The 72089-nt window shown below is 36.4% G+C and overlaps 2 protein-coding genes and 1 pseudogene across 7 annotated transcripts in view; all 3 read right to left on the minus strand.

Annotated features, from left to right (window-relative positions):
• VIP (vasoactive intestinal peptide) overlaps positions 1-3174 on the minus strand; it is an 8879-nt gene extending 5705 nt beyond the window's left edge. For 2 of the 6 annotated variants that reach the window (XM_070602935.1, XM_070602934.1), the window contains exons 1-2: positions 2926-3065; positions 1636-1744 (exon numbers count right to left, since the gene is read on the minus strand). In XM_070602935.1, coding sequence (XP_070459036.1) covers positions 1636-1742 — 107 coding nt within the window. In that variant the 5' untranslated portion in view covers positions 1743-1744; positions 2926-3065. Of the gene's footprint in view, positions 1-1635; positions 1751-2925 lie in introns of all 6 variants that reach the window. The other 4 variants (XM_008514809.2, XM_070602931.1, XM_070602932.1 and 1 more) reach the window with 4 other exon arrangements.
• A 21969-nt stretch (positions 3175-25143) lies between these two features.
• LOC103547556 (mitotic checkpoint protein BUB3 pseudogene) lies at positions 25144-26191 on the minus strand (annotated as a pseudogene).
• Positions 26192-38461: 12270 nt separating this feature from the next.
• On the minus strand, positions 38462-59972 carry MYCT1 (MYC target 1). The gene is made up of 2 exons (XM_008514810.2): positions 59772-59972; positions 38462-41033 (listed from the first exon to the last, which is right to left on the minus strand). The coding sequence occupies exons 1-2, from the start codon at positions 59968-59970 to the stop codon at positions 40522-40524; spliced, it is 711 nt and encodes a 236-aa protein (XP_008513032.1). The 5' UTR covers positions 59971-59972; the 3' UTR covers positions 38462-40521.
• Between the last annotated feature and the right edge of the window lie 12117 nt (positions 59973-72089).

Genomic DNA, 72089 nt, shown 5'->3' on the forward strand with positions numbered 1-72089 from the left:
CCCATAAAATAGATGCCATACAACTTTTCCAAGCTCTAAGTGCCAAGCATAAGAGCTACTTAATTCAATCCTATCAGAGCATTAAGTGAAGTACACTTTTTGATAGTATCTTCATTTTGCAAAGTTAAATTTTATGGGTAGAAAGATTTTATACAAAACAGAAACCCAAAATTTTTTAATAGTCGATATTAAAACTGGGAGCAATTCATGTATTTGTTGATGTTTAGTATCAATTGTCTCAAACATTTCTCAAGAGCTGAGTATCAACTGCTTTTCTTTCTCTAGGTCTCTAAGCTTTGCTTCAAAGATTCACCTTGGTGTGATATATTTCTCTGTATTAATCAAGTCCAAAGAACTTTTCCCTGGGAACTTCTGCTTCCTAATCTTATGTATTAACACAATTTTAGTCAGGAATGCACAATGCTTTACCAGAAGACTAAGAGCAGTCATGCCTACACATAGAATATGATTATATTTGTGAATGCATGCACATTTTGAACACCAGCACACTAAGAAAATTATGAATGCATATTTTTCACTGTTAGGGTAAAACTCCAAGGAGTGTGTTGGCTCCTGGGCCCTTGTATATCTTTTGGTGCTGTAGCAGTAGATGGTCAGTAACAATCAGTTCTCCTTGTATGAAGCCTAGCAATCAATGCAAACTTCAGCATTCTTGTGATCATTGGTCTATTGTGATATAACCATTCAGATAGAATCATTCTATTTAGTTAGCAAAGCAACATAAGATCTGGCTTTAAGCAGATTTCAAAGAGAACACTAACAGCTAAGAGATTATTCACTCTATTGAGCATAAGTCTACCTTGAGCAAAGAATCAGGAATGGGAAAATAAACAAAGAAATGATGCTTTTGCCCTTAGATATAATGGTGTTTGTAAACCAGAAAACTAAAAACCATAAAGCTAACGTCATTATCACTTGCTGTTTATTTCTTTAGCATAAATCTATTTAATTTCAGATAAACCTTTAAATATGAGTTGCGTTATACTACATGAACTTGAAATATGAAATACAACATAGAGAACAGTAAAACTAAGGATGTATGGTTAAAATAAAGTACATTAAAATTCATTCATTGGGAGAGGGTGTCTCAGTAGATCAATTATAAGAACAATTTTTAATACTGGCAAATTGATTCTGCCTAGATAGATAGATCTGTTCAACATGATTTTATACATGTTTCACTAATCAACTACTAATCTTATGATTATTTTCTGATTGATCTTGAAAATGAACTAAAATGAGATAGGCAACTAAACATCTACTTTTCCATCAGAAACTGAACTGAACTCAGATAATAATAGATAAAAGCTTATAATTTATCTAAAACTGGTTTTGAATGAAAGGAAAGTCAAATCCTCCCCTGCCTTGTTTGGAAGTGTGACCCACCCTATTTATAAAACCAATGATTGACACAGTACCTCATCCTGAGAGTGAATTCTGGGATCCAGAATAATCACATTGACAATGTTGAAAAAATTCACATAACACATCAACCAAAATATTTAGATAAATAATATATAATTTTAAAAAGTGAGTTGTCCCAGATAACATATAGAACATTCCCATATAGCTGAAGAAGGAATGTTTAACTGTCTGAAATGAAAGAGAACTTACCTCAGAGCAGAAGGTGCTCCAAAAAGAGGCCATGCCAATGTTTGTGAGAAGAGCATGCTACAAAGTGCCAGGAGCACGAGGAGCTGAGGCTTACTTCTGATTTCCATCTCTGCTCCTCAAAAGGGAGAGAATCATATCAGTTTTTCCAACCACATATGTCACCAGCAAGGTAATTCTGACTGTCTAGCAGTAATTTCTAAAGGCTCTTGGAGAATTTGGAAAAAGTAATTTTCATCTTATAGAAAAAGTTAAATTACAATATGATTGCTTTTAAAATCGAGAAGATTTTTCTTGACTACAAATGCTTAAATAAAAATTAGGATACTTCTCAACTGCTGCCTACCTCTCGCCAGGCACATAGTTGGCTCAGGTATATATTGAATGCCGTACTTTTATAGTGCTGGAAATAAGTGGGGACAATCTCCTTGTAACAAAGTTGTAGAATTCAGGTTTAGTATCTTTTCTAACTGAGGAAACAGCTTCAAAAAACTGATTGTTTCTTCTACTTTAAGTTTTTGCATCTGAGTATACATGTATATATCTATCAGTGAAAAAATTATTTTGTATATACATTTATTTTTCCTCTTTTGATTGTAGATATTACTGGGAACCTTTTTCTCTAAGCCTGGGTTTGAACAACTTAACTAATTAGTGAAAATTAATACAAAAAATCATTGAAAAACATATTACCACTGAGATAGTTTTTGCCGTAAAAGGGAATTATATTCAAAACAAAGCTTGTGTTTTTTTACATCTAATCCACTTACACATTTCATTTCTAACTAATTTCTAGATAGAAATTTAGGAGTTCAAGGTCTGTTTCTCTTGCTGTCTAGAGAAATCAACATTCTGTACAGCATTTAAACTTAAAATAAAGAAGAAAATAAATGCTTCCTAGGTTCACGTAACCAATACATAAGAAGAAAAGCACTGAAAAGCAAGTTGAAAACTTCAAAAACAAAAGTATTCACTAAACTCTTCAGTCAAAAATTTATACAGAAGCAAAAAACCCTACTTGTAAAGAATATTTAAAAAAAAAAAAACAGTATTGAGTAAAAAAGTAAGCAAAGAAAGCATCTTCCAGGCACAAGAATGCAGAAAATCCATTGACACGTGAGAAGTTGAGGCATTTCTATACTTACCAGGTGACTTGAGAAACTTGTCTTTTTGTTGTTGTAAAGGAGGAACACTGTCAAATTCTTTTCAACAGAGAGTAAAATTTAATACCCTGAGAAAAGGCCTAGAGGCAGGGAGAGAAAAATAAGGAAGAAAGACAATGTTTTCACTTACCTTGCCAAGTAACGCTCCTCCGGAGCTCTCAGTTCCGGAGACTATTGGAGCTGTCTCAGGTGCTGAAGTCCTGTGAGGCCGAGAAAGGCTCCACCAGCTTCCTGCCCTTAGAACTGAACCAGAATTTGATACTGGCTAAGGGCTGGCTATTATTGCCAGCGACTGCTTTTCACTCTACCCTGACCAGCATTTCAAAACCCATCATTTTATAGGGCTTATGCTTAGGGCTGAGCAATCACCAAGCGCCCTGAAAGACGTCACAGTAGTACTCCCACGGGATGAATAGGGCTCGAAGTTCTTTTTTAATTGTCATTATGTCTGATTTATATAAGTTTATAGTGAGTAACTTCATGATGTAAGATACAAAGAGGAAATTTACTGTTCTTTAAGCAAAAAAAAAGTACCAAGCATAACATGAAATGTTTTAATCTTTAATTAGTAGCAATGAAAGAAGAGAATGATTAGTGTAATAGCCAGGGCCACTGGGGTTCCTTCAGAAAATAAGAATTTTATGTGCAGCAAGAGATGCAGAAAGCAAGAAACACTTAGGTTCATTATGCTTACAAATATATAATTCTCCTTTATTACAAAGCACCAATTCTCCTAAAGCCTTTTTTATTTTTATGCTATTCGTGTAGATCTTGATTTAGTGTTTCTTGAGATCTATGCTAATTTTAAAAGCATCTAGAAATAATTTTCCATTTTTCTATTCTTACATTTCCTTTATGTTGAAACTAATCCCAGGATAAAAGTTTCAGAAAGTCTCTAAGATAGTATAATATGCACACTGTTGTAAAATGTAGTAGCAATATTGGTATTTCACATTTGTATCAAATCTCATAGTGCCCAATGCACTTTCACATACATGATCTCAAACGATCCAAAAATAAATTATCACACCATATATTTCAAGATTCATTGTTTCTTCCTTTTTAAAAGTTATACTCATCATTTTTATAAGTCCTTGCATTGTGTAAAATTATTTCATTTCTCTCATCCCATTCCCAAACACACACCCACACCCACTCCAGCTTTTGAACATTTCCAACTCAATCACTTGACAGGTGTTTTTAAACAAATAGTTGGAAAACATTTATGGAGCACTTTGATAATTTTTATTTGTGATTTTTAACTCAAAGTAGCCTAGTATACATTCAATCAGAGTTTAAGGTAAAAATTCAGCCACATGGACTACTTCATGGACAACCAAATAAAATGCTATCCTTGCTTTTATTTTAAAAAATTTTCATGTGTGCATTCTTTTACAATTTTCTTCATAAGTTCCCCAAGGGAGAACTGCTCCAAAGTCCCCCTTTTTCCTTCTACTTTAAGATTTCAGTATCTATCTGCTTCATTCAAAGTCAGACTGATCCAGCAAAAGAATATCCTGCTATGCTTAATCACATTTTCTAATTCAGTTACAAAAAAAAATTAAATGAATTAAATTTCAAAATGTCTGGAAATTTGTTTTCCAGTTGACAGCTCTGACTTAAGCCAGAGCTTCTGTGGCTTAATTCCAGGAAATCTTTTTTACCTGATTATTACAAACTAAAGATTGAAATGGTTCTCATATGGAATTTTTTTATCCTTAGCTCTTTGTCACCCAATTCTCAGTGAAGCAATTTCATTTAAGAACAGTAACAGCAAAGTAAGTTGATTGAGAGTCACAGAAAAGCCACTGCTGAATGATAAGCAGAAAAATCTAAAAGAAAAGAGGCATAAAAATGGACTGTTATTTGGTCTAAGGAAGCACTTCGCATTCACAAAAAGTAAGTATAGTAGATTTTTCCAATGGTAAAGACAGTTTCATAATAAAAAATGTAAAAGCAAAGAGAAATAATTCAGTTTTATTATCTCTGAATAGAAGTAAACTATATCAAAGAACTGCATTTTTTTCCTATGAATTTAAACTAGAAGGCAAAACTGAATTTCAAAATGGGATCATAGCACCATCTGCAGGTTCAAAATCTTAATTCACAGATTTGTTGTTTTTAAATGTGTTTTTTCTCTTTTCTTTCAAGGAAATGGATGTAAACCAGAGGCCCTTTAACCAGCTAAATTACAGATGCTTCCAGGAAAATAAACATAAGGAAAAAAACACTGTTGCTGAATTTATCCTGAATACTTTGTTACTATAAAATTCAGTAAATACAAAAATACAAATGCAAATTTATTGTTTAAATCTGCTTTTTTCCTACTTTACACATATTTCCATAATTTTCCGACATGCCTGGCAAAATTTATTTCCTACCTTAAGTTTTCCCAGAAAAGTGGTGTTTATAATAATAAGAATCATCATTCATTCATACAGCTAAAACAAACCTCCAAGATTCTTCTTTTACAAATGGGTAAGCTCTTGTCCAGAGAGTTTAAGTAATTTTTGAAAGATTACTCAGATGGCCAATAACAAATATAGGAGTGAAAGTTAGGTCTTCTGGTCCTGATCTAGCTTTCTTTCTGTTAAGAACTGGTGATTTTCTGTAACTGTTATTATCATCATTATTGATGCTAACAGATCAGATAGGCAAAACAAAAGCCCATAAAAACATTGGCATCTCCTCTCTCCTTTTGTCATCAACAGGATCAAGGGCAGAAAAATAAGGCTGGCATTCTAAACCAAACATACTGAGTGTAGGCAAGTCAGATGGAAAGGATTTTCAAGCTCAGGAGATAAGCAGAAATCCAGATTCACCCTTTTTGCCTTGGTGCAGAGAACCAACAGAGGGTCCATGTAGCTATGAGGGATGATAGGCCACTGCTGTGCTCTTCCATCTCTTGGGGTGACAGCTTAGCCTGCCTAACTCACACTCAGCCCTGAGACCTATCCACTCTCTGCCAGGGTAATCCTGAACAGTTAGGTCTAGATGAGAGATCTGCAATCTGCTGGTTGTGAGCCATGGATAACTCACCCCTCTGGTTTTTACATCTCTCAAGCTAAGAATGATGTTAACTTTTTACAGGCTGAAAAAAATTAGAAGAAAAATAATGTTTTGTACACTGAAAATTATATGAAACAAATTTCAGTGTCCGTAAAGTTTTATTGGAACTTGGAAATGCTCATTATACATATTTCGTCTACAGCTGCTTTTTCGCTACAATGACCAAGTAGAATAGCTGTGACAAAGACTGCACAGGCCACAAAGCCTAAAATGTTTACTATTTGGCCCTTCACAGAAAAGCTTTGTCAACATCTGGTCTAAAGCCTCCCATTTGGGAAGATATTTAAGAAGCCATGTTTACCTTGATATTCTTGAGTCCTGTAGCTTTCAGTAACTTGCATTAGAAAATATATAGGGGCCAGCCCCATGGCCGCATGGTTAAGTTCCCGCGCTCTGCTTTGGCAGCCCAGGGTTTCGCTGTTTTGGATCCTGGGCGCCGACATGGCACAACTTGCAAGGCCACGCTGAGGCGGCGTCCCATGTGCCACAACTAGAAGGACCCACAACTAAAAAATATACAACTACGTACTGGGGGGATTTGGGGAGAAAAAGGAGAAAAAAAAAAGATTGGCAATAGTTGTTAGCTCTGGTGCCAATCTTTAAAAAAAACAAAAGAAAAAATATATATGTGTATATATGCATATATATATACTTTTAATATGTGTTATGTATAATATATGTGTATCTATGTGTAATATGCATGTGATATATACATCTAACATACATGTATACTTTTAATATTAAAGGAATGCTCAACATCATTAGCTATCAAGGAAATGCAAATCAAAACTACAATGAGGTATCACCTCACTCCGGTCAGAATGGCTATAATTAACAAGACAGGAGACAACAAATGTTGGAGAGGGTGTGGAGAGAAGGGAACCCTTGTTCACTGCTGGTGGGAGTGCAAACTGGTGCAACCGCTATGGAAAGCAGTATGGAGTATCCTCAGAAAATTCAGGATAGATCTACCATATGATCCAGCTATCCCACTGCTGGGTATTTATCCAAAGAACTTGAAAACACAAAGGCGTAAAGATACTTGCACCCCTGTGTTCATTGCAGCATTATTCACAATAGCCAAGACTTGGAAGCAACCTAGGTGTCCATCAAGGGATGAATGGATAAAGAAGATGTGGTATATATACACAATGGAATACTACTCAGCCATAAGAAATGACGAAATCCGGCCATTTGTGACAACATGGATGGACCCTGAGGATATTATGCTGAGTGAAATAAGTCAGAGGGAGAAAGTCAAATACCGTATGATCTCACTCATAAGTGGAAGATAAAAACAACGACAAACAAACACATAGCATTGGAGATTGGATTGGTAGTTACCATAGGGGAAGGGGGGAGGAGAGAGGACAAAAGGGGGTGATTAAGCTCACATGTGAGGGGATGGACTATAATTAGTTTTCGGGTGGTGAACATGATGTAATCTACACAGAATTCAAAATATATTATGATGTACATCCGAAAATAAATAAATGAAGAAAAAATAAAAAAATAAAAGTATGTGTATACATATACAATATTTGCACTGTATATTAAAATAATTAAAAGAATATATATTTAAGCATATATATTAAAAGTGCACATATTTTTTAAAGTATATATAGAAACAAAATTTGGATTTACTTCTAGGATTCTTGTTTTCTCATAATAGTGTTTTGTTGAAAACAATGTTACAAGAAACACCAATTTTTCCTTTAAAATTCGTTCTTAAGTCTGGAAATATGTTAACGAATATTAAGCAATTGAACACATAATGATCTAAATTATGTAAATGAGGACAACAGCTCCCTTAACTCCAGAACATCATGACCTATCTCACTTACTGATGATGAGAATTCTATATAAAATTATTCCTTTGTTTCAGAATTGTCTCGTTTTAAACCGAAAAACACACAGAAAAGATAATGTATTAAGTGCTGTGAGTTATTTATATCTAATTAGAGTTGTATTTATCGCATAATTTTATGAAAGTAGATTTTGGAGGGAAGGTTGTGCAGAAATCACAAGATCACAAAATTCTGGGATACAAGAGTTTAAAAATAAAGTGTTAAAATTTAAGAACAAATTTCATCTATTTCACAATGTCATCTGTTACACATGTGTCCCCCTCCCACCATACGCACATTCCATGTAACCAGCCTTTAACTCAATGATCCCTCCTACTCGGAGATCAGAATACATAAGGGCAATGAGGAGAGGGGGGAGGTTACTTACCAGGGGAGGAAATGGAAAACAGCATGTCTGATCCCTGGCTCTGAACTTTAAGAATGATGAAGCCTAGATGTTAGAACGAAAGCTTTGCAGGAATATTTACTGAGTGAATTCTCATGACCCCTGCACCACTATATCCATCCTCCCTAGACTAGGGCAGAGCCACTGAAATGGAGAAGAGAAGAGATTATTAAAGATGGGGAGACAACTGCCTGCCCCTAGTTGGTAAGAGTTTATGGCAGGGTTGAAAGTAAGTTTGACAGAGCCCTTCGCTATTAAACTTGGGGACTGAACAGTAGAGGCTAACATGGCTTCATTTCTCCTCTGATTCTCGTAGCAAACCATGGAGAAACATTCTTTGCAATGGTACAGAAGGAAGCAGATAAACCTGTAGGACAAAGAAAGTCCCTCATGCCCTGCTTGGAAAAACCCTGAATGCCCTCCAGGGGATAAAGAGTGAAAAGAGCCTACCAACTTTAACCAAGGGCCAGATCTTGGACAACTTATCAAGAGCCAATTTGGGGTGACCATACCAAAGACCAGAGGTAACTGACCATCTCAGCGGATGACAGCATGGTACACAGGCTTTCCCCAGGACCCAGAGGCAGCCTCCTGGATTTCATGTTGTTGTATACACTCTCACAAACTTAGACGCTACTCTGAGGAAAAATAGGGGAAGAGCAAATCCTGAATTGACAGAGTTTTAAATCTTAAAATTATGATATTTACCCAGATATTACTAAGATCTATCTTCTGGGGATCAAAATAGGAGTTAGAGAAAATATTCTAAGACTAATATTTTTGTATGTCATATTACGTGGCCTGTGAGAATTTGTACTCACTATTACTTTATGGATGACCTTGAGTTTTGTATGATCATGCTTTGCCTAGGAGGAGTGGCCAGGACCCTATATCCTATTGAGTATCAAAATTGATTTAAAAGAGACCGTGAGACAGAAGCTTGGTAATGTTGAGACCCATCTTACAAGGCCTGCCCTTGTATCTTCCTCTAACCCCTTGTCTGTCAGTTGTTCTAGCTGGTCCCCAGCTTTGGCATCTGGTTTCCTCCTTAGGCTTCCTCAGCTCATTCCTTGGCCTCAGGATCTCCTTCTGTTTCTTTTGTTTTGCCTCAGTACTATGTCACCCCCCAGTACACCTCAGTTTTGACTTGCTCCCGGTACAGATCTGGTCCCACATGTTGCAAACCCAAGTCCCTCCTGTGCTGGATATTCTCCATTTGTCTCTTTGGATTTCTCTCTGCTGCTCTCCACCTGGAGGCTCACCTCCAGATCCATCCACATTCTGTGGTCCTCTGGTTTCCAGTTGGGCTTAGCCAAAGGGAGGCACTCATAGCAAAATAAGGGGACCAAAGATTAGGGAAAAGAGAGTTCTGAATATTCACTCCCCATAGACCATGGTTTAGAAGAGGTTGCCTTCTTCCCCAAAATGCAGCTTTTGCAGGATGGCCCCTCTCCTGCAGCCATAGAGTTGCCAAGAACTTCCTGTTGAGGCTAGTCCCCAGGTCCTTTGCCACCTAGTTGGTTTTTCACATCTTTATTAAACTCTCCTCAATTAACCTTCAGACAGAGCCATTTGCATCCCTACCTCATGCACTCTTGCACCCAACCTCACACTTCTAAGAGCATCCAGAGACATTTAATTTAAGATTCCACAGCTTTGGAAGACCTGCTCATTTTGAAGCTTCAATATTTTTAATTCAAGTTGGGAGACACCTCCAAATAATCAATGTGGAAGCTTGGAGGAAGATCACTCTAGCCCTGAGCAGGTATGTCGTATTGGTGAGCAATTGGTTTTTGAAGATTGTGCCTGAAACATAAATAAACTAGAAGCCTGTTCAGATCTTTGATGCTACTCAAGTCCCTCCAGGAAAAGAAGCTGGATCCATTGTTAACACACATCAGGAGGAAAGGTCAATGTGCTGCCAGAAGCCAAACACCAAACTCTGACGGGGTTCGGTCCCTGTGGGAGCAGCAGAACGACCCTGGGGAAGTAGACCTGAGGCGAACACAGCCTCCACCTCTCCAGGGCTCCTGGCGCCTGGGCGTCAGGAAAGAAAACCTCACTGTCTAGGAAGCAGGAGCTATGGCTATTTGATAAGCTTTGGTTTTTTCTTAATCATTGTTCTAATATCCTGTATCTGTAGTCATTTCACCGTACTTCTCAGTCTAGGAGACTGATGTTCTAATTTCTGACTCACAAAATCATAATTTTTTGCTAGAAAGAATTTAAGATAATTTAGTCTTGCTACTTTGTTTTGGGAAATTATAGTGATTTGAAATCCAAAAGAGGCAAGTGACTGATTGAGTAGTAGGGCTTGGATTGAGACCCTTCCTTTCTCTCTCCAAATTCACTAATTTTCACCGGATTGTGAAGCCAGCAAACTAGCAACCTGAAGAATAGAGACTGTGTTGTGACAGAGAAGAGAGGGCAAGAGGGTTGCCTTACTTCTGTGGCCATGTGGGTTTACCACAGACACTTGGTCAATGTGTACTGATGATATCAACACAGTAAAGACCAATGATTTACATTTGTTTGGAAATAATTCTTACCCAAAATAATAACCAAGTGAAACTGTGTTGAGTGGCATCAGAACAAGAAATGTCTTCCTAGGTTCACATTACTCTTCTTTTGGCTGCCATGCCTTTAGATTGTGTCAAGAAACTACAGGCAGAGAGAGAAAAAGCCAATGCCTGCCATTTCTTCTTTCATAATAGTTCTGAGCTTAAATATTAGATATAAAAAGCATACAGTGCTTATTTCTTCTTTCCAGCCATAAGATGAACTGTTTTTGGCATTTTTCTTGAGACAGAAATCAGAATTAGACGCTTTTGGAGGTATCCGTGTTTCTAGGCACAGATATCAAACACCTCTGATAATTGTATTCATGTATATGTACATGTGACTTATTATCATTTGAGGGGGGAAAAAGTCAAATGTGAGATTCCAAGTTCTTTGTATAACAAAACTGAGGATTCGCTGAAGAATGCCAAGTCCTCACTCTTACCTCTCCAGTACTAATTTAGCAGTCTCCAACTACCTCCAGCCTTGTTTTCCTCCAATCTCTTCTTCACAATGCTGCCAAAGGGATCTTCCCCCAAAATGTCTCTCATCATAATACTCCCTTGTTTAAAACCTTTCTATGGTTCCCCGTTGCCCTTAAACTAACGTCCTGACCCTAGAACAGGCTTGCAAGTCCGTGCCGTCCTCCTCAGTATCTCCTCGCTGACCCTGCCCCGTCCACCATATTCTATTCTCCAGCCACACTGAACAAGTTTCGTTCCTCAGAAGTCCTTTGTTCTCTGTTGCCTCTGGTTTTTCACACCTACTATTTCCTCTCTCAAGAACACCCACTCCAATCTCTCCTACTCCTTCAGGTTTCAGCTTACACATAGGACACTTTCAGAAAGATCTCAAACCATTCTCCCATTAACTCTGTCCTAGATGTCCTGCTTTTCAGCTCCTGTTTACCTCTGTATTTTCCCTAGCAAAACACTGAGCATGCTCTATTATTATAGTGTATTTCATTTCATATACCCTCATATAATTTTAACATGTGTAGGCACAGTGCCTGCACATAATCAGTGTTCAGTAACTATTTTAGACAAGTGAATGAATGAGATGGAACTTGTACTCATTTCAACTTTATTTGGTTTGGACCTCAAATCTTTTTATTTTTTCGTTCTCATGTTACAATGTCTAATTCTTCTTTCCCATCATCAAATTCAGCTTGGTCTTAGTACAGGAAATTTTTTCCCAAATATTACCAATTTTATCTTTTTAAAAATTTCTCAGCCCTATCTATTGTTTCTCTAGAGCTAAGTCTTGCTAAATGACAAATAGATTGCTTTTAGTCCCTAAAAGCAATATTAGGTTTATAGCAGCCCTCTGCTAATGCTTGACTAGTATATTGGTGAGTACATTAACCTGGATAAATATTGGTCCAAGCCACTAAAACTCTTGTAGGAAATAATGTATTTTCACAAATCAAAAGGGAGTATTTTCTAAAAGTGGATGATTCCTCACTCCTTCAGAATGTCTTCTGTCACCATTCTAGACTCGCTTTTCTAGCAATCTGTCTGCATTTTTCTTTCAGAGTATTTTCCACGCTCTACTAAAATGACAATTGATTTAACTATGTCCCTTAATGGAACTGAGTCTTGTACATCATGATATCCCCAACACCTGGTACATTACAAGTTCTCCCAAAATGCTGACTGATCAGAATGAAATGAATCATTTAAATGAAAAAAGAGAAAAGTTTTTTAAAAATTCCATCTGGTATTATTTAATCTTAATGTTGAATCTCTCTGTTTCTGAGGGTGAAGTAAAAAGGAAAAAATCTAGAAAGTCTCTTAAAGAGTTTCAATTATTGTTTTTGATTTAGAAAGCCTCTGGAGTTGTACTTATTGAATTCATAGGACAAATTGTTTGCAAACTTGCATAGCGTTGCATGACATCTCTTCCATTATGCCATTATACACTAAATCTACATCAAGGGTTGGCAAATTATACCCTGTGAGCCAAATCCAGTCCATCACCTGTTTTTACATCCTGTAGGACAAGAATGGTTTTTACACTTTAAATAGTTGAAAGAACAAAAGAAGAATAACATTTTGTGACACATGCAGTTATATTAAATTCAAATTTTAGTATCTATAAATAAAGTTTTATTGAAACACAACTATGCCCATTTGTTCACATTTTGTCTATGAATTTTTTAGTGCTATGATGGCACAGTGGAACCATTGTGACAGACCCTATGGCCCACAAAGCCACAAATATTTACTATGTGGCCCTTTACAGGAAAATTTGTCATCCTCTGCTCTATATCAACCAAAAGGCTTGTAACATCTATTAATTTTTTCTTTTTAATGGAACTCTTGAAGTTAGTTACTCAATGTACTACATTTACTGAAATTCTCTCAGGGACAACAACTCTGACATACTTTTCCCTTCCTTCTGGCTTTATTAAATTTTCATGCATTCCATGTTCGAGGCATTCAAAAAGAGGCTGACTTGATCAGAATGTATTTGAATTTTTAATACCATCTAACTTTATTTCATTAGCAGTTTACATTTCAAAATGAACCTGTTGCTTCTAATCTTGGTGGAAAAGTAATTCTTTCTTTTCATTTTATATTTCATTTGGGGCCATAGAATTGAAAATTCAAACACTGTCTCTACTCTCAAGGAGAGTAAAAGCCAATGGCAAATACAGACATTGACTAAGTAATTATAAGGTGGTTTGATCTAAGAAGTATGACGTATTATGAAAGATAGAGCAGGTATTTCTGAGGAAGTTATTTAAAAGCTGAGATTTATTGAGTGGGTGAACCTTGGCTTAAAAAATAATGATAAAGGAGGGACAGAGGGAAGAATATTCCAGGTATAACCAAAAAAAGTTTGAAAAGACATGGAGGTTTGGCATGAATGAGAAATTGATACAGGACCTTATCCTAAGGGAAAGGGAAGCCAGTAAGAAAGAATATGATGTGAGCTGGTATATATCCTTAAAAGACCACTTAGGCTGCCATATGGAGGACTAGTTAAGTATCTGGAGCAGAAAGACCAGTATATCAATGTGATGAAAGACTAGTGTTCTAGTTCCTGAGGATACTAAAGGAGGTTTTCTCTCTTAGAATGAGCAGATCTTTTATAGACTCTTTGAGACACAGAATATGAGGAAAATACGAGCAAACTTAATGCTGCCTCACAATACACAGTAGGAATAAAAGGGAAACACTTTAGTCAAAAAGAGAAGTAAGTTCCAGGCTGAATTCAATACCAGGTTATGGTGATAGAGACTGGGCAGAGTTGAGTGGGTAGGCATGTTCTTAATACCCACCATTCCTCAGAAATCTGGATCCTTTGGTAAGGAACATTTTTTAGAAGGCAAAACAGAACCTGCATAGACTTAGCGTGTGTGCTGGAGAGTTGGCTATTCTCTCTTTCTGTTTAAAAGACCAAGTGTGTAGATTCCTTACTCTTTTCTTAGATGGCAAGGCATGCAGGGGCTGGGGAGTTAATTGATTTGAAGGTGATTGGGCATTAAGTGGTTGGACTGGCCAGATGCTCAATGTCTGGAGAACCCTGGGCAAGAACAACTCACCAGTCCTCCAAAGCACATATCTGACTTGTCAATCACACACTTATATTCCAAAGCTATAGCACTGGTACCTAAACTCAAACTGCTCTATGTCAGTCAAATTACATTAGCAGCTTTTATAGCTAATGATTATAGGATTTGAATACTTTATTCAACAATCTTATAAAGCAAAGAAAGAACATTTCAAGACAACAGTATTTGGTGGTAGTGAGTATGTGATTGCCAGTGAGATAGTGAGTATGGGGATTATGTAAAATGGCATAGGCCCCAAAGGTGTTTTTTTCCCAGCAATACCTATCAAAGCAACCACTTAGCAGGTGGTACAGATGAAAATATAATAGTGGTTTGGCTTAAGCTGGTAGCAGTGGATGGGTTACTTAGTGACTGTTTGGGTATGGGGGATGTGGGAGAGAAATCCAGGAGGTCTCAGAATTCTAGCTTGAACTAGGGGAGTGGTAATAGCCTCCACTAGAATAGGGAATAGAGGAGAAGGAACTGACTGATTCTTGGTGAGGTTAGGTGAGGAGAATGAGAATTTTAAGTCTTGGACGTGTTGAGTTTAAGGAGCTATAAGTCAACTGGCGTAAATGGAGAGTAGACCGAGGGACGTATGGATTGGGAGTTCAAAAGAAAACTATGAGTAGGTGATACATCAGCTTCGTCAACCTGAGTAAGGTAAAGGAAACCACAGGACTAGGTTAGATTGCCTAAGGCGAAGGTGTAGAGAGAGATGAGAAGAGGGATCAGAATAGAATCCTAAGGCACCCTGTAAATCATCACTAGATGTAGAAGGACAAGTGAAAAGAAGACTTCGTGCTGTAGGATAAAAACCAAAGAATGTGGGTTTTAAAAGTAAGTGGAAGCTACTTCTTCCAAGGTGATTAGTAGTTTTGAATCTTTCTGAGAGTTCCCCTAAGATGCTAATTGAAAACTTTACATAAAATTTTTTTATATAGAGTCTTAGCAGAGCCATATTGGTGAGATGGGGAGAGAACAATCCAGATTCAAATGTGTTGGGCTGTCAGAGGAAAGTAAGTAAAAGAAGCCAGAAACTCGACTAAAAATTCTGGCTGTGAAGAGCAAAGAAGAATACAGTATAGCAATTGCCAAGGGAAGGCTTTTCATGGTAAAGGGGACTTGCACATATTTTAGCAATGATGGAAAGAAACCAGTGGAAAGAAAGATGTTGAAGATGCAAGACAGGGAGTAGATTAATCATTAGTGCAAGGTTTCTGAGAAGTCATTAAGGCCTGTTTACTCCATGACACCTGGAGAAGGCGGGAAAAGATTTTAATACAGATGCAGGCAGATCTGAGAATTTATTGGTAGAAAGTTAAGCAAATTATATCTGATGGTTTCTGTGGAAAAGAGGAGATGAAATCTTGACTGAGAGTAGGCAGAAGTACAGCATTTTCATGACCAAAGAAACAGTTTTGTGAGAGATGAGGATTGAAAATACTTGTTACCAAAAAAAAATTAAGGTAACTAGAGATGCACAATGGAATACATAGGAAATGTTGAGAACATCAATGAATTAGTTTTTTAGTCATTTGTCCTTTGGTGAGTTAGTTTCCATTAATAAGAAAGACGACTGAGAATATTAGAGTATAGAAAATATTTTGAGTTTGTTGATGTCATTTGCCAAAATGAGAAATAAGAAACCCAGGAAGGGGAACAGAATTTAAAGGGATGATGATTCATTCTGTTTTGGACAGGTTGGTTGAGTTATGTATGAAACATATCCATGTAGATATTTAAAAGGCAGCTAGTTACGCAGGCCTAAAGTCTAGGATAATAATCTGGACCAGAGATATTGATTTGAGAATCACTAGCAGAGATATTATAGTTGAAGTCAGATAAGTACATGAGCTTGCCCAGGAAGGGAGAATGCAGAGTAAGAAGAGAAAAGGCCCAGAACAGACTTTTGAAGGGAATGTCAAGTTTTGATTTCTGTTGGATCAACTGCTCATTAATAAAAAAGTGTTAATTAAGTTGTCAAAGCTTGAGAAAAAATAGAAGAAAACTATAAACACAGAGATAGAAAACTAAAGGAAAGTAGAGCAAGAATAGAAGGAAACTGTAACAAAAATGAAAATCAAATGAAGATAATATAAAATAAGACAATGGAAGGAGTAGAAGTTTATCTCAACTGAAATTGATATGTATTCCAGACATGGCTTTGCCCTTACTGACAACCGGGCTGTATTTAGCTCTACTACCCAAGGATTTACAGAGTGCTTGATCTACAAAAACTGGATCCCACGAGGAATCCAGGGGCCCCCTTACAGCAATGGAGGTGCAACAATGACACTTAACTAGGGGATCCATGGGTACAATTATATATTGCCCCTCCCAGAAGCTACTGGTTAATACTTGCATACTTGAATTCAGGAACTCAGGAATAGAAGTGAGAAAGACCCTGTTTACCATCATTCTCAGGGACTCACTTGAGGAATTTGTGATTCCCATTCTAACAAATCTGGGCTAGTGGGTTTATAGAGGTCTTGGTACCTAGAGGGGAAAAGCTTCCACCTGGGGGAACAGGAAGAGTCTCATTTGCATTTAAGTTAGCTGTCCTCTGGTGCTCTATTTTCTGCTTTTTATAGTAAATGGACAAATACACTCATCACGTCCTGAGAAGACAATCGTGGCCAGAAACACGGACATCTCATGATTGAGGTCCTATTGCACCCCACCCTGTAGGCATGCTATAAGAGTCCATCGGGTGTGCTAGCTGAGAGTGGGGATTCTAGAATGGTTAGTAGTAGAGAATGAGGATAAGTCTCAACTGTGGATTACAGAGCAGCTGCAATGGCAGAAGCTGTATTTCATCCTGCTATCCTTTTGTGATTTTTACCTAGGAAAAGAGACTCAGAATCCTGGAAGAGCTCCTTCTGGAATGTATTATTCAAGCCTAAGGAGCAGACTGTAGGGAATCCTGTGATGTGCAACCCAGATTCTCCACTATTTCATGACTGAAGCGTTCAGGCCTTGGGCATGTTGGTAACTCACCCCAGCCCTTGTCTGACATGTCTTGGAATTGACCTTGGCTGGAAACAGTCATCTTATCTGAGGCCATGCTCCCTTCCCAGGAGTAGCCCACTTCCAGGGGCTGACCAATGTGGGTATAAGTCACAGCCAACTTGCCCCAGTTTAGGACAACTCTGAAAGGTCATCGTAGTTCCAGAATTCCCTGTGGCATCAGCTGAGGTCTTTATTAAAATTACGTTGTATTCACCTCCTCCCTCTGCCCCATCCTGTTTTCTCCACTTCTCCCCAGTTTTGTCTCTTATACACTTTCCAATAAACTTCCTGCATTCAAATCTTCATCTGAACTTACATTTGGTAAAATAGGCTATGGTATATGCATAAATGGAGTACCATGAACTCCAAAAATGTTTATAATTATGCTTATTGAAATAGACATGTTAACAATAATTTTTTTAAAAAACTGACAAAATCCTCTTTAGAATATGATCCCAATTTGAGGTATATATTGTATGTTTACACATAAAAGCTCTGTAGTGATACACATCAAGTAATTATCTGTGTGTGGGGGGTGGGTGTTACTGATAGTTCTTTCTCTTCAGTCTACTTTTCTAAATTGTAATGTACCTGCATTTAATATATACTCTTTTTAAGGGATACATGAAATTGTAAAGAAGTATCTAAGGATAATTGAGTGGTGCAAGATACATTTCAAAGATAACTCTTTTGAGTGATGTTTCTATTCTTGTCTAAGACCAAAAGAGAAAAGAAATCCTTGGGATCTAGTAAGAAGAGATACTTGTTTCAATCATTTTGATGAATACAAGTTAGAAATTGAATGCTCTCATCAATTGTAGCTTCTTCTAAGAAATAGCAGGTTTCAAATGCATTAGGATTATTGTGTCTTTACAAAAATCCCTCAAAAGTCAATTCATTCATGAATTGTGACTTAAAGTGTCGAGGCTCAAGATTTGATAATTTCCAAAGTAGGGTCTATTTAAGTTAAGAGTTTTCCTTAGGATAAGTGTGCATTTTAGATTCCAAAACTTCTTAGTCAATTTACCTAAGATTGGAAACACTACCAACGCTGGGATATTTGTTTGTAAGTATATTTATACTTATTCCACCCTTTTGCATTTCCATTCCCCCTATATATTTATCACAGCAAGTAAGAAATGGCCAAAGTCTTCATAAATCTTCCCTCTCAGCTTTGTAAACCTGGTGCTATCAAGTAAACAGCTAGCTTCTTAAGTTACTAGAATAATACAGATCATGGAGAAGCCATATACTTATGGAGTCAAATTGAGAAAAATATCTTAGCTGTCCCTAAATAGTTTCAATTTTGAATATTTTCTCTCATTCTTACAAATTACTTGGAGGACTTAGAAAATGTCAATAGCTTGAAAAATAGTAAATAAAGGAATAACAGAATAAATAATTATAGTAAATTAGACAAAGATAGCCACTAAACATGGAAAATCATAAACTGGAGAAATACCAAATATCTTCACAAAAGCTACACCAATGGAATCCATATTAGATAGTCTAAAACTAGTGCCTCAGAGTTGGAGAATAATTGTCTGCTTGCTTGTCTCCTTCTCTGGGGGAAGTAGGGTGAAGGTAGACAGATAGCTAATCTGAATGGAAATTTCTAGAAATGAGAAAACATTTTTTGAGCTGTCCTTACAACCTTAACCTACAAAGACCTTTCAAAATTAACTTTGTATCCATAAAATTATTCTTCTTAAGAATGTGCTGTGGTTAAAGGAAAAATATATCTATCAATCAAATATGACTAAATATACGTTAGTTTTTACACAAAATATTAGTTTTTCAAACATAAAGAACATTTGCCCTTTTGTTCTTATTTCCTGGTAAGACACTTCAATCTAAAAACGATTTCCTCTGAAAGAAGCCCATTCATTTAAAATGATTAAACTTCAGCCTCTTTTGGAACAGAGTAATTTACAAAAATGAAATCAACTAATTATGCATTACTTCAAATTTGTACTTATAAAAATTACATCATTTTATAAAAGTTAGGATTATTTTATTTCTTTTTTGTTTATTTTTCAAGTTTCTATTTCCATATTATATGTACATTTGATTACCTAAGGCTCTTTTGTCAGTTTGCGTTAAGATTCCATCTGACTAAACAGTAAGAAAAGAAACAAATTTCTAAACACTTATCAGAAAATAAGGGCATTCTGGAACTTTCTTCTAGTAACTCAAATGGAAGTTATCATGTCTTTTTGATAAAGGATAAGAGAAATAATAATTATAGAATTTCAGAATGAGTCTTTATTTCTTCTTTAATTTTTTTCTTCCTACTCTAAGGAAGCTAGGAATTCTGAAAGGAAAGGAATTTGGAAGTGGAAAGAAACATCTTCTTCTGATAGGAGATGAACATGAACAGCAATTGAATTCAATTTTCACCAAACTAAAGAGCTGGATGCAAATAAATGAAACTGAATGACAACATATTGATACCGACCCGGATATCAGTTTCTCCCCATTAAACCCAGCAGATATGGGGTTAAAACCAAAACACTCATTCCCTGCTTACTCTCTGGCTTCCTGGCTCCAGAATCCACTATCCTCCATGGAGACAGACACCATCAAGGACAAGCACCTGGACTATCTCCCCCGACAAAGAGATACAGACTGGTGGGAAAGCTGCTTACCAGCAAGGTCACAGGCTTCCTCCTCTCTGCAAGTGTCTCAAGGCCAAAGACAGGCTGGTGAGAAAGCTCTGACCAGCAAGGCCATATGCTCCCCCTCCCCTACCTAAAGCCCCACATAAAAACCCTTCCTTTCAGCTTTTCGGGGAAGTTTGGGATTTCAGCGTTAGCTGCCCTCTCTCCTTGCTCAGCGCTGTGCAAAAATAAAATTCCTACTTTCTTCCACCACACCTGATGTCAGAGATTGGCTTGCTGCGCAACGGGTGAGCGAACTCACTTCAGGTTTGGTAACAATATTATTTTTTTAAAAAACATAGAATTGAATATTTTCAAGTTTATGACATTGAAAGATATAAAACTTGAAGTGAAATAAAAAATTGCAAAAGGAGTCATAGGCTCATTTGAATACATTACATTTAAAACTTTTGTCTGTTTAAAAATATCAAATTTAAAATGGAAAGACACTGGAGAAGTACTTGAAGAAAATATGATAAATGGTAATATGTTCCCAAACTAAAGCATTCATACAAGTTGGTAATGAAATATGAAGTGCCGAAAAAATAAGTGGGTAAACAATATGAATAGACAATTCACACAGAAAAACTAAAATGGTCAAAAATACAGTAAACAGGGTCAGCCTGGTGGCACAGCGGTTAAGTTTGCGTGCTCTGCTTCAGCAGTCTGTGGTTCACTGGTTCGGATCCCAGGTGTGGACCTACACATCACTTATCAAGCCATGCTGTGGTAGTCGTCCCACGTATAAGGTACAGGAAGATGGGCACAGATGTTAGCTCCAGGCTAATCTTCCCCAAAACAAACAAAAAAAAAAGTGAAAATATTCTACCATATAGTTATGAAAGAAGGAGATAAATTAAAATGATAGAAACTCTCATTTTTCAATAAGTCTAGGTTTTTGTTTTTTGTGTTATTTTTTTACTCTCCATTCTTTGCCAGCAATGTGCTGTATGAATCTATATCAAAATCATTAAAAATATTCATGATTTAAACCAATATTCTACTTCTAGAAAACTATTCTGAGAAAATAAGGAAATAATCTTAAAAACCAAAAAAGCTTTATGCACAAAAATATTCAGTATAGCTTTATTTTAATAGTGAAAAACAAGTTACACTATTGTGAAGTATTTTATTAAATTATATTATCAGATCAATGTAATGTTATGTTGCCGTTACTATTCTGTTTAAGGAAACAGTCTAGCAACAAAGAAAACCATTTCTGATGTTAAGGGGAGAGAGAAACAAAACTGCAAATATAACTTTATTGCTTTTGCAAAAGTATCCTATGTGTAGGAAACAAAAAGGCTGAAATTAAACCTCCCCAAATGTTAATAGGAGTTGTATTTTTGGAGGAAGTCGTTGATAATGTTTTTCTCTTTTTCCTTTTTCTCAATTTTCTAAATTTTTATTGAGTTTAAGTTGTTGTTTTCATTGAAATAACTTTTTCTTTTCCCTAAAAGATCAGAAAAAAATGAAATTCATCTTTTATTTGGTCTTCTATGATGCATTATTTATTTTCTATGAAGGCAGTGTTAAAAACTAAATTTTGTTCTGACATATTAATCACATTTTTCTCTCACCATTAAAATGGTAACATCCTACATATTAGTCTAAAATTCTGAACACTCAACAAAATGATAACCCAGTTTTCTTGTCCATTTGAGTTCATTTTGTTTGATTTTTTAAGCACATACTATGTAGTAGGAACTACCGTATTAAGGATTGATTTGCATTATCTTATTTGATCCTAACAGTCCTATGAGGTAAGTGTTTCCTCCATCTTCAGCAGGAAAAAAAAATGCAGTTTAGAGAAGTTAATTAATTTGCACAATATCATCTCAAAAATGAGTGGAGGAGCCAGTATTTGAAAGGTTGGAAGTCCATTAACAACTAATGAAATCCTTTAAATCTCCTGTGAAAATCCAGGAACTTGTCAAGGATTGTCAAATGTTCATTGGAAAGAATGACAAAATGCTTATAATTCCATTGCAATATTAGTATTTCCACTTTATTCACATTTCCTTTTACAAATACAAATTTTTAATTGTTGAAATTATAACATGTTAAATGTACATTTATAAATTAGTATGTTGCTATCCTTTCTTGACACTTAGCCAGACACTTTCCATGATTTTACAGAATTTTTATAATTACTTACAATATTTTTACAACATCCCATTGTGTGAATATAGCTGTCTTTATCCTCCTTAATAGAAGGCCTTTGGGTTTTTTTCTTCCCAATGTTTTCTTATATTCTATTACAAATAAAGATACACTGGATATCTTCATGAATATGGCTTTTTAGCTTTCCCTAAATAATTTCATTGGGATAAATTCCTGGAGTAGAATTGCTGTCAATTCTAGTGTAAATAGTCATAAAGCTGGCTGGAGCAATTTGAAAGAGTGAAGAAGAATAAATCATTTAAGTGGACTCTTTTAATTATGTACAAATGAAACAATCCTTCCCACGTTTAAACAGTAGCTGACCAAAAGGACACGTCCAGCTATTACAGTAGCTGCTCTAGGCTTCTCTCAATTGCGAAACCTGAAACAAATTGTTCACTACACAAATTCTCTTGACAGAGCAGTTAGTTGTTTCCTGGAGAAAATAATACAGAATAACATTCTTTCTTTCATATTAACTTTCTCTTTAATGATTGTATAGCATTTTGAGTGAAACAGATACATTGCCGCTCTACTAGACACAGACAGAGGGAAAGAAATATTCTTTTTTTTTTTTTTGTAGTGAGGAAGATTCACCCTGAGCCAACATCTGTGCCAGTCTTCCTCTATTTCATATGCGGGTCGCTGCTGCAGCATGGCCACCGACGAGTGGTATAGGTCTGTACCCAGGAACAAAACCTGGGCTGCTGAAGCAGAGCATGCCAAACTTAACCACTAGGCCGTGGGGCAGCCCTGGTAATATTCTTTTATAAACGAATAGTGTGATTGTATTATTGCACATGGAGGGAGCCTAGCTTAGTGGCTAAAGGGTGCACTCTGGATCTATACTCCTTTGGTTTGAATCCCAGCTCCACCATTTGCATACAGTGTAAGACCTTGAGCAAGTTTTTCAATCTCTCTGGGGGATGTATATATATATATACATATGATTTTACATACATAGTTCATATGTTAAGAAAAATATATTAAGAATATATATGTATATGTATGTATATATGTATACATATCTGTATAAATTAAGATGTCATATGTATTTTATATATTAATAAAAGTATGTTAAGACTTTAGGAAAATATATATTATATATAAAACGTGTATGACATCTTAATTTATGCATATGTATACTCACACAATGCATAATAAATTTTCACACTTATGATCTAGCCAGGACCTTAAGAAACTTCTGGCTTGACTTTCTATGGCTGGAAAGAAACTTTTAATTTACTTATAGCTAACAACCCCATTCGGCCAGGTATCTCAATCAGTTACACAGGAATACATTTTGCAAGCAACTTGTCTTTGTATATTGTTCCAGGAAATTACATTGCTTAAAGTCAGGCAGTCCATGGGTGAGTTATTCAACTTCTCTTTTGTAATGTTCAGGATAAGCTTTTGGTCACACCTGCTTTAAAAATACTCAGGTTAAACAACTCACTACATCATGTTCTTTTTTTTCATTTCATTTAGAATTTACCCCAAATTATTTTCTGTAAAAATCTTCATCTTTCCTAAATAGACCTCGGCTTACCTTTAAGCATGCATGAAGTAGATTTCTCTACCAATTAGTCCTAAATCAGTGCCTCAACTTTCCTAAGAGGACAGCAAGCCTATCCCGGAGAGCTGACTCATAGAGTATACATGTTCTTTCTTTAGTGGACATGCATAATTTTTCTCATTCTGAGAAGTAGGCAGAGAGCACAATCTCAAAACTCATTGTCATACATATTTTTCAAAAGTTCATTAAGAAAAAGATATTCATAATGGACATGCAGCCTCTTCATTTCTACAAATTGATGGCTCTCAATTTTTTCCCTATAGTTTATAACTGTGAAAGTTACAAACCCTGTCCTCAGAAAAATGCATCCATGCCCATACATGTCCACTAATGTACACAATTTACAGGATTCCTAGAACTCTTCTTTTATAGTTTATCTATCAACTAACTCCCTTTGAGTTCTTGAAATTTATTGAGAAGTTTTGTTCAAGATACTCCAAAAATCTCCCCAAGACCACAAATGTGTTGCTTACCTCAAAGATACTGTGACATTAGCCCCCATAATTTAATTTCTATGATTATTTTCTGTCATGATGACAACTGCGTAAATTAAGACACTCCCATAAAACTCCTTGCTGTAGTTATTCTAAGCATATTATTTAGGGCTTTGCTCATTACATCACACAAGATCCTGTTTAGGATAAACTTTAAATCAGAAATTACTGTGCTTCTCCTCAGTGGATGATTTGCCTTTATTTCCTGAGCAGTTTGAATGATATATCTGTTCATATCTCTTTCTTTAAATTTATAGCTAGAAAGCTAAGAGCTAAATCTGTGGCCAGTTACTGTAAGTGTTTAGGATGTAATACTGTTTTTTGAGCACTAACTTCATTACTGGCTCCATCTTACTTCTTCTTGGCCCTAACTTTATCATCCACTTCTTACTTATGTTACGTTGTTTAGAAGCCCCTTTATAAATATTGTATAACAATGCAAAGTAGGAAGAAAGAAAAGGTGGAATAAAAAGAAAAAAAGGTTTTTTCATTGTTATATTACATTATATTCAATTTCTTTCAAAGCAAGCAGTTAATTAAATATTGAATTCTGATTTATATTTTAAACTTTTATAAGACTTTAGAAAATTTAGAATAAAACAGAAGAAATGAATGAAAATTATTTTGTTAATCCACGTGTTCCATTGGTGGTTGCAAAATCTCAATTGCCAAGACTATTTTTTTAGCTACAAAACATTTTTATTATATAGAGAAGAGACTTTCAAATATATAGAAGAGTAGAGAAAATGGTATCATGAACACTCAGATAGCCATCGCCTTGATTTTAAAATGGTTAATATTTTGCCATATTTGCCTCTTTTAGTTTTTTTCCTATGAAAGTATTTTAGAGTAAATAACAGACAAAAAAGACATGAAGACACATCATTCAACACAAAGCCAGGATGAAAGGGCAAACAGACAAGTTTTTTTTTTTTTTAATACAGAAAGCAGAGAAATTAACATACTAAATAATGTATTCACAATGACTATAACACATCCTTTGGGAATTAGCATGTATTTGTAGGAAGCAAAACAAAACTTCCCATGGAAAAACCACTTTCATGAGATGATTAGGTGGACTTGGGTTTTGTTTCTGCGTCTGTCAGTTGGCGAATGAAGAGACCATCTTTAGAATGTTCCATGTCATCCATTTCATACATATATGATGATGTAATTGCAAGTGTTTACATCATTACTGAAAGCAAGTGATGTCATGCTAGTGGGGGATCCTTGGAACTAGCACAGTCGCTTTTTGTTAAATGGATCCGAAATATTTACAAATCCATCAGAACCACCTGTGGCAAATGTAGTGTGGATGTTGTGAAAGGAAATGACATTGACCAGGTAAATCTGCTCAATCTTATTTTCCTCTGGTCTGTGACACTTGAAGGCACTCTTCTGTACCTCAGGACTTGAGTCCAAGTACTTATCTGCCACTCAGCCTTCAAAAGAGCTTAATACATAATCCTGCTTGTTTAGAAACGCTCAAATGCAGTGCACAGTCTGGTACCAGGCTGGACTCCCAATCCTGCTGCACGTAGCCCATGTTTACGTAGCTCTGTAAGACCCACCTTAACACCCTGTGGTCGGCCATGCCTATTATCAGCTGGTCTCCAGACACTGAGAGGATACACACCTTTTCAGGCTGAGAGAAGATCCCGGCATTACAAGGAGTTCTGGGATCCTGAAATTTAACTCTCTGGTCCCAACTCATATTGGCCATCACATTCACTTCTGGAATATTATTCAACACATCTGATAGGGGCATCACGAGTTCAAAAGATTTTCTTGATCAGTGTTCAAATCATGCATTCTGAACTGATGGTCTAATCCCCCACCCTAGGCATGCATGGATTGTAGGATGCACCATGCAGGACAGTGCAGGCATGCTGGTACTTGAGCTGCATGGAGTTGGCCAGCACATCATGGAGATGCACGGACATGTCCCAGGAGGAGACTAGCAGGAACTGGGAGGTACTGGGGCTAAACTTCATTGAGGAGAAGCCATCCTCAGGTGGCTGGTTCAGCTTGAATTCGTTAGACCCAGTCATCTTGGACTCCTCTTGGAAGAAACTCTGCTGCCACCTGGGGCCGCCTTCTTGCTTCCCTCAGACATTACAAAATCTCACTTCCAGGTACTTTAGTATGCATCTCTGAAAGGTAATCACCTGTTTCTACAAAATCACAATAACATTTTCCACACCTAAGAAAATTCATAATAATCTCCTAATATTGCCTAATACCTAGTCTATATTAAAATTTCTGTTATCCTAACCCCAAAATACGTTTTATAACTGCCAAAGCTTCTTAACCTTAGACTGGATTAAGCAAGCATCCTCAAAGTTCCTATTCCCCTCTATTTAGCCATTTCATTTGCCTCCAAATGCCAACATGCCTCTGCATAGCTAAGTGGTTAGTAAAAATGAAGTGCTGGAATTGATCATATTGTGATCCCCTTCAGTAGCAAGAGTTAACTCTAGACTACTTGTCACTAATAAAAAAATTATTGTCTAGGAAAATTTCAGCTTGCTCCAGTATGCATTAGTTTTTAACATGGGTTCACTGTACCCAAAAGCTTACTTATTTACAACATTTCTAGCTTCGAAGTAAAGAAGAGCTTCTCTTCCAGTTCTTTCAACAATGTTAAACAATGTCATCTTTTCAACATTTCATTATATTCTCTGCCTCTCTTTAAAGAAGTAGATGCTTTCTTAATAATTTATGCCACTCCTTGTGTATGTTCAGCTCCTATTAAACATAGTCTTATTCTTTTATGTGCTGTGGAAATATTAGAGATAAATTTCTTTTTTTAAATTTCCTCCCAGCAGCATTACCTCATACACATTGCCTAATTTTATAAAGCATCCGTAGATCAGGGATCTGGCATATGCTGTTTTATTTTTAAAAACAAATTTCCCGTAAATGCAGTTTTCAGTTTACACTTATGAAGCCAAAATGTCAAGATGACTCAAAAACAATACGTTAAATTGCAAGTGAACTTTACAGATTTGATTTGGTAAAGATAGCACAAGATTCAATGAGACCGTGTGTCTACAAGATGCCTGAGTGAACAATTAGAGATCACTCAGGAAGATAACGTCAAAGGCCAGACCCACACCACTTATGCAAATACCTTGGGGTGGAATTAACCTAATAGAATGAAACATTCTCCTCCAAAAAAAATGTCAAAGCATGTGGAAAATGTTACTGAAGTGTCTCTTCTGACGAGAATTTCAAGGAGGAATAAACTGGAAAAGTAAGCACTTAAAATTAAGGAAATGGGTAAAGAAGTTACTGCACACGGGTTCCATCTCCTATTTCTACCCAGAAAGAATACCACTTATGACTGTGTTTTCCTCTGGTCAGGTGAAAGGAAATGTGTAAACACTGACAAGAAAATTTTCACATTTTGAGGTACGTGGGGTGCTACTCTGGTTTAAAATTGATTCAGCTTCAACTAAAGAAGACTGACTTTGACCTATCAAGCATACATTATACATCTGCTTTAACCATTAAAGAATGCATCAAATGCTATCTCAAATAAAAGAATGCGCTCTGTGAAGATAAGAAGGCATACTTCCCCTCCTACAATGTCAGTATCGGTAATGGCTGTAACAGTACTCCTGAAGATAACTTCCCTTTCCGGGACATCAGGATCATGTTGACCTGCTAATTTGCAACTGAATACCTCTTTGAAACTTTGATGAATATGTATCCTGGGCGTGTTTACTGTATGTTCTTTATTCTTTTCTTTTTCTTATGTTCTTTATTCTAAAAGATATAAAACTGTACTAAAACCATGCTTCTCTGTAATGCTTTTGTCCTTTGTGGAGACTGCCTTCTTGGCTTATAGTCCTCAGCCTGACTCAAGTAAAGGTCACTTTATCTCTTTTATCTATAGAATGGTTATTGGTTATTTTGTGTCAACAATACAAAGATTGAAATTATGTCAATCAAATGTTAAAAAAGAAAATTCAACTGAATAAATTTAAAGATCTAATTGGCTTTATTAGGTGATTCATGAATGGGCAACATTCCATCTAGCAACTAGAAGGGCAGTCTGAGGGGTTCTACAAAATGGAAAGTTTTTATAGGGAGAAAGACGGGGCAAGGGAGCTATTAGCAAAAGAAAAGAAAAGATTATTTTTAGGCCAGGCTATCTCCTCTTGACAAAAGGGAGCAGCAGGGGTCTTTATCATGCAGATCGCTTCTTCTTCTGAGGCATAGAGAGGGCCTATGGGATAGAGGACTTTACCCATGCTTGACCAGAAAGTTCCAGACTGTTCAATCAAGATTACATTTCTGAGGGGCCAGCCCAGTGGTGCGGTGGTTAAGTTCATGTGTTCTGCTTTGGCAGCCTAGGGTTTGGGGGTTAAGAACCCCAGCGCCAACCTACACACTGCTCATCAAGCCATGCTGTGGCAGTGTCCCACATACAAAAATAGAGGAAGATTGGCAGAGGTCTTAGCTCAGGGACAATCTTCCACAAAGAAAAAAGAGGAAGAATGGCAACAGATGTTAGCTCAGGGCCAAACTTCTTCACCAAAGAAAAAGATTATGTTTCTGAGAGAAGTTAAAACTGCAATTAGATTAAGCATTAAATCTGGGTTTGGTATCATGGGCTTTAGCATGAGTGATGCCATTTTAGATTTTCTTTTTAACACAACACGTTTGATCTTGATGTTTATGTGGGGGACTGGTCTTGGCCATGCCAAGATATGTCTCTTTGGCATGAGGATTATTGGGCTGGTTGCTTTTGATAAACTGGGACAGGGAAGGAGGCTCTGAGGAGTGTAACTTGCTTGCCTTTTGTTAAGAGACATTTACATTGTAAAGGAAATCTCCATCTGTAAAAGTCTCTCCCTCTCTGTACCAGGAAGAAGAGGGGGATGACTTTATCTATAGAAACTCTTAATCAATACCAAAGGCAAGGATTTAAATCTGCATAATAATCTTATTTCTGTTTCTTGTAACCTCCTGTAACTGACTCTGCCCACCCCCAACATCCTCCTTTGTCTTAGCTGAAGATGATATTTAAGGTGGGGGCTTCAGCCATTTTGGTGAGTTGCTCAGCTTGCCTGACCACTCTCATGTATACATGTTATAAAGCTTTCTTTAATTTTCTCCTGCTATTCTGTCTCATGTGGATTTAATTCATTCTCTGGCCAGACGAACCCAAAGAGGGTAGAGGAAATGTCTTCCTCCCCTACATTTATCACACATGAGCATTCCATGACTCCAAGACCTTTTTGGAAAGGATTTGAACAATAACTCCTCCACTTATCCAGAAGAAATAGATTTAATGAAGTGGAAGATTTATTCTGAAGAGTTGGAGGACTGAAAGCCTTGGAATATTGGTCCATATTTTGAAATTGAGATATGGTGTGGCATCAGTAGGCATCCCACATTCTATTCTCACAAGAGATTCATGGTTGGGGAAGGGTATGCCATTAAAATCCATCAACTCCTTCCAAAGGATGGTCTTAACTCCCACCTGCTATTTCATGTCATAAGAGAAGTGGAGCCAGGAGAAATCACTGTGTTGACACAAATAATCCATAATCAATCTATAAATCAAAATTGGGGTGAGTTTATTATATGAGCCAATTTGAGGACTATAGCCAAGGGCTTCCAGAAGAAGCAGGGTATACAGAGTCATTGTATACCCTCTTGGAGCAAAGAACATACATCACATAAGACAGGAATACCTCTTTTACAACAGTGATGAGATGCTTTGCTGGCACAGCAGGTCAGTGGTCACAAGGTGAACACAGCAGGTTGGTGCTCAGCAGGTCAGTGGTCATGAGATGAGTTGAAGCAGGTCAGTAATTAATCCTTAGTTTCTGGGTAGAAATGCTTATCCTTAAAGAAATACTCATATGGGAGGAGGCAACATCTTTATCTTTAAGGGCATTATTCTTGGCTTTGGGACATTGTTAATGCTTAAAGTAGATGTGCAATGCATGCTCAACAGGCCATGTCAGGTCTTTCTGGAAAAAAGGTCAGGCCAAATTAGTTTTAAACCAAATGGATTCCCCCTATACTCCAATATGTCCTGTTATTTTTCACATATTCATCAACTACAATACTCTGGTGAAGGAACCATAGGCTCTGTTTCTAATTTTCAGGACCTGTACATTTTATACCAATAAACTTTTACAGCAATATTGTCTAAATACCAAGATGTCAATAAACAGAAGCACTTCTGGAGTGATGGAATAAGGTCCTCTGAAAATTTCCTCCTTCATAAAAACAATGAGAACACTGGCAAAAATTATAAAATTTTTTCAGTACGCTGGAGTTTAACCAGAGTTGCAATAAGCCAAGGAGCATTTATTCAAGAAAAATATCTGAATCTTGGTGAGAATAGTGAGCTATGTGGCATTTGAACTTGCCTATTCCCAGCTTCTTCTTGGCAGCTCCATGGTAGTCTTGAATATCAGCAGCCTTGCAACCACCGTATCTGTGGACACCAACAGCATCACTGGAGATGTCAAAGTAGGTTTTGTGAAAGAAAAAACAGAGCTGGACAGTAGCTAAAGTGGTAAAAATAGATTTATTCAGAAAAACTATTGTCATGGGGGAAAAGAAACCTCGGTATAAAACTGAGCTTAATACCAAATAAAACAAGGGAAAGTGGGAATTTATAGCCAAGGAGCAGGGTGAGAGGGTCAGCAGATGGAAAATTACTAAGAGGGAACATCACGGGTAAGAGAGGATTCTGACTGAATTAGCATAACAAGATTCTTACCAAGGGCAGGCATCACCTGGGAGATGGGGGAGGAATTTGATCAGATATCAAGTGCCGTCAGATGATGAGGATAGAGGATTATGGCTAAACCACTCATTTTAACCTCTCCATCTGCCTTGTCCTGCTTCCCTCATTCATTTACAGGTATTTGTTCCTGAGAGCTCCCCTCGCAAAACAAATTTCTGAACACGAATCAGTATTTCAGAATCTGTTTCTAAGGGATCCCAACTTAAGATAGAAGCAGTAATAATACCATAGAGAGAAGGGATATTTGAAGCAGAAAAATTATTAAGAAGGCAAGAGGGGATGGAATTAAAAGCACTATTGGAGTATTGATGGAAAGGGAAATTTTGTTTATTTTGATAAGCTGAATGCAGGGGATGGGGATAGGTGGGGAACATTGTCGCAATAAGACCATGACAAAGGGAAGAGTAGTTCCTTTAAGAAAATTAGGACGTTAAGTAAGCAAAAATGGAAATATGTGCTGGCCAAGCAAATAAAATATTTGTCCACTACAAGGGAAATTCAGGAGCACAAAAATAAATCTCAGAAAGGGCTGGAAGCCAGAGACCTCAATAGCTTTGGGGAAAACAGAGAAGATTGTCTCTTTTTCTGTCTTCTCACTTCGATAATCTCTTTTTCCTCTGGTAATCCTCTTTCCTTCCTTCCCTCCCACTTTTCAAATTTACCCTGGCCAAATTTATACCACCCACTTCATCTTTTATTTCTATATGACCTCTGGTTCTGGTGCCTGCAGTTTACTTATCACTCCCGTATGAGTCCTGCTTTGCTGTAGTTCGCTAGACTTATCTGTATGAGCATTTACAGAAGGTGACCAGCGTCTGAGTTCAGAGATGTGGTGATTTTGTTTGGAGTACAGGGAGCACTTTAAATTGGCACTTAGCTCCCTCTCTGCCTGTAAATTCAAATCGCACCTCCTCTCATCGATCCACTGATGACTGGGCACCCGCCAGGTCAAGAGCACATTCTTAGCCCAATGGAGCTGTAGCTGGGTTTGGGTTTGGGGCTAGAGGATTTATTTTGCATCCTATTCAGTGGAGGCTTTTGTTTAATAGTCATCAGGCACCTGAGGAAGTTACAATATGAAATTTCATAGCCGTTCCCTAGAATTACTTTCCCAGGGGAAATCCTCAAAGAATACTCACATTTTACACTTATATGGCCAAAGAGTGCTTTGAAAAGTACATTTTCAAGGACACATTGGCCATTTTTATCTCTTTGTCTTGGAAATTACCTGATCCTTTGTGCATTTTTCATCGAGATATTAATCTTTTTACATTAAACAGTAGAAATTTGATCTATATTAAGGCTGTTAACTTATTGACATATAGACAGCAAACATTACTCACAGTTCATAATTTGTTTTTTAATGGTGTTTAATAGCATTCTCCCCACCCCCAGGGGACTGTTTTATTATTCTTCTTTATTTTATAAAAATAGCTTTAGAGACTTCTACCTTCAGCTGCAATAGATAAAAGGGATAAAATTTACCCTCTGACCACAAACAAACTTTAAAACTGAACAAAATATATAAAATAATTGTTTTCACATGTTGGGCAACAGGTAGCACATGAGTTTGATTCCTGAAAGAAGGAAACCAAATGCGGTAAGCCTCACAATCACATCAAGTTTCTTCTTGGGGACACATTCTGGAGCAGGATGAGGGATTCCCAGCACAGCACGCTGGTCTTTCCAGCTGGAGGAGAGAGTTCAGAGTCCAGGGGGCTGAGGTAGCTGCAAGTTCCTACACAGTCACTGCACAGCAGGACAAACGAGTTAAAAAGTCTTCTGATTTGGGGGTGGATAAATATCATAAAACATCAAAAATTGATAAAATCAATTTCATCAAAATTAAGAACTTGTGTTCTTTGAAGCACATATTAATAAAATGAAAAGGCAAGCTAAAATTGGGAGGAAACTTTGTTCCAACACACACCTCTGATAAAGGACTTCCCCCCCCCACCCCCCCCAACCCCCCAACCTCAGACTGGCTGCGATGTTGGCCTTTCCCATTCATTTGAAAGTGGGATGACTACCATTTCTGACAATGTTCAGAGCACGAGGTTTGTCTGCGCTCTGCTCGTAATCAAGTCAGCTCCCTCTGCTGGTGAAGCTGCTGGTTTTCATGGCCTGCCCGGCTCTGGTAGAACCACCAAACCAGAGGGGGCGGCAGGCAGGAAGGTGGTAGATGGAGTCGACCACAGGCTAATAATGCCACAAGCCCCACTCCTCTTACCCAAGGTTCAGTAGTATTTCTTGAATAAATGTTTCTCAAGTTTTATATGCCTTGGACAGATTTCCAGCATCCTGAAAATGTTGTTTTTGACCATTTTGCAGAGTTTTTTTCCTTTTTTTTCTTTTACTTTTTGATCCCCTTCAGTCATATCTCCCACCCTCCACCCACTTCTCTGGAAACTATCAATCTGTTCTCTGTATCTATGAGCTTGTTTGTTGTATTTTTATTATGATTTTTAATTTTACATATAAGGGATATCATATAGTATTTGTCTCTTCTGGCTGACTTATTTCACTTAGCGTAATGCCCTTGAGATCCATCCATGTTGTTGAAAATGCAAGAATTCATTCCTTTTTATGGCTGAATTTTATATACACATATGTATATGTATATGTACATATGTGTATATAAAATCCTGTGTGTGTATATATATATACATAATTTTTTTATCCATTCACCTATCAGTGGATGCTTAGGTTGTTTCCATATGTTAGCTGTTGTAAATAATGCTGCAATGAACACAGGGTGCATATATCTTTTCAAGTTAGTGTTTTGTTTTCTTTGAATAAATGCCAAGAGGTGGAATTGCTGAATCACGTGGTAGTTCTGTTTTACATTTTTTGAGGATAAAGCGTTTTTATCTAGATTGTGTAAAGAACTATCAAATTGCTATAAGAAGACATCATAGTTTTTTAAAAGTGGCACAATATTTGAGAAGATACTTCACAAAAGAAACTTTACAAATGGCCAAAATCACAAGAAAAGTTGCTCAGAATCTAGTCATCAGAAAAATGTATATTAAAACTACAATGAGGTAACAGTAAACACCTACTAGAATGGCTAAATTTTTTTTAAAAACCAGAAAATAATAAATAATAGCAAGAAAATGGAATAAGTGTAACTCTCATACATTGCTAATGGAACTCTAAAATGGTAGAGACACTGGAAAATAATTTAGCCATTTCTTACAGAGTTAAACGTAGATTTACTATGCAATAGCAATGTTATTCTTAGGTATTTTCCCGAGAAAGATCAAAATATAGGTCTTGTGTTGGTTTCCTATGGCTGCTATAACAAATGACCACAGATACGGTGGCTGCTACATCAGAAGCCTATTCCCTCATAGATCAGAAGGCCAAAAATTCAAAAGTCTCATCACTGGGCCAAAAACAAGGTGTTGACCCCTTTGCTTTCCCTCCAGAAGCTCCAGGGGAGAACCCGTTTCTTGCCTCTCGCAGGTTCTGGTGGCTGCTGGCGTTCCTTGGCTCGTGGCAGCAGTGCTCCAATTTTTAAGGCCAGCATCTTCAAATCTCTTGTGTGCTGTCTTCATATCACTGTCTCTTCCTCGTGTGCTTCAAATCTTCCTCTGCCTCTCTTATAGTGACACTTGTGATGGCATTTAGAGCCCACCGAGATAATCCAGGGTAATCTCCCCATCTCAAAGTCCTTAACTTGATCACATCTGCAAAAGCCCTTTTTCCAAATAAAGTAAGGTTTATAGGTTCCAGGGATAGGACCTGATATTATGGGAGCCTTTATTCAGTCTGCTACAGGTCTGTACAAAGACTCACAGAAATTTTATTCACAATGGCCAAATCTGGGAGTAAAATGTCCAACAATATATTAATAAATAAACAAGGTGTAGTACATTCATTTAATGGGATATTATTCAACTATAAAAAGGAATCATTACTGAAACATGTAACAACATGGATGAATCTCAAAATACTTATCTTGAAAGAAGCCAGACACAAAATAGTGCATATTGTATGGGTCTGTTTGTGCAAAACTCCAGGACAAATAAACCCAATCTGTAATGATAGAAGCACATCCATGTTTGCTTGGAGCTGGGGAGACAGACTGAGGATTGACCGAAAAGAAGTATAAGAGAACATTTTGTGATGATGGAAGAGTTACATGTTTCGATTATGGTGATGGTAGCGTGGGTGTGTACGCATGTCAAAACTGATCACCCTTAAAATGCTGTGAATCTTATTGTATATAAATTGAATCTCAGTAAAGTTAAATTCAAATATAGATTTTAAATGATTAGGATTTGTTCATTTTAAAAATTAAACTTCAAAATTTAAAAAAAATCTCATCTCCCACTATCCAAAATCACTTAGAAAAATTATTCCCATGTAAATATTTTTAAATACTTATCTATTTTTTATTGCATGCTTTTATTTCATTTTAATATTTACATTTTTATCCATTTTGAACTTATTTTAAGACAAATGAGGAAGAGATTTTTCTTTCTGGCCATACTGTTTTCCCCAAAACAGTCACAAAATAATCATTTTTTCTCACTTATGAGAAGTTCCGCCCTCATCATAACTAATTTTCCACATATACCTGGTTCTATTTCTCTATTGTTTATTCTAAGTTGGTTTGTACATTACTTTCCTTGATTTTTTTGTTTGCATTTTTAAAAAATTATTTTAACCTTAAGAATGTTTTGGTATCTAGGAGGCCAAGTCCTCTCATTGTTCCTTTTTCTCAGAATTTTGATGACTTTGTTTCTTATCTTTTATTTCCACATGACTTTTTATCTTCATCTAAGTTAAGAGACAAATATATATACAAAAACAAAACGAAACATAATCCCCTTGGGTAAGATTTTGACTGAAATAATGCTGAATGTATAAGTTAACTTAGGTATAAAGTATCTTGAAATATTCAGCCTTCTTATCCATAAATAAGGCATGCCCTCCACATATATTCAAAAATTCTTTTACATCCTTCACTATGATTATAGTTTGTTTTATAAAGACATTTCTGGTTCTTTGTTACATGCTACCTAAGACTCAAGATAACTTATATCCTCACTGGAATTACATTCTTTAATATTGTAAAGTAATACCCTTTATCCTTTTTACCATGTTTCATCTCAAATTCAACTTTTTCTGATGTTGATAATGGGTATAGTCTAATACCCCTTTGCTAACCCTTTTACTTTCAACTTTTCTGAATCACTTCATTTTAGTCAAGATTTACAATTGATCTACAGTTGGAATTTTTTGATCCAATAGAACTTTGTTGTTTTGTGTGTATCTCATTTGTATTTAGTTTCATAAAGAATGTCATTGATTTCATTTTAAATCCGATGGCTTATCTTTTGCTTTCACTTTTTACTTTTTACTGTATTTCCCTTGTTTTCTACCATTTTCTATATCATCTATTCTTTGTCTACATGCCTATTTTCCTAAGATAGATACACTCTATTTAATTTTACTAGCAGTTGCTAATATACTTTCTAATAATATGCTTACACCATATTTCTCAATTTATGCTTCAGAAATAAAGCAGTGTATATTAAATACTTGTTTCGTTAGAAAGCTTTTTGGCAAGTTCTTGTAATCTAATCCAATTTGGTTTATATAAAAATGGGAATTTTCTAGAAAGCTATTGTGGTATCTAGTGGAATCCAAGAAAGATTCCATTACACATGCCATAGGAAGGAGAAGAATGTACACAGCCAGACTTCCGGAGCTACAGGGACTAAGAATTTCAAAGCCATTGGCACTTCCATTTTTTTCTATTTCTCTCTGTGGATCAGTTTAATTTCTTTGTTACTATATATCAGAAAAGAACTTTAAAATTTCACTTCTTATGGTTTTAGCCATCCGAGAGATATTGTCCTGAATCTCTCAGGATGCCTCCCATCAAATTTTTTGCAAAGCGCCACCAGATTTGCTTGATCAGATACCTTCTCCTAGATCAATTAATGAGGTTACGTTTGATGCAGTGATTGCTCCTGCCATAATCAGGTAAGTAGATAGCCAGGGGAGGGAATGTGGTTTTTGGCATAGCAGGGATTATGGCAGGCAAAATAGTACGTCCTGTACTATCAAGCTATATAAGATAAGGAAACTATCCCTCTTTTGCCCCCATCACCCGGTAACTAACTAATTTTGTCAATTTCTGGCTTTATTTTTTCCCCCATTGTGTGATCAACACTTTTTGTCACATTATATAAAGAAAGAGAAGAGATGAATAACATGTAGAGAGATGCATAACATAAGAGAGAGAGAAGGAGACTTGGCATTTGGATCCATGATTGTAGTTTGTTTCATCTGCTTCCAAAGCCTGGCTGACTTCCTGTTGGGATTTCCTTGAGATACTCCTCTAATCATCTGATATCTAAAAACCAGCTCAGAAGGATCACTGTTTAGAGCCAATATAGGGAAAGCTCTACCTAGATCTGCTATGTTCCCAGTTACAGTGTGGTGGAATCTCTTGTGTCCTTACATCTTTACTTGGGGTCCTTTTGTTCTTCTGCAGAGCACCTGAGATGGAGGGCAGAATGTGTAGGTTTGAATATTCAGTATGCCAAGTGGCTAGAGAGTGGGAGTCTGAAGTCTGAGTCTTGACTCTGCAGTTTCTCCATTAATTTGTGGAATTTCCCTCAACTGGCCAATTCTATCATGTTGGGAGATTCTCCTGCGTGTGTGGTAGATCTAACTTGGATTTCAGCTCAGCTCACTCCTGATGTTTAGCCAGCTACTTTGATGATAGGACATTCATATTAGAGGCAGATTCCTTAACTTCTGAAACTTTTCGTACGTACATATGTCTGTATATATATGTGTGTGTGGCTTATGGTTTTACTGTAAGACTATATATGCATTCCTAAAAAAACTCAGGCTCTACAAAATCAAGCAGTAAAATTAACACTGCTTATAGATAAAATAAGATTAGGGGCAAACTTCTCAAAAAGCCTAAAAGATCTGTGGAACTTTGTAACTAGAGAACTAACAAAAAAATAACAATCCTAATGATAATGTTGGTGCAGTTAAATTTCTAAACAGCATTTGCACATAGCATCAGAATGGGTCAATTGATTATAGCCTTAAGCATGAACCTTATGCTTCCTCATTCAGGATATAGTCTTGGAGGACAAGTGGTGTAGATCTGCGCCTGGGAACTGAACCCGGGTCACTAAAAGGGGAGTGCTCCAATCTTAACCACTAGGTCATGGGGCCGGCCCCTTCTCTAGTTTTAATATCACCTTTATTTAAAATGTTTGTTATCTAGAAAAGTTAATTAAATAATTCTGGAATTATTTATCTAGTGAGATAAGAATCTAAACGTTTAAAATAAATCACTTGCTTATCGTCCATCTGCATTAATTCTTTGAAAAATTCTGTTCAATTTATTTATTACATTACCCTTTTTCTATTAGATATTTTAATATAAAATAGGGCTTATGTCTCAGTAATAGTTTATAGAGAATGGTCTAGATTGGGTTAAAATACCAAAGTAAAAAGGAGATACTCACAGGTTATTCAATAAATAAACCATGAATCAAAATTGACATCAGTTTAATTTTATTTCATAATCAACAAAGCCTTTCAAATAAAAGAAATACAACTTTAAAAAGTCTCCAGTTTCTGCTTTAATTTCACATTTTGTACATTGTGCAATATTTACAAGATATTAATTTTGATCGTTTTATAACTTGAGGAGGGGGAGGCAATGATTCTGCCAGGTGGTCGAATATTCCAGAGGATTTCTGCTCTCCCTTTCCTAATCTGAGAGGTATAAAGCAGTTTTCACTCCTAATATAAATTCTAGATAAAAATCATAGCTGACTTCTCATGTTAAACATTCAGGATGACATGCAAGCAAAACATAGCGTTGTTATTAAATTAAGTTAATGCTCTCTTGAAATCTCACGTGGCTATATGACAATCTCTAAATTTGATAAAAACCAACTTACAACAAATTGGTTATCCTGTGAGCTTTTTTTTTTTTTTGCTTTCTTCCTCCTATCTTGCTTTCTTCCTTCCTGTTTTCCTTCGTTCGTTCGTTCGTTCCTTTCTTTCTTTTTTTCTTTCCTACTTTCTTTTTGGTATATTGCATTAGAGAGTACTATCTACAGACATGATTAGGAATAATTGTCCTTGAGGAATAATGGAAGATATAAGCTAAAAAAAATAATAAAGAAAATGTTATACGGCATCTCTTATTATGTAAAAATTATTACATTTTTGAGCCATATACAGACACTATTAGCTGTGATCACTGCACTGCAGAAACTAAAATGAGAGTACATTTTTCTTCACTGAAAATCCCAGTGTTCAGAGAAACAAACAGACAGCAACATAAGCTAAATGTTCACTATATCAGAAACGAATCACAGGCTTTTTGAGTAATACTCCAGTGAGCTCATGTCCTTAAAAGAAATGTGGCAGCCACAGGCATCTGGCCACTGAAGCTCTCGGGTACCCACATTTGAGGATGTACCTTCCTTTAAGAGGGTGGCCACCTATGGAAGTGGACGTCTGAGATAACAGCACAAAGGACCAATGGCATGGTTTAATCATTGTACAAAACTCTTCAGAGCATCTGAGGTTGAAATTCACAGGGAAGCAAACAGGGATAATGCCTGACGAGTCAATCCAGGAGGGAGAATTCTTCACGGTGGTAACATCCCTTTTGATGATGGCAGACTTTCTCTCCACTGACCCTTACTTATTTGTCTGTGAAGTGACATGAGAAGGTCCCTAGATAAAGTATGTTCCCAGTTGATAGATTTAAATCTAAGAAATAAAACTTATCCTTTAAGAAAAACATAAGGTCAGTGTTAAAGTTTGTTTTTAGGTCAAATCATTGGATTTGTTGTTGTTGCTTTTCTGACAACATAACACAACAGCAAAGAAAAGTTAAATCATCATGTTAGTAAATCAAGGGATTTTTCCTCAATGATGTGGATAACTGTTCTTGGGAAAAACAGACAAGGATCCTAGCTAGGAAAAAGAAATGTGTCAAATTGAAGTATCCTAAAATACTCATAGAGTTCAGTTTCTTTTGCTTGATTCTCACACTTCTCATAAATGAGCAAAATCAAAGAACTTTAGAATCTTCAATGTTCTATCATTTTGAGTGCATGTAATTCATTAAAATTCCAAGTTTGTAAATCATTCACTTGTCATTCTAAAGAAATTAAAATTCTTTAGGATAAAGATTTTGTTTAAAGTGACACAGTGATTTTTCCCCCCTTTAATTACTTTGAAAGTGAGGATTTTAAATCTCAAATATCTAAAGGTTTTATTTTAATCTAAAGTATATACACTGTATCACACCTGATTCTTAGATTAGGATCACTCTTTAATAATCCTCATGTTGAATACAAAATACATAAATATATAACTACTTGAAAAAAATATTACTTTTTGTGAGACACAAGGAAAAAAACATGTTTAAGAAAAGGTGTTTTATACAGTAATGTCCAACTTGGATGAGTATATTTCAGCTTGGAAACTCAATAGTTGTTTAGGCCATGTCCTCCAAATTCTGTTTAGCGTATTTGTGATTTCCTTTCCATAAAAGACAAGAAAAGAAACAAATTAAAACCCAAAGCACCCCACTCAGGAATCTGGGAATGCCTTTATGATGGACTCATAGGCAGGTGGGGGTGGTGTTGAAAGGCCAATTCGAAGACTGTTACTGGACCAGTGGAAATCAGGACGGCTCAGACTGTGGGATGTGTTGACGGTAGGGGAGGTATTGGAAGAAGGGAGAGTCATCAGCTGACTGTCAGTTTCCACAGGAAGTGGTGGGCTTTGCAGAAAGGGATGGAAAGTTGAAGCCCTGAAGCTTGATTTTCTTGGAAAGGAATTTGCTTGTTCCAGGGAAGCTTGTCGCTGGAAAGTGAGACTAGCCAAGCTGAGGTTGCTCCGACGTTCGCAGCCACTGTGGCGGTAAAATCCAGTTCTGTTGAGGCCATGGGTGTAAGAAGACCTAGGTCGCCGGCTTGAGCTCCACTGTGAGATGGAGGCGCTGGCCCTTCTTCGAGACAAACAGACAAACAGAGCCCAAATCAACCCTCCAAGGACGAGTCCAATTGCCATGGACACTGTGAAGGACATTATAAGATCCTCTGAAACAAACAAACAAAAGAAACAAATATGCAATTTTATTTGTACATAGGTGTTCAACTAAAAACACAGGGCAGAGTACAAATAGTAACTATGGAATACATGATTAATTTAAACAATTTTCAATTAGGGATAAAGAAGATGGTGCTAGGTGGCTGTGAATAAATGGAAGCTGACATGCTTCTATTTATTAAAGCAAAATAATATAAAATATCATGTTTAGCTGTAGCATTCCACATTGCCTTTGCTACTTTATCACCTTTCAGAAATAAGTAACAAAAACAGTCTCTGTTTTAAAAAGGCTATTCTTTAGCTCATGAATTTTTTATAGAGTTGCATATAAAGTCCAAAGATTGTTTCGTTTTGAATTACGGTAATAACCAATGTGCCAAAAATTGACAAAGAATTTCATAGTCACATCAGCTTTGCCTTTTCCTCTGTCTGCTTTCATCAACCTTCCTGACGTCTCCCACCTGCAGGCTGCACGATGTCTCACTTCCTGAGCTCATTCTGAGACTGGAAGTGCTAGGCTAAGACCATCTGGTGGACTGACTGATTTATGTCATATTTGCTGAACTCCTGGACTGTCACCTGTATCTCTGACTCATTGATAACATGACCTGTGCAGATGACTGGGCTCTTTCTTGGTCCCCAAGTTCCGGTTAATGCCGTTATCATAGTTTGTTGTGATGATAAAATTCCTGTCCCCTGAATCCCCATAGAATCTCTGCCATACATCAGTCTCCTTCAGTTCACAGAACTTCTTCTATTTGTTCAGATTTTCTGTCCTGGGAGAGGGTGGGTGGTGCCTTCCCCAGATGGAAATTCTACCTTATTGTTTCTTCATGGGAACTAAAAACATATTCTTGGATGCAGTTAGGTAGCAGAGCCCCTGCTTCGAATGGAAAGACACTCTAGATGGTAGAAGACCCCTCCAGCCTTACACCCACCACATTTCCCCACCCTCCACCCCATGATCTACCCACAAGCCATATTGATTTTCTCATTATGCCAAAACCTGTTTCTCTCTCAAACTCTGTGCCTTTCCACATATTTTTCGTCATAACTGGGTACAATTTTTAAGTTCTTGTCTGGAAAACTCATTCTTCAAGATCCATTTCAAGTACCACCTTTTGGATAAAGACTTCCAAATTTCATAAACAAGAATCCATTACTGTTAAGTGGAGAGGTAAGCTATCTTATATAATTGCTTATTTTAAGATTCTGTGTTGAGAGAACTATGGACTGGAAATTAGCTAATTGGTGTTGTGAGGCCAGGAAGAAAAAGAGGGGGGGCTGCCAAAGCTTTGAAGTTCCTCCCTGCAAGAGGAAGAGTCTGTTTCCCAACCCCCTGAATCTGAGCTGGCTTCACGACTTGCTTTGACGAATGCGATGCGATGGAAATGAAGCTGTGCAGGTACAAACCTAAGCTTTTAGAGGCCGTTCAGCTTCTATCCCTGATGCTCTTGGGATCCCTGCAGTTGCCAGCATACAAACACACCCAGGCCAGCCTGCTGGATGATGAGAGACATACGGCCCAGTTACAGCCCTGGCCAAAAGCCTACTAACCTCCAAACATATGAACAGGATCATCCTCGATAAATCAGATACTAGTCAATCCAAAACTGACTGTGACATATGAGAGAAGACCAGCAGAATATCCATCAAGCTGATCTTGGCCCAAATTGCCTACTCACAGAATTGTGAACTCAGTAAATGATTGTTTTAAGCCACTATGTTTTGGGGTAGATTGTTACACAGCAAAAGCTAATAGATTCAGGGTTCCAAACTCAGCTCTGCTCCTACCATATTGTACGATTTTTAAGAAATTTGTTTAGGCTCACTGATTTTACTTTTTTAAATGAAGGAGTTAGATTTTACGATTACAAAGGTTGTTTTCAGTTTATTGTTGTAATCTATGACAATACATAGAAAATCATAATGCAGATATAAAAAATGAGACCAATGTTAATAAATATATAAGAATAATCATTGCTCCTTAACTTTATATATATTTTAGTATCCTTCCACCTTATATTGTCACATTTATCTCCTGTGGAAAGACTATATTTGTGTGTCCTACTTTCACAATTATCTTCTCAAATGCTTATATCAAAATCCTCTAAAACAATTGCTTATATCTAAACAATAAATTCTTTATAATAGGAAGATGACTTCTGAATTACGAGATGATTTAGGACAGCTCTGCTAGACCAAGTATTGTTCTTCCAAAAAGTGTCTTATAAAAATAATACTGAGTCATAGCCTTAAAATGCAACCTTTAGAGACAGGGATTTCAGAGAGTTAGGCTCTATCCGGAAAAAGGAAATAAATACAGTCAGAACCTAAAATTAGCCTTATTGGTAATATAGTAAAATTCCAGATCAATTTGTCACTATCAGTGCTCCAAATATTTGGAACCTAAAAAAGGAGTTATAGGAATTCTGGGTTGCCCTGCCAATGGCAGTCATGTAAATCTGAACTTCCCAACCTTACTTCCAAAATCCAATAGAGAACAACAAGACGAACAAATACAACAATACAAAACCCACGTCTTCAATGAGAAGACACGGAACATCCAAACTTCAAGTTTGGAAATTGAAATTGAACAATGATAAAACAGATTCCAATAAATTTTCCCTCATGCTTCTATCACGAGCTTTCATGGAGAAGAAGGGAAATTCTGGAAAAACGGAAAATAATGAAGAGATGTTCTGGTCCATGAGCACATTGACTATAGAAAAGGGACTTAAAGTGCAGAGAAGAATGTGAGGAGGCAGACTTGGAAAGTAATCTCTCCTGAGGAAGAAGAGGGTAAAGTATCCTGTCACAAAAGAGCACATCTTGGATGATTCCATTTACATGAAATGTCCAGAACAGGCAAAACTATGGAGATAGAAGATTAGTGATTGTCTAGGGCTGGGGGTGGGAGGGATGGAATGGGAGAGACTGCTGGTGGATACAGGTTCTTTTTGAAGGACAAAGTTTCTCAAATTAGATTGTGATGATGGTCACATAACTCTGACTAGAGCACAAACCATTTAATTGTACCCTTTAAGGGGTGAATTACATGGCATGTGAATTATATCTCAATAAAGCCATTAAAAAAAATAAAGAAAAGGAGAGGTGATTTTTGGAAGCCACACAATGAAGGAGAAAAGAGGCAAGACTGAGGGGAAAATTTAAGATCTTTCAAAACAAAAGAAAAGTTTTAAAAAGCCAAAGGACACACAATCCCTCCCCCAACTTTTCTCTTTAAAGACAAAAGTCAGCCAATAAAATCACCGTACTTTGCTACACTGAGGAAAGGAAAAATGCAGAATGAATCCTGGGATTCTGGCATGGGCCGGCAAGGGTGGATACTAGTGTCGTTCATCCAAACAGGCAAGAAATTTGGGACTGGGGATAAAGTTGATTTTAGGAAGACGTTGAGTTTGTGGGCCCCTGAGATAGTCATTTGGAATTCAAGCTTAAATAGATACGGAGCTTAAAAGAGAAGCAAAGTTGAGAAGTTACAAAAGAGTTTCAGCCACTTATAACAAGCACTTAAACAGAAATAAAAGAGTGTGTTTATAGAAGTTAATTGAGGGTAGACTCCCAGGAAAATCAGAATTTAATAGGTGACTGAAATAAACAACAAGGAAACAAGGACTAATGATTGGGAAGCTAAGTGCAGAGGACATTTCCTCTGGTGTTAAAAAAGTTATTGATGGAGAAGGCTATCTCTGTATCATATTTTTATTTTTGGTGAAATTGATCACTCACAAAATAAGAACAAGCTATATAATCTAAAAAAATGTTTATTATTTCAAACTCATCGAAGACCTAAGGTCTCAAAGAAACATAAAGAATTAAAATTTGAGAAATGCCAAGTTCTCTGAGGAGAGACAGAAACCATGGATATGTTCATTTTCAGCAGAACAGCAAGGAGAAGAGGAAACTACCATAGACATGTTAGGAAGAAAGCAAGTGAACTTTTGAGGATTTTTCAAGGATGAATGTACGCTGGTGTAAGAGTTCAGAAAACCTAAGGGTCCCATACATGGGGAATCCACACTATCTGCCAACTCCTTAACACAGGCCTTTCCTGAGTGCACACCAGAAAGACTGTTGGCCAGGCAGAACTGAGAGACGCTTCCAAGGGACAAGTGGCCGCAGCCTGTTGTGGTCTGAGGGCAGAGCAGAACTGAGGGAAACCCTCCCACACTCCAGACCTCATCCCAATGATGAGATGGCAGCAGGCTGTGACTAGAGATGGGGCCGGATAGCTGAGCGAGGCCCCTCCAAGGCACACACATGTGGAACCTGCTTAATTATGATGGCAGGAAGGAGAACTGAGAGAGGAAAGGAGGACTAATTAGGGAGTCTTGGAGGACAAGAAAGATTCCTAGCTCTGAATCAAAGTGAGAAGAGAATTGTAGGTAGAAGTCATTAGCAGTCAGATGTCCCAGAGATTTTATCTATTTATTTGTTGAACATACTGCTGCTAGATACCAAGGAGTGCTAAGTATTGAGACAGCAGGGAACAAAATGAGACCTCAGCCCTGGAGGAGTTTATAATCTAGATGACCTCAACTAAGGTAAGAAAGATGTCCTTTAAGCCACCAAGCAATGGGTGGGTCATTGGCCACTTGGCTCAAACTCCTTATTTTACTGATATTGAAACAGAGGCCAAGGTTTATGTGGTAAAACTAACACTTGATTTATTAATAATTTATATTGACAACTAGCACTGGTCAGGGGGCTGTTGCTTATGCTCATGTATGACACATAATGAGACGACAAATACTCACATTAGCACAGTATGTGCCCTTTCTTTTGTGTGTAAACTTTTGTGACCACTAGGGTGTGATTGAGAATTCTAAATATCTCAGGATATAAGCAGGTATCACAGACGAAGTTAAAGAGATATATTCACCTTATTGTTCAGTTGAGTGCACATACCATGAAAATGACTTCCTAATCATAAAGTCAGTCAAATATCTACTTTAGAAATCATAGCGCTAAATCTTATGCCCTTGCCTATATGTGCAGAATTTTTCAAATAATTACAAATGATAATAACAACATAAGAATCTCTAAGACTTGCTGAAATATGTGGTAAAAAGTTTATCTATCTTGTTAAGCTCCCTTAAATCCAAACTGCAAAAATAAGTATAGAAATGATCATTATAATACAGTCTGTTCCAGAATGTTCTTCTGTAAGGATTCTTTTGTTTAACTATATTTAATGGTTTTTCCGACCCAAACTGTAGAATCCAGAAAATATATAATGGAAACAGCATCTATTGGCCATACAGCCTTAATTGTTCATATACATAATTCCATTCTGGCAGGCTTTTGCAATAAATTTCAGGATCCTTTTTTAAAAACCTAATATAGGGGCCTGCCCCGTGGCCGAGTGGTTGAGTTTGTGCACTCCACTTCGGCGGCCCAGGGTTTCACTGGTTCAGATCCTAGGCGCGGACATGGCACCACTCATCAGGCCATGCTGAGGTGGTGTCCCACATGCCACAACTAGAAGGACCCACAACTAAAATATACAACTATGTACTGGGGGGATTTGGGGAGAAAAAGCAGAAAAAAAAAAGATTGGCAACAGTTGTTAGCTCAGGTGCCAATCTTTAAAAAAAAAGTTAAAAAAATAAAAAATTACATAAAAACCTAATATAGGGACTGGCCTCGTGGTAAAGCGGTTAGGAGCATGCGCTCCCCTTCTGTGGCCTGGGGGTTTGTAGGTTCGGATCCTGGATGCGGGCCTAGCACTGCTCATCAAGGCACACTATGGCAGCATCCCACGTAAAATGGAGAAAGATTGGCACAGATGTTAGCTCAGGGCCAATCTTCCTGAAAAAAAAAAAAGAAACCTAATATAAAATAAAATGTATCTGAAAAATACATGGCACAGATATTCCTTTTTTGAGAACTGTTCGACTCCTTATTTCTCAGCAGTCTAAGAGGAGGAAAAATGAGCCATAATTTTACTTCATATAATTACAATATAATGCAATAATGAGACCAAAGGGTTACTTTTTAAAAATGCAGATCGCCCTTTGAAGGGAAAAGGAACAAACTCAAACATTAGTAGGGTATGCCATATAAATTAAGTATTGTTATCTTAATTTGTAACATGTGTCTATACAACTAGCAAGGGGCTGGCATATACATCCTCAGTGAATGAAAACTGTTATTACTAACAATTGTATTGCTTACCCAAGTCGTTTGCCTCTTCTTGGCCTAACAATAACAGCCAGTATAATGCCTTTCACTTCTGAGATTCTAATATTGAATCTGGTTTTCAGTAAATCTAATCAACACCTCAAGTTCTGTCCACTAGTATTAAAATTTAGTAGAGGTCACCATCTAGTGGCCTTGAACTGAATCGTTCCAATATCTCAGAAGTAATTTTATCAGTGTCAACAGAGCGGAACATTGGTCAATTCACAAAACCTTTTGCAGTTATAAGAATCATAAGCTCAGCTATTACCAAAGTAGGTCGTGCTGTTCTGGATACCCTAGAGTATATAGGAGGATGGTTCAGGCAATAAAAATGATTTTGGCAAAAAGTTTTTTAGAAAGGATAATATCTAGGACACAGAAAAGTTGATTAATTACAATAATTTAAACAAAGCGTAAGTATTTTCTGCGTCTATCTTATCTGCCAGAATTCCCAGAAAGTCTGTTTTCGCAATATATCCAGAATTCAGCGCCTCACTCTCTACTCTGCTACCTCCCTCGTCCAAGTGCCCATCACCTCTGAGCTGGAATGTTGCAATCGCCTTCTGTGTGGTCGTCCTGCTTCTATCCTTGCTCCGCTCCTGCCAACAACACTCTTCTCAATGAAACTTTGAAAATGTAAGTCAAGTCACATAACTCTTCTGTTCTAAACCCTTCATTTCCCCCAGAGTAAAAGCAAATTCCTAAAAATGGCCTTAAAGTTCCAACTTGTTCTGTTCCCAGTTAACTGTGCTCCCCTCTACTCTTCCTCTGGCTCGTTCAGCTCCATCCGTGCTGCCATCTTTGCCGTTCCTTAAACACAGTAGATGTGATCCTGACTTAGGGCCTTGTGCTGGTTGTAACCTATTTCCCCAGCTATCTGCATGGTTAACTTCAGGTTTTTGCTCATACGTCACCTTCATTTAGGCCTACCCTGACCACCCTGTTTAAAGTTACATCCTGTCCCACCTCTGATGCTTAATAGGCACTCTTGGTTTTTTTTTTTTCTCTCTCCATATTACTGGACACTAGACTCTTCAATTTATACTCTTAAAAAAATTAGATGAGATACATAGGTATCACAGGCCATAAGAGTCATCACATTTGAAAGATAGAGTAACCTGTATCTAGAATGGTTAGAAAAACCTTCATGAAAGAAATGAGATTTGAGATGCCTTTTTGTGTATAGGTGTGGGACAAAGAACCAAAAGGCTGGGGGATTTGGAGGTAGCTTTGACCAAATGCATAAAGCATAAGCCATATTCTGAATATACTTGGCCAACAGTATTGTTTGAGTAGAAGGTAAATTCAATTATGTTCAGAAGGAAGAGGGTAGTATACCCCTTTCTGTTTATGATGGACTTGCTTAGAGCAAACCACTGAGAACAAGACAACATACAGATTTTTAAAAATCTGTTTGAAGCCGCAAGAGACCTACCCAAACTGCTAACGTGAGGGAGCAAATTCCAGTAGAAAAGAAAATCTCATGCCACAATAATCTGTAAAGAGAGGCAAAAAATCTGAGTAGACTTCTGTGAAATATCAGTAGGCTTGGAAAACAAAAATTGGAGCTCAGGGGCTACCAGGGAAGATGGACTCTGGCAAACATTCCAGATGAGTAGGGCCCTTGAAGAGCCACTACCTAACGCCAAGAGCAAACAGGTAAAAGAGCAGACCTCACAAAGATAGAAATACAGGTACATATCAGATTATTCTCAGATCGTATTAAGGTAGTCTGCGCCTAACTAACTCCAGAAGGATAACTAATCCTTTCTAGAGAAAAATAACCTTACTCAGAGTCTTAAATTGTTTCTACAATGCCCAAAACAATATTGGGCATAAATAACAAATTAAAAGGTATACCAAGAGACAGGACCAAATGAACAAAAACCAAGAGTGTGGGCTGGCCCAGTGGCATGCTCCACTGTTGGGGTCTGGGGTTTGTCGGTTTTGATCCTGGGTGCAGACCTACACACTGCTCATCAAGCCATGCTGTGGCAGCATCGCACATAGAAGAAATAGAAGGACTCACAACTAGGATATACAACTGTGTACTGAAGCTTTGGGGAGAAAAAAAATTTTTAAAAGACGAAGATTGGCAACAGATGTTAGCTTAGGGCCAATCTACCTAAAAGAAAAAAAAAAAACAAGAGAGTAAATATATAATGGAAAAAAATCCATGAATTATCAAGATATTACAGTTATCAGACACAAATATTAAAATAACTGTTAATTAATATGTTAAGGAAAATAAATAAGAAATTGGAAAATTTCAGCAGAGAATGGGAACCTATAAAAAATCAAATAAAAATATCTGATGAAAATTAGAAGCTATTTTAACTGCATTATATGAAAAATGAGAAATAACAAAACATGTGAAATGCACCTAAAGCTATGTTTAGGGGAAAATGTACAGATTTAGAGCCATACATTTAAAAAGAAGAAAGGCTGAAAAATCAATGATATGAGCTTCCATATCAAAAAGCTAGCAAAAGACAACTAAATCAAATGTAAGTAGAATATGGTAAATAATTAAGAGAAAGCAGAATTTAATGACGCAGGAAAAAAGCAAGAAGAAGAGAAATAAAGAGAGGGAATTATCAAAGCCAAATGTGATTTCCATGAAAAAAATAAGAAAATGATTAACTACCAATAGGAATGACCAAGATGGGAAGGGGGAGGGAGGAGGCAGGGAGAGAGAGGGAATGAATTATCAATATCAGGAATAAAAAAGGTGACATTAGTACAGGCTATATAGGCAGTGGAAACATGAAGACAGGATTCCAAGCAAGTTTTTGTGGACTGACCCTTCCAGGTGTAATGACTATAAACATTGGAAACAACCCTGTCCCTCCCCCTCAAAAGAATCCTACTTACAGGCACTGAAGAATGACCAAATGTACGCAGCTACTAGAGAGAAGTTGACACGTGGAAGAAAAGAATACTAAGCACTAGGTGAGTTTCCCAGTTTTTAAAACCTCTAGCCTGAGGACAGTTTCCAGTCTGAATTATGTGGGGCAGTTAAAACCTCAACTGAAAACCTTCAATATTTCCAGTCTGAAGAAACAAAGAACAATGATTGTGGCAACCAGAGCTGCTAGAAGGTGAGAGAAAAAAAATCCTCGAAAAGAGAAGCTAGAGAGGAGGATGCCCAAAATTTTATTTATAAGCATTTCCCATATCTATGGCTGACTCCTGAATCACAGTGCATATTCCAAACAGCACATGTAGAAAAAAAACTAACTAATCTAAACTGAGATTTGAATGGCCTTCCAAGAGACAGGCTTTATAGGTTTTGTAGTTTGAATTGAATGAAAACAAACTGGAAAAAAAAAACCCAACTCTTTACGGTAATAGAATCCAAAACTCATTTAAAATGTCCAGGATACAATATGAAATTACTTAACATATGAAGAAACAGAAAAATATAACCCATTCTCAAGAAAATAAAAATAGTCAACAAAGACAGACTCTAAGATGACCCAGAAGTTGGAATTAGCAAAGATTTCAAAACAACTTATATATCTATGTTAAATAATGTAAAGGAAAATGTTCATAATGAGTGAAAAGGTAGGAAATGTCAGCAGGAAAAATATAAAATCTAAGAAAGAACCAAATGGAACTGAAAATAATATCAAAACTAAAAAAATTCACTCAATGAGTTTAATAGAAAAATTAAGATGGCAGAGAAAAGAGTCAGTAAACTTAAAGATAAATTAACAGAAATTACACAATTTGAAAAATGAAGAAGAAATACTTGGTAGTTGTTACCAACAGCACAGAGCCTCAGGGACTCATGGACAATATAAAAATATTTAATATATGTGCAATTATAGTACCAGAAGCAAAGGAAAGAGAATGGAGCTGAAAACTATTTGAAAAAATAAGGTGAAAAATTTCAAAATTTGTTAAAGAAATTAACTTATAGATTTTCCTTAGCAGTAGCAAGCAGAAAATATATAAAGAGCTATGCACAGGTGCATCATAATCAAATAACTGAAGATCAAAGATGAAAAACTGAAAACAACAAAATCAAAAATAATAATGATAATGGAATATTAAATTCAGGAAAACAATTATTTGAATAACTACTGACCTTTAATAAGAAACAGTGATATTTCAAAGCGATTAAAAATCAGTCAACCCAGAAGTCTATATCCAGCAAAAATGTCCTTTAAGAATAACGGTAAGGTAAATATTCTTTCAGGTGAAGGAGAACTCTAATTCATCACCAGCAGATCTACACTGAAAGATAAGCTAAAGAAAATCCTCAGGCTGAAGGAAAGTGATATCAGATAAAAAATTTGAATCTTTAGGAAGAAATAAAGACCATCAGAAATAATATTAAGGGGCCGGCCCCATGGCTGAGTGGTTAAGTTCACACACTCTGGGGTAGGTGACCCAGTGTTTCTGCATCAGTTCGAATCCTGGGCGTGGACATGCCCCACCTCATCAAGCCACGCTGAGGTGGCATCCCACATGCCACAACTAGAAGGACCCACAACTAAGAATATACAACTATGTACCAGGGGGCTTTGGGGAGAAAAAGGAAAAAAATTAAAATCTTAAAAAAAAAAAGAAAGAATATTAGGGTAAATATGAAAGACTATTTTCTCTTAATTTCTTTAAAATACAAATTGCTATTTTAAAAAATTAAAATATTCTCTTATGAGCTTTGTAATTTATGTAGAGATATATATATAATGTTTATAATACAAAGGACAGAGGATAGGGTATAAACAAACCTATTAACTTGATTTTTTGTTATAAAAAATCCTAAGGATTCTAAAATACAACAGCAAGATGAATTAAGCAAATTTTCAGAATATAAGGCTGATGTATAAAAATATTTTATATACCAGTGCAAATAATTGGAAAATGCAATATTACAATAGTATGATTAAACATGGACTACCTAGGATTATTATTATTTTTCTTTTACAAAAAGCATGTACAATCTCTGTGCTAAAAACTTGAAAACCTTACAGGAAGAAATTAAAGAAGGCCTAAATAAATGGAGCGATATACTATGTTCCTGGATTGTAAGACAATATTATTAAGATGTCAACACTCTTTAAATCTACTTATAGATTCAACTTAATTCCAATACACAGGCTTTTTGTATAATTTGATAAATGATTATAAATATTACAGGAAAATACAAGGACCAAGAAAAATCAGTGTAACCCTGACAACAAAGAACAAAGTTGAAGAACTTACCTAACTTCAAGACTTACTATAAAAATCAACAAATAGAATGAAATGGAATATAGTCCAGCAATAATAGGCTTATATTTATATGATCATTATATTTATATTGTACCTTGGTTTTCAACAAAGGCACCAAAGCAATACAATGCAGAAAGTCTTTTCGACAAGTTGTGCTGGAAGAGCTGGATATTGATATGAGAGAAACCCCTCAACTTCTACACTATATACAAAATTTTAATTTGAGATGAATAACCATAGATCCTAAACACAAAAGCTAAATTTTAAAATCTGAAAGTCCTTAGAGGAAAACACAGAATAATATGTAAATGACTTCTGGGTACACAAAGGTATCTTAGTTCCCAGAAAGCAACACTCACACTCACATACACACACACACACACACACACACACACACAAAGATATGGTATCTAGATAGATGAATGGATTAGAATTCTTCTTTTAAAATCTGCTCAGCAGAAGACACAAAGAAAATAAATAAGCAAACCACAGACAGGTAAAAAAACATTTACAAATAAGTATCTGACAACAGACTGATAACCAGAATATATGAAAGAATTTTCCACTCAATAATAAAAATACGAAAAAAAGAAAAAAGAAAAGAAAAAATAGGCCAAAAATCTGAACTGACACTTCACCAAAATATCTATTTAAAGGCCAATAAGCACGAGAGGAAATGTTCAGCATCAGAAATCAGCAAACTTTTGTTCTGTAAAGGCCCAGGTAGCAAATATTTTAGACTTTTCAGGTCAAATGTTATGGAAACAACTCTGCCATTGTAGCACAAAACAGCCATAAACACATAAACAAATACTCCAATAAGACCTTATGTATAAAGACAGGTGGTGGATCATATTTAGCCCGTGGACCATAATTTGCCAATCCCTGCTCATCATCATTAGCTATCAGGGAAATGCAAAGAAAAACTACAATAAGATACAACTAAATACTGATCGGAATTGTTAAAATTAAAAGAATTGAGAATAAAAAACTGGAGACAAGGATAGAAAGCAAATGGAAGCCTCATATATTGTTGGAAGAAGTATTAAACCGTACAATCACTTTGGAAAAAGGTCTGACAGCTTCTTACAAAACTGAACGTACATTAACCCTATGACCCAACTTCCACTTCTAGGAAGTTACCCAAGAATAATGAAAACATGCATTAACAAAAAACTTTTACAAAAATGACCACTGCAGTTTTATTCTTAATAGCCAAATTGTTCATAAGCCGAGGTGTCCATCAATATGAAAATGGATAAATAACTTGAGATATATAATGAATACTACTCAGCAATATAAAAAACTACTGACACACAAGAGCATGAAGAGATATTAAAAATCTTATGTGAGGGAAAGAGGTCTTACCCAAAAGAGTAAACTCTGTATGATTTCATTTATATGAAGTTCTGGAAAAGGCAACACTAATCTACTCTAGAAAAAAAATCAAAATAGTGGTTTCCTCCTTGTAGACGGGGATTGACTATGAAGGGGCATTAGGGAATTTTTTAGGTTGGTGGCAATATTCTATATCTTAATTAAGGTTTGGGTTATTCAGATGTGTATGTATTTGTCAAAATTCAGCCAATATTCAGTTATGATCTATGCATTTCATTTTTGTTCATTTTACACATTTCATTGTACATACATTTAACCTTAAAAGGAAAAAAACTATTAAAAATATTGAATTCCTGTTAATGACATACATGCTGCAGTAATTGGGGAGAGGTGTACTGATATCTTCAATTTACTTTGAAATATAAACTAATAAATTGTTGGGTAAAATGAGTATTGTAAAAGTGTTGATAGAATCCAGGTTGTAGGTGTATGGGTATTCACTGTAAAATTCTTTAAACGTTTCTGTATATTTGAACATTTTCAGAATAAAATGTTGGAAAACATATGAGACAATATCATGAACAACTTTAAGGCAATATATTTGGAACTTTAATTCAAAGGGACAAATTTCTAAAAAACATAAACTATCATAATTAGTAGAAGAATCAATGAAAAATCTAAGGAGTCTACTGTCGTTAAAAATATTGACTTTGTCACTTAAAACCTTCCTATTAAAAATACTACAGATAATTACACTGGTGAGTTTTTCTAAACATTAAACAATAAACAATGCCACTCTTACACAAGCTTTTCCAGATAATAGAAAAATAGGAAACACTTCCCACCTTGTTGTAGGAGACCTGACATTAATACCAAAACCTGACAAGGCTGTCACAAGAAAAGACTATTACAGGCAAATTTCTCTCTTGAATGTAGATGCAGGATTTCTAAGTCAGGGACCTACCAAAAAGTATAGCCATCTAGGTTCCACCTTATACCTTCTGAATCATCATCTCTGAGCATGGATCCCTGTGAGAGATGAATTTTAAAATTCTCTCTACATAATTTGGAGGCAGCAGTTTTAAAGACAAGCATTTGTAAACATTTGTTTTTAAGACTTTCAAGGTAACAGAGAGAAGAGAGATAATTAGTAGGCTGTTAATATGCAATGATGCATAGATGTCCAAGAGTATCTAAAATACACATTAAAAATATGCATTTGAAATACCGTCAGTATTTGTTTACTATTCAGGAAGATGGAAGATAGAGAACATTGTTGAGGTGCATGTCCAGCCCATAAGCTCGTTCCCTCCTCAACTTCTCTGGGAATATCCTACTTCCATCTGTAGGGGTAAAGCTCTAAGAGTCATATTTTTCTACAGCATAAGGAATAAAATTTTCAGCTAAAAACCAAAATTTTCTCCCTTTGACACCACTTGACCACCAGCACATCAATTCACAACCCTCCGTCTCTTTAGTTGGAGAGGATTAGGACTATTAGCAAAGATGCACAGAAAAAGAAAAAGTTGATGCTTAGAATTACTAATAGGATTATTAAAGCATGTAGAATAGTCTTGAAAACTTGTTGTTTTACTGCAATCGCTAGATGCTTTGAGAGAGACAAGAATATTTCATTTTTTTGTTTGTTGCACTTTCAAAATGCTAAGAGCCTAAAGGACTCAAGAACATATTTTTTTACCATAAAGAACAGTATTGGGAAAAATAAACCATGGCTTATGAGTCACGTCCTTGTCAACTTGGGCTGCCGTACAAAATACCATAGACTGGGTGGCTCAAACAACAGACTTTTATTTCTCACAGTTCTGGGGGCTAGAAAGTCCAAGATCAAGGTGCCAGCATGGTCAAGTTCTGGTGAGAGCCCACTTCCTAGTTTGCAGATGACCACCTCCTAGCTATGACTTCACATGGGCTTTCTTCAATGCATGTCTGTAGAGAGAAGGAGAGAGCAATCCCTCTTCACTTTCTTATAAAGCCACTAATCCCATCATGGGGGCCCACCCTAATGATCTAATCCAACCCTAATTACCTCCCAAAGGCCCCATCTCCAAATACCATCACATTGAGGGTTAGGGCTTCAACTTATGAATTTTGGGGATGGTAGACATAAACCTTCAGTCCATAACAAGTCAGAAGCAGTGTAAAGAAGAGAAGATTTGGACAGAGAAGGAAAAGAGCTATAAAGTATGTGACCAGGAAGGGTTTTGGAAAAGGGACCATCACTCCATCTCTGCCTGTGGTGAGCTACACATTGATTTAGGGAATCCTAGAGAAATTGGTATCCATTCCCAGCTTCCTGGGGTCCAGATGGGGAAGATGACAAGCCCCTCTGAGAAATCCTGGGTGCCTGAAAGGCAGAATAGGAATGGGGAGGGGTGGACATTTGTACATCCAGATCCAGGGCCCTGATACACAGCCCAACCTCAAGAGGCTCCTGCAGCTCCAGGGACAGCATTCAACATTGTTCTATACCACTGAGACAGATGGAAAACTACCTCAATAAGGACCCATAGACCAGAGAGGATATAAAGAAAATAAAAATCATGCCATTAGCAAATGTTGCATAGACCATATGATCCTGATTTTATGATAAGTGTCTTCAGCAATGGAGGCAAGGAAGAGAAAAGTCAATGCCCCAAAAGCATTCGAGAAATACACATCAGTAGATGTCAGCAGAGACCAGAATTTGATCAAGAACCAAAGACCCTCTCCTTCCAATACCGTTGATAGTGTATAACCCCCACCTCCATTTCATCCCCTTTCCAACCTTGAGAAAAGCCCTAGGGAAGACAAGTGTGGGGAGACATGAAGTCACTAAATTGAAAATTGTTAGGTTAAATCAGATCAAACTTTTACAACGATATTCAAAATTTTACACAAATCTGCCTCAAGCTATTCACTTCTCCACCAATATGGCTTGTGTGTTTTTACTTCTGCATATTTGCTGATAACGTTTCTCCTGAACTTCCTGAAATTATCCAACTTATTTATATCACTAACACATTGTTTAACATATAATGGGTGGTCAGTCAATGCTTCTGAGTAAACTAATGAACTAGATAGATGAATGAATGAGTTAGTAAGTTAATGTAAGAAAAATGAATGACTGAAATGTCCTCTCTAGAATTCTCTCATTTGAGCCTTATCTGACTTATAGGCAGGGGTAAAGCCTCATTTTCTTCTAAGAAGGATTTAGGGACCATTTCTGAAATACTTTTTTAAACTCATAACAATCATTGCCAATTTGCCATATATTACCTCGTATTATTCCATAATAATATAAGCAAATATTTGCATATGTATGATGCATAATCTCCTCCAAGAGTGTAATCTTGAGAACACACATTATAGTTTGGGTGAGGATTAAATGAAGTGAATAAACGTAATCTCTTAAACCAATAACTTCCCTAACTTTTCACAATGCTAGTCAAATGAGAAGAAAATGCATGGTAGGGCATGAAGTATAAACAAAACTAAGTCTTCTTTAGGAGTCTGAGTAGCAAGAGGATAACCAAGTTCAATGATACACACTTGCCTACTGTTTCATTAAAACAAGGCACAGCCAGCTTTCACTGGTTCTGTTTCCTGCTGGTTTCATGGGGAATGTTTACAGAGAATGAAAATGCATTAGAGAAAGCAAAAGGGAGAAATGCAAGGTGGTGGTCTTCAGCTGTATTGTCACTCTCAGACCAAATTTATTGCCTACCCTTGCATTAATTCCTTCAATGCTTGAACAACACTTAGTAAGTTTTAATGGGTGATTACCATGAAAATGCAAATTATCCGTATTGATAATAACCTGATATCATTATGTTGTTTTTCAGCCTTCATTAAGGTCAGCAGGAAAATTATATTTGGAAAACAACTTTTTATACAGCTTAAGTGTGTTAAGTCTGGAAAATTTATTTGGTTCAATGTACAAATTTTGCTTTTCTAAGCTGTGCTCTGAATTCAAAATGCTGAGTAGACAATTGATTTTGGAAGCAATAGACAATGCATTGCATTGCACTTTACTGGATTTTCAAAAGAATATTTTTGTGGAGTCAGTGATCAAAATAGACATCAATTTAGATACAAAAAAGAAATGAAAATAAAAAAGATTGACATTAATATTTTAGGAAGTTTTTACATTTTATATATTTACATGTACATTTTTGCATTTTATACTTAATATTTTACCCCAGGAGAAATAATGTGATCTTTCATATATTTTCCCCAAATCACTGAAGTATTATCTGCTCAACGTATTTACATTGGTTTTGTTAGTGCTTATCAATGTAACACTCCCCTTCCTGGTTTTCGTTATTTCCATCTATTTTCCGTTGTATTCACAAACTAAGACAAAGAAACATGGGGAACTATCCTTGAAACAATAAGTTTGAATTCCTTCTCAGGCACAGATTTCTGTATTTAAAAAAAGAATATTTTTAGAATTGGTAAATAGACTTCAAGTAAACATTTTCTTATTAATTCAGGTTTATTTTAGGATTATCACCCATTGTTAGTGGATAATGATTTCTTTTTAAGTGAACCTAAAATTTAATTTTGAAGTCTGAAAAAAATAGATCTGACTTTTACAGATTAATTTTTGCAGTAAGAATTACTTTGCTTTTGAATAATTTATACAGTTTCTTATTTTTGTAATGATGAATTTAGTGTAAATACAGTCTAGCTATTTTTCAGCATGCATTTGGCACATTCGCTTTCTCTCTAAATGAGGACAGCAAATAGTATTGTAACAAACATAAATAATTAAGACTCCCACAAATTCAAATAAGGAAGAACTTATTACCAAAGCCATTCTTTAGAATATGCAAGCATAATTTACTTTCTTCTTAATTTTTTTCATAATCATATCAAGATGTTCCCTAATGTCCCTCATTTTCAGGTTTGAAGCAAACATAGATGGTTGATGGTAAAAAGGAGTTAATTCCTTTCATGCAAATTTCTGTGATGGTGGACAACCAGGTAAGTCAGCTCTGCTGCTGACTTCATCTGATAGTTCCCAGAACCTCCCATTGATCACAAGTAAAAGTCTGAAATAGTTCTCTGAGAGGATTAAAGACTATTCTGGTGTAATAAATAGGGCCATTGATCTGTTCATAAACTCCATTTAAAGTAAACTCCTTTAAAGGTTTTTTTCTGAGTTTAACTCAAATTTCCCCCTTTATTTTTAAAATTTCTCTGAACCCAAGAATACAGTCAATTTTACATCTTAGCCCTTCTTCCCTGTTCATCTAGCCTAAAACGACTGGTAGTTTTGCCTCAGCTCCATCCACTTGTTGTTGCTTGACTAGCAGCTGTGTCTGAACTCAGCCTAAAAGGACTTTTGTATTGTTCCTTCACTCCCCTGTGACGGACTTTCTTTGTAATGTTATATGTGATGTTATTTCCACTTAACTTTTTCTATTATGGTTTTTCCCACTAATTTCATAATACGATTAATTATTTTATCTATGTCGTCACACTTCTTAAGTACAGATTTGTTATTTTGTTTCACTTTGGAAATTAAAGAGTATAACATTGACAATGTAAGTTAAAATAAGATCTATAGAAATTCTTGGTTTCGTTAAATAAAATACATAATCTATAACTGTGAGACAAATAAAAGTTAATTTTCCAACAAAATCCACATTATCATATTCCAAAGAGCAATTACTTCCTCCTTCTGTTCTCATTTTTGTTCTCGTTATTTTTTAATTATATTTTGTAACATCAGCCAAAGTCTACACTTGTTGCCCATATTCCTCTCGAATGTCTTCACACCCACCTGAAAAACATTTTATTTGAACAAAGTTTTTGTAATAAATCTATGAAAACTTTAAGTAATCAGTACAATAAATAAATATCTCAGAGATTTCCGATGTTTTCATAAATCATGCAGTACATTTCTCTGCATCCTAATTTTAAATTAAAAACAGTTAAAGAAAATATCTTACCCCAAAAGTTTTCTGGCCATGAAATGTCTAAACTTGTTGTGTTATTAGCCATAATATCCGCAAGAAATAGAAGAGAGAGAAGGAAAAAAGAAAAACAGAAAAGCCAGTCTGTCCAAAAGAAGCACTTTGATTCTGTGTCTTTGTGGTTAGTGAGAGAAAAATAATTTTCACACAACCCCTCATATACTTGTGTTTGCATAAAAGGAAATAAGTATATCATGTTTCCTGCTTTTATACTCAAATTAGCAACTGTTTTTCTTATCTTGAAATTCCACATGGTTCCTGAGACACGAAACAATTTCCTTCTCGTCATTTCCTCAGCTAAATTCCTAAATACCCTCCTCTCGGCCACCTCCAAATTGCTTTTGGGATAAAAGCTCTTTTCTTGTTCTTTCCCCATCTCCTACACACATGTAGGAAGAAGATTCCAAACTCTCAGCTATGGCACTTTGGGTTGAATTTATATAGGAGAGAGAAATAGACTGCTTTCCAATGTTTGAAAATTATATTTATATAGTAAGTTACGGGGAAACTAATATTTCTTCAGAAATATATATTCTATTCAAGTACAATTAGTTTTATCTAATACCTATTTCTTTATAAATCTCAGTGACTTATTAAAATTCTTAAGTCTCTTGCTCTATTTGGTATGTTAATTTTGAAAATTTATATTTCTTTCTAAAGAAAGAGTATATTTCTTTCATTCATTTCATAAATATTTATCTAAAATGTAACATATTTAATTTTTAAATTAAAATTAGTATTTAAATATTAAGAAAAGTTTATACACTGAAGGAACTTATTTAAAATCAAGTAAAGGAGACAAATTCAAACATTCAATTTCAACAGAATATTCAGTGCTATAGCAAGGAGTACAGTAACATAGTAATTTCTTCTTCAAGGAGAGGTGTGAGAGAATTGATGACTTTGGTACTGTGTATGAAAGTGTGAAAATAATTTTATCAAATGGAGAGAGAGTGAGAAGGCAGAAAGAACAAGAAAAATAAAGGAGGGGAATCATTGCAGTTCACGCTGGGGATATTCTGGGTGTGACTATAGGCTGTGGAAAGTGCGGCTATGAGAAAGAATTACATAAGGCTTTTCAGGAGAGGTAGGTCAGCTAAAATTTCAAGAGTCTTTGTCTGTAAACTGTATTAGTTAAATAGATCCTCTAAGCCTTGGGCAGCCATTGGAAATAGCAATAACAGTGTTAAATGGTGCTTAACAACTGCACCAAACTGCATTCAACAATCTGATTTCCTCCATCTTTGACTAACACGAGCATTAACTCTTGCATAACTTGCATCCACCCTAACTGTCATTAGAATATGATTTAGTGTGAATCAGTAATCATCTTTGTGAAATCTGTGATATATTCCTGAGTGGCTCTGGGAAAATCTGAAAAAAATAACATGAAGTTTATCCCATATTGATTTTTGCAGTTCTAATTCCCTAAAAACTAGGTTATTTCTGCTCATTTTCTTAATTTTGGTAGATTTACCTTAACTGTAAATTTATTGCAAATTAAAATATAGACAACCTAAAGGAGAACCATAGAATGTTACAGAAAATTTAGAGAATTCACTGAGAAATATGAAGACTCATCTTTATAATATTCTTGCTAAGGCCTATTTCCATATAATCAAGTAAGTAAAATACTCATATTATTGCTTAAGAAAGGGCTTATATTTTAATAGCTACCTTTACTTTTCAGTATTTTTTGGCAAACTTTATAAAAATAGAAAATTAAAAGACTATCGTATTTCTGAAAAAGTATAATCTGGATGAAAGTATATTGAAATACTTCTAAAGTCTCCTAGAAACAGAGTTAGCTGCTTCAATTACTATATGTATTTTTAAATACACATTCGGTTGTATTCTAGGTTACCTGATTCAATGAATACTAATTTCAAAAATGGATACGTTTTTATAAAGAGTTATATAGAGTGCATTTGCCCTAAAACAACAAACCAAATGAGTGGAATGAATGAGTCTAGTTTTGTCAAAACTGCCTTCTGTGCAGTAACAGGGCTCATTCCATCTCAGGGCTGGGATACAGGCTGAGACTTCCTTCTATTGTTCCCTGTTTAATTATCTAGATTTTCCTCCAATAGGTTTTCATTTTTGCAGATGGTCCGAACCCAGTCAAAACGCTGAAGAAAACTTGTTTTCTATCAATTTATGACCTAGGAATATTTTTCTTTTCTGTTAACAACTTGTTGACAGCATTAGTTCTTATCCTAAAAAATGCACGTAATTTGCTTGGTAACCATACTTTTCCTTGGCACAGAGCCATATAAGTGAGTATTTGTGTCTATGTGATTTTCAAGTCCCGTGACTTGTAATGCCAAAACAGGAAGTTGATTTTTATCTTTACCAAAATGTTAGGTCTGCTTTTCTACCTCTCGTTATTTCACAAGTTGGGTGTTTAGATCTGGATTCTCCAGCGGTCATAAAATACATTTGGAGCTTTGTTCTTTCCTCAAATCGTCACAGGACTTACTTCCTCCCTTCCTTCTAGTCTGTCTCTTCACCAGGTATTCGCTAATCACCTTGTCTGAAGTGATTCCCCCTAAATGACTTTCTCTCCCCTAACCTTGCATCACCATTTTCTTCAGAGCGCTTATCACTCTCTGACATTATGCTGCACACGCTCTTGCTTTTTTGTCTCTTCCACCAGAAGCTGAATTCACTAAAGACAGGAACTTTAGTGATCTTGCTCACATCTGTGTCTCCTGTGACTTATATAGTGCTCTTAATAACATTTGTTAACGTTATTAATAAATAACACAACAGGCTCTTACTAACAGGCTGTTAATAAACATTTATTCAAAAAGGGAATGAAATAGTTCCAAGAGATCTGAAGCTGAAAATATTTTAGACTTTCCAAATCAGGGTTAATAAAAAATGTCACTAATCGCTTAAAAACAAAAGTTAAAAATGTCTGCTAGTAGGCATACAATATTTTAGAAGTCTGAAATAATTTGATATGAGTGATTCAGAAGAAATTGTTACACTTAAGAGAAAAGAACACATTTGACATTAAACTTCCTTTTTAGCCTTTTTAAAATAACTATCATGGGTTTTGCCTTCCCTATGTTAAATTGATCCAAACAATGTAGCTCTTAAAAATAGAGAACTTTCTCTGCCTGGAGTTGAACAGATGTGCTGGAAGAAAGGCAGGAGAGAAGCAACCAAGAGGAAGTCAGAGAGATCTTAGACTAAGGATTTAACATGTTGCTGGTTGTGAGGTGTAGGTGCCCTGTGCAAGGACCAGAGAAAGGCTTTTAGGAGCCAAGGGCCGCCCAGCTAATAGCCAGCAAGGAAAGGGGGAACTCAGTGCTGCAACCACAGGGAACTGAATTCAGTCAACAACCTGAAGGAACTTGGAAGCAGCTTCTCCTCCAGAGGTTCCAGATAGGGATACAGGGCTGTTGACATCTTGACTTCAGTCTTATGAGACCTGGAGCAGAGAAATTAGCTAAGCCCCACCCTGGCCAGATTTCTGACCCATGGAAACAGATTACTCACAAAAGGACCTCAATTTTTCTAAAAGCTGGTATGTAATGGTAACAGTGAAAACCAGAAGATGATGAAACGTGATCTTCAAAGTTCTGAGAGAAAAATATAACCTGTCTGCCTAGGCAGCGGAGGATACAGTGAACTTATCTTTCCAAGATAAAAGTGAAATACAAACATTTTCAGGAAAACAAAATTTATCCTAAGTTAATTACTAAAGAATTAAGGCCAGAAAGAAGGAAAATTATTCCAGAGAGAAAATTCATTGTAAAAAGCTGGTAAATGTGTGGGTCAATCCAAATGTTTATATTATGAAAATGATAACAATAGATTCTAAATTGCTGGAATTAAAAAAATCAAGACAGAGCTAAAAGTCAGTAGGAAAATACAGCTTATAAGTAAAAGGTACAGAATAAATTAAAGCAACCAGGTGTGTTAACAGTTCAGAAAGGGGATAAAGATATTGATGAATAGTTATAGTCTGAAGAAAGAATGGGACTTCCTTAACCTGAAATATAGTATGAATTAAAAAGAAATTCAGCAAGTATCATAATCATTGAAGAAATATTAAAACATTTCCTCTATAATTCCTTTAAAACATTCCTTTTAGAAACAAGACAAACTTGACCACAATCGCCATTTCTATTCAACATTGGATGGTACAACCTTGCCAGTACAATAAGAAGAATAAATAAATACACAGCATAAAAGCATTGGAAAGATAGAAATGAGGGGCCAGACAGGTTGTGTAGTGGTTAAGTTAGCACACTCCACTTTGGCTGCCCAGAGTTCGCCAGTTCAGATCCCAGGCACAGCCCTATGCACTGCTTATCAAGCCATGCTGTGGCAGGCATCCTACATATAAAACAGAGGAAGATGGTCACAGATGTTAGCTCAGGGCCCATCTTCCTCAGCAAAAAGAGAAAGATTGGTGGCGGATGTTAGCTCAGGGCTAATCTTCCCGAAAACAAACAAACAAAAAAGGTAGAAATGAAACTGTAATTTGTTGTAGATGGTGTGATTACATTACAACAAACAATAAAATGTACAAAAAAGAAGTCATTAATAGATACAAACGGTAGCAAACAAGAAAAATATTTAAAAATGTACAAAATATTTATGGAAAATGGTAACATTTTCTTGAAGATGTGAAAAATCTTTTAAAATATAGTGATATGTTCGTGGATGGGAACACTCAATACCGAAAAGACGTCAATTATTACGGACATATTTGTTTTAATTCCTAAAAAATTTCTAACAGTGTTCTTCAAGAAGTTTGGCAAGCTGATTCTGAAATATATATGGAAGATTAAAGGGCCAAAAATAGCCAAGACACTTAAAAAGAAAAACTAGATTAGGGGACTTAATTGATATTTTGACTCATTGCATAGTATTCAGTACAGTGTAGTTTTGACTCAGGGGTAGATGAGCAGATCAATGATGCACAATAGAGAATCCAGAAATGGATCCAGGATAAATGGAACCTTGATATATGACAGAGTAACTATTGCCCACCTATGGGGAAAAATGGTCTGTTCAGAAAACGCAGCTGTTGTGTAGTTGTGCACCCATATGGGGAAAAATGTATCCATTTGTAGCATGCAAAAATAAGAGTTCCAGATAGATACTTTTAAACAAAACACAAACCTAAAAGAGAAGATTAAGTAGAATATATTAAAATAAAGAACTGATGTCCATCAAAATCAGAAAGTGAAAATACAAGCCAGAAACTGGTATAGAAATTTAATTGACTTTTTTTTTTTTTTGAGGAAGATTATCCCTGGGCTAACATCTGCTGCCAATCCTCCTCTTTTTGCTGAGGAAGACTGGCCCTGAGCTAACATCCATGCCCATCTTCCTCTACTTTATATGTGGGATGCCTGCCACAGCATAGCTTGCCAAGCGGTGCCATGTCCGCACCCAGGATCTGAACTGATGATCCCTGGGCCGCTGAAGCAGAATGTGCACACTTAACCATTGCGCCACTGGGCCGGCCCCATAATTGACTTTTGTATATTGATTTTATATATTTGTATATTTTGTGTATTGATCCAGCAAATTTTGTAAGGCTCTTATTTCTAATAATTTGTCAATAGATTTTAGAATTTTGCAAATACATTATCACTCGTTGGGCAAATAATTGTTTCATTTTTCTATTTTGAAAGGCATTATAGAATATAACAGAATTCCATATGTCAGGTGCAAGATGTAATAACTCTTCCTTTATCCTGGAAGCAATATTCCAGCCATAGCTCACTTTGTGGGGACTGAGGAAATCATTGCTATCTACTGAAGGGGAGGAAGACATTTCCTCTACACTCTCTGGGTTCGTCTGGCCGGAGAACAAATTAAATTCACATGTGACAGAATAGCAAGAGAAAATCAAACAAAGCTTTATAACATGTATACATGGGAGAGGCTCAGGCAAGCTGAGCAACTCACCAAAATGGCTGAAGCCCCCACCTTAAATATCATATCCAGCTAAAGACAAAGGAGGATGTTGGGGGTGGAGGGGGAGCTGATCATGGGAGATTACCACACAAGTACAGTAAACAAATGCAGATTTAAGTCCTTGCCTTTGGCATTGATTAAGAACTTCTAGAGATAAGGTTTTCCCCACGAATTCTTCCTGGTACAGAGAGGGAGACAACTTCACAGATGGAGATTTCCCTTACAAATGTAAATGTCTCTTAACAAAAGGGTAAGTAAATTCTACTTTTCAGTTGCTTTCCTGTCTGCAGTGTATTAAAAGCAGCCAGCCCCAAATAATCCTCATGCCAAAGAGACATATCTTGGGGTGGCGTATTCCAGGCCCCCACCCTACTCTTGCCATGGTGTTGCGGGCATTGCAGGTTCCATCCTCACGGAACCTAGACTTGGCTTTATTTGATAGATTCTGGGTCTAAGTCTGGCTCAGGTCTGGAAACCAAGGGAGGGACCATGATTTTTCAGTGGCAGATATCACAAGAAAATTAACTGTTAAACTCTGAAAAGCAGTAAGAGTGTTTGATAATTTTACTGAATAAAACACCAACAGGTACTCCTCACGTAGAGCCACCAGTTGTCAGCATCTGCCACCTTTGCTTCAGCTAATTGAATTAATTGCAAATATCATGACACTTTACCCAGAAATATCTCAAAAGAACAAGAACATTCTCCTTTGTAACCAAAATACAATGATCAAAAAATTTAACATTGACACAATATTATCTAATATACAGCCTGAAATGCAATTTAAATTTCTCCAGTTATGTCATTTTAAACTGTTTGTTTTTGATCCAAGAGCTAATCCATGATCATGAATTGCATTTACTTATTTTTTAAAAATTTTTTCAACTTCATTGAGGTATAACTGACAAAATTGTATATATTTACAGTGTACAGTGTGATGATTTGACATAGGTATACTTTGTGAAATGATTGCCACAATCAGGTTAGTTAACACATCCATCACCTCACATATTCACTTTGTGTGTGTGTGTGTAGAATGCATGCAATGACAACTGGTGACTCTAGGTGAAAAGTATCATTTGAAGGCTTTTGAGCAAAATCTTAGAGCAAACTTAGAAAGTGTCTTGAACTTAGAAACAAAAAATTCATTAAAAATCATTTTACTTCACTGTTTGCTATATACACTCAATACTTCTGTAATTACAACCCATCAGCTAAGAATTGCTTGTATCATGTTTTCTCTAGGTAACTGTACACCTTTTACAGAGTGTGAGCCAATGAAATAATGGAATGGGTTGGGCTAATCATTCTCGGGATACACTTGTGTTTTATTGCTTTTTGAGGGGAATGCGGAGGTGGTCCTTAGGTGCAGAGAATTATATTGGTATCGTCCATTTATGATACCCTTCATCATCAGTCTATGCTTTCTAACTTACTTTTGTGTTTCTTTTCACTTTTGTTTATTATTTATCTGATTTTATTTATTTCCTCCTTTTCATCCTCAGTGACCACTCCTATTTTCCTCCCTTCAACAACATCCACTACCTGGCTATCATTTATTTGGATGGACCCTTGTAAAACATATAGAGTATTTGAGTGCTTATGATTTTAATAGGAAGCAATGTGCTCTAGGCCTTATTCTGTTTCTTACCTTTTCGCACACAGCACTATGTATTTAAGTCCAATCCATTTTGCTGTGCACACATCTAGTCTGCTGTATAGCAGTCTACGCATTATAGCACTCTGCCAGGAGCACCTCCGCCTTTTACTTACTCATGAGGAACACACTTTGAAGGTCTCTCTCATAGACACACACTAGATAATGTTTACAGCCCTTTGTTCTTTGCTCAGTGTTTATTCTGTCTTTCGTTTCTTTAAACATTTTATACGAAATATTTTGAATCTCATTGATTCCAAGTTCTTAGAATCTAAGTGTATTTTTGTTGTTGTTTCAGTTCAGTTACGCTCACTCGGGTATTTGGGGTTTTTTTTGTATTGTGAGTTTATAATTGGCAGAAGAAAATCTATGGGAATCTGGAGAGGTGGGATTAGGCTCCTTTTTTCTAGAACAGGTTTGCATTTTTTTTCTGCTGGGCAATGCAGGTACTTCCAAGGTGGGACAACTAGAATTTTTATCATGGTGTGGGATTTCCCCAAAAGCACTATAAATTTTAACCCTATTCATACATGAGGGGAGGTCAATGATTACAAATTCTGTGTTGTCTCTCTTGAAACCTTGGAGCTAGGCCAAGGCAGACATTTTTTCTCATCATCTTTCTTTGCCCACAGGCAGATTTCTATTTTTAACTAATCCTTTTACTAAGGTGTAATCCTTTTAAGAGTGGCACCTTTGGGGCTGGCCCAGTGGCATAGTAGTTAAGTCCATGGGCTCTGCTTCAGCAGCCCAGGGTTTGCAAGTTCAGATCTTGGGGGCAGACCTAGCACCACTAGTCAAGCCATGCTGTGGTGCCATCCCACATATAAAAATAGAGGAAGATGGACGCCGATGTTAGCTCCGTGACAATCTTCCTCAAGCAAAAAGAGGAAGATTGGCAACAGATGTTAGCTCAGGGTCAGTCTTCCTCACACACACACACACACACTCACAAAGGGGCAGCTTTATGAAAGGATGTCAGGCTTTCCTCCTCCAGTTAAGTGTGCCCAAGGCCCAGTGTTCTTTTTTCTCCTTAGATCCTAAACCCCAAAGTGTGATTCCTGGTTTCAGCATCCGCCCAGGCAACACTAACTTTAGAGTTTGCTTCTTTCTCCAATCTCTGTTCCATACTATTTGTTACGTTTGTCATTGTTGCTTGTTTTCATTTTTGCCTTTGGACGTGTCTCTTACTTTCCAGAAAGCTCAGAAATTCATTTAAAAGTATCGATTATATTTTTATCCTTAGAGAAATGTCCATTGATTTGAAGGAACAAGGGAGTGAAAAGAGTGTGTGTGAGGGGGGGGATGAACATAATTTCATCTCAGAAAGATTTCTTTGTCTGCAGAATGGAAACTGGATCGAGAGGGAGCTGAGGACAACAGGTAAATGATTTAAGAGGCTATGGTGGTAATCCAGGAAAAGTATTATGGTAGCTTGTTATGAAGTGATGACAGTAGAACTGTAGAAAACTCATTCAAGAGATTTTTAGCAGATAAAAGTTGAGAACTGAGTGGAGTTGATAGAACAGGATTGCTGCCACATATAAATGAAATCTGAATGAAGGCAGATTAGTGGGAAGGACAATGGTTTAATTTGGGGTAAAGTGACTTTGAGATGCCTCTGAGATATTCAAGTTGACATTTCAATTAAGCAATTGGATACAAAGTCTAGAGTTCTGAAGAGAAGTAGGCGGAGGACATAAACATGTGTGAATCTTTTTTATTTGGGTTTGGTTTTTGATGGTCTTTGAGGCGATCAGTGTTGATGAGTGCACCTTTTGAAAGGTATTGAGGGAGAGAAGGAGAGATCTCAGGCTTGAATCTTAAGAAGCTTTAGTATTTAACACCTAGGTAGAGGTGTTGCAAAAGAGGAAATCAGAAGCACACACTGTTATGGAAGCTAAGGAGAAGGTGTGTTTTAAAAATAAAGAGAAATTTAATATAGTAAGGATCTTAATTCTCTCCAAATTGACGTATAGGTTTAATAAAATGCCTATCAAAATCCCTGAAAGGTTTTCGGTAAACATAGCCAAGCTTATTCTAAAATGTATGTGGAAAGGCACAGGTTAGAGAATAGTTAAAACAATCTTAAAAAAGAATAGAGAGGAATCACTCTACTCAATATTAAGGTTGACTATATAGCTACTGCAATCAAGACAACGTGGTATTGGCAAAGGACAGACACATAGACAGATGGAATAGAATAGAGGACCCCAAAATAGAAGCATGCAAATATGCCCAATTGATTTTTCACAAAGGTGCAAAGCAATTCGGTAGAGGAATGAGAGCATTTTCAACAAATGGTGCTGGAGCCATTGGATACCATAAACAGACAAACAAAAGAAACAGAAGAACCTAAGGACCTAAGGCTTACGCCTTATATAAAAATTAACTGAAAATGAATCACAGACTTTAATGCAAAACTATTAAGTACATAAAATATATTGCTATAAAACGTAACAAAAGAAAACATAGAAGTAAACCTTTGGAATCCAGGGCCAGGTGGACAACTCTTGGATTAGACATCAAGAGCAAAATCCACAAAACGAAAATTTATAAATTAGACCTCATCAAAATTTAATACTTTCACTCTCAACAAAACCCTAACAAGATAAAAAAGAAAATATAGGCCTGTAGAAAGTGTTTACAAAACACATATCCAATGAAGAACTAGTATCTAAAATATATAAAGACTTCTCAAAACTCAACAGTGAAAAAAAAATCCAATTTGAAAATGAGCAAAAGACATGACCAGGCATTTCAACAAAGAAGATATATAGATAGAAAATAAGCACATGAGACAATGATCATCATCATTATTCATTAGAGAAATGCAAATAAAACCACAATGAGACATTACTACACATCTACCACAATGACTAAAATTAAGAAATACAAATAGGGACAACGCCAAGTGGATGTTGAAAAACCAGATTGCTGTTATATGGCTAGAAGAAATGTTTAGTGGTACAGCCATTCTGGAAGACAGTTGGCAATTTCTTATAAACTGTAGGGGACTGGCATTGGCCACCCCAAGATATGTCTCTTTGGCATGAGGATTATTTGGGGCTGGTTACTTTTAATAAACTGGGACAGGGAAGGAGGCTCTGAGGAGTGGAACTTGCTTACCCTTTGATAACTAACCTTTACATTTGTAAGGGAAATCTCCATCTGTAAAGTTGTCTTCCTCTCTGTACCAGGAAGAAGGAGGATGACCTTATCTCTAGAAACTCCTATCAATACAGAATGCAAGGACTTAAATCTGCATAATAATCTTATTCCTGTTTATTGTGCTTGTCTGGTAACCTCCTGTAACTGACTCCCCCTACCCCCAACATCCTCTTTTGTCTGTAGCTGGATATAATATTTAAGTTGGGGGCTTCAGCCATTTTGGCGAGTTGCTCAGCTTCCCTGAGCCTCTCCCATGTATACATGTTATAAAGCTTTGTTTGATTTTCTCCTGCTATTCTGTCTCATGTGAATTTAATTTGTTCTCCGGCCAGACGAACCCAGAGAGGGTAGAGGAAATGTCTTCCTCCCCTACAAAACTAAGCATGCAACTACCATATAACCCTGCAATCACACTCTTAGTCTTTATCCCAGAGCAGTAAAAACTTACGTTCACATAAAAACCTGTATTAGAGTGTTTGTATCAGCTTTATTTGTAATAGCCCCAAACTGGAAACAACTCAAGTGTCCTGCAAAGGATAAATAGTCAAACAGACTATGGTACAACCATACCATGGAATATTATCCAGCAAAATAGGGAACAAATCATTGCTACGTGCAGTAACTTGAATGAATCTTATCTTTTTATTTTTGAGGAAAATTAGCCCTGAGCTAACATCTGCTGCCAATCTTCCTCTTTTTGCTGAGGAAGACTGGCCCTGAGCTAACATCCATGCCCATCTTCCTCTACTTTATATGTGGGATGCTTACCACAGCATGGCTTGTCAAGCACTTCATAGGTCCACACCTGGGATCTGAACTGGCGAACCCCAGGCTGCCGAAGTGGAACATGCGAACTTAGCTGCTGAGCCATCAGGCCAGCCCCACTTGAATGAATCTTGAGGAAATTATACTGAATGAAAAAAGCCAATCCAAAAAGGTTACGTACTATATGATTCCATTTATAAAATAATCTTAAAATGGTAAAATTATATATAGAGAGAACAGATTAGTGGTTGCCAGGGGTCAGGGATGGGGGATAGGGGCCGGATGGAAGAAGGTGTGGTTACACAAGGGTAAGAATTTTTGTGGTGATGGGACTGACTTTTCTGTATCTGGACTGTGGTGGTGGAAAAATGAACCTACACACGTGATAAAATTGCAAAAAAATAAGCACATACACACAGACATATGAACGCGTGTAAAACTGGGGAGATCCAAATAAGATTGATGGACTGTTTCATGTCAATATCCTGGCTGTGATGTTAGACTACAGCTTTGAAAGATGTATCCATGGGAGTTACCTGGTAAAAGGAACAGGGGATCCCTCTATATCATTTCTTACAACTGTTTGTGAATCTACAATTATCTCAAAATGAAGACTTAAAAAAAAAGAAGGAAGGGAGTATACATGTTCACAACAAAACGGGATACACGTTCAGATTTAGGAAAAGAAACTTCAAAATTTTCTGAAAGATTGAAGCAAATTATGGAGTGGTGGCTAAAAATAGGAAAAAAGACGTGGG

This window comes from Equus przewalskii, chromosome 32, assembly GCF_037783145.1.
Source record: "Equus przewalskii isolate Varuska chromosome 32, EquPr2, whole genome shotgun sequence".
NCBI classification, from domain to species: domain Eukaryota; kingdom Metazoa; phylum Chordata; class Mammalia; order Perissodactyla; family Equidae; genus Equus; species Equus przewalskii.

Coding starts and splice junctions, on each gene's coding strand:
- MYCT1 (XM_008514810.2), bottom strand. CDS start 59,970: ATGCAAACACAAGTATATGAGGGGTTGTGTGAAAATTATTTTTCTCTC. Junction 41,034..59,771: donor ATGGCCAGAAAACTTTTGGG/GTAAGATATTTT, acceptor TGTTTGTTTCAG/AGGATCTTATAATGTCCTTC.